The sequence below is a fragment of the Cajanus cajan genome, chromosome 6 (genome assembly GCF_000230855.2).
Source record: "Cajanus cajan strain Asha chromosome 6, NIPB_CcT2T_4, whole genome shotgun sequence".
Classification (NCBI taxonomy): Eukaryota; Viridiplantae; Streptophyta; class Magnoliopsida; order Fabales; family Fabaceae; genus Cajanus; species Cajanus cajan.
The window spans coordinates 11408963-11481051 of NC_138522.1; the positions used below are offsets into that span (position 1 = coordinate 11408963).

At 39.0% G+C, this 72089-nt stretch overlaps 3 protein-coding genes across 3 annotated transcripts; 2 read left to right on the forward strand and 1 right to left on the reverse strand.

The window, feature by feature from the left end:
* Nucleotides 1-9942: 9942 nt before the first annotated feature.
* Nucleotides 9943-10344, forward strand: LOC145958555 (uncharacterized). The gene has a single exon (XM_083076059.1). It carries the CDS (start codon nucleotides 9943-9945, stop codon nucleotides 10342-10344), a length of 402 nt encoding a protein of 133 aa, XP_082932185.1.
* A 28182-nt stretch (nucleotides 10345-38526) lies between these two features.
* LOC145958556 (uncharacterized) lies at nucleotides 38527-41037 on the reverse strand. Its single transcript, XM_083076060.1, has one exon. The coding sequence runs from the start codon at nucleotides 41035-41037 to the stop codon at nucleotides 38527-38529; it is 2511 nt and encodes an 836-aa protein (XP_082932186.1).
* A 6287-nt stretch (nucleotides 41038-47324) lies between these two features.
* LOC145958557 (uncharacterized) lies at nucleotides 47325-49112 on the forward strand. Its single transcript, XM_083076061.1, has one exon. It carries the CDS (start codon nucleotides 47325-47327, stop codon nucleotides 49110-49112), a length of 1788 nt encoding a protein of 595 aa, XP_082932187.1.
* Nucleotides 49113-72089: the final 22977 nt, after the last annotated feature.

Below are 72089 nucleotides of genomic sequence, written 5' to 3' on the forward strand. Positions count from 1 at the left end.
CCTTGTAAATTCTTAGGTTTGTTATCTTGTAAAAAGACAAAAACAGGAGAGTCTATTCTCGTTCTAAAAAGGAATTTTATTGCAACTTGGATAGATCCTATGTATGCACACACACACATATATATATATATATATATATATATATATATATATATATTAATTTACTTGACTATCAGTTACCTATAAATTAAATGAATTGTTTCATGGTGTGATGATATATTAATCTCTTTTTCTACCATTTTAATGGCATATTCTCCCTTTAATAGATCTTTTAAGTTTCTGAAATATAGTGTAAAAATTTCTATTTTAGGAATCCTCAAATAATGGTGTATAATACGATTTTGTACTTGTTGTTCTAATTCTAATTCTTCTAAGGGTTCTTTTTTCTTATTGGCTAACATCTTAGTTAACCTAGAGTCCCAGACATTGTGGTGGTTACATACTAGTTTCTAACGGACCACCTAGGTTGATCAACAAATTCACCGCCTTACTTCTAGGACTTACTACCGAGGCCACTGTACTCGATAACCCAAGGTAGAAGCTAATAACTCTCAACACATAAGGTTTTTGGTTAATTAACAAAGTAACCAGAAAGAATGAGTACTATTCAGAAGATTAGAATTATAATATGTTAAAATAGAATATTATATATATATATATATATATATGTATAATATAAAAAAATAAAAAACAAAATTAGTTTACGTAGAAAATAAAATATATATTAAAAGATAAAAATGCTATTTACAATTACAAATTGAATTTATTTATATAATTAATTTAAAATTCAATATTTTGAATATTGATCAAAACCATAATTTTGGAAATAACAACAAGGTTTAGCACAATTGATAGATAATTGAGTTCTATAAACATATGAGCAAATTATATTAGAGAAGAGTTTAAACTAGATGAGGAAAGGTTTTGAATCTCTTCCATTTCCCTCCTAAAAATTGAACAAAACAAGAAAAATTTATAAAAGTCTTTCCCTTTCTTTCCATTCCTCTCCAATCAAATAAGAAATATATGGGTTAGTATTACTCATATCAATAATTTGTAGATATTATGTTATTGGTTTTATTAATGAATTAACTTAATTCTAGCTCTCTATTTTGAAAAATAAAACCCTTCACTACATTTTATTATTTTAAGAGAAAAACAATAGCACAACACATTTTAACTGATTTTTTTTAAAGCATATTTCAATTGATTAAACACGATTAAGGGTGACAAATAAACTCGTACTTATGAGTATTTTTGAACCTGTCTTGATTTTGATGGAAAATATTTAATTTGACCGAGCACGAGTAATACCTAATTTATTAAACTGGGTAGGGGGACGAGATGAGTATATGATTACTCGCCTCGTATCCAACTTGACTTTAAATTTCTAGATACTTAATTTATTTTTTTAATAATGTACTTGAGATTTATATAATTTTTTACTTTATTTTTAAATTTATATTAAATGAAACATAATTAATATAATTTTATAATTTTTACTCTATATTAAAATTATTAACTTTATATATTTTTTTTTGCAAAAAAATATATTTAATTAATTTATGGTGAGATGTGAATATATTTGATATTCAATAAAGATAAATATGAAACACAAATTTTATACCCAAATAAATTTAATATAAAATACCAACATGAAGAAAGATAATTAAAATCTGCACCTATTTTACTCTGTTCATCCCTAAATGCGAAACCATGTAATTAGCATGTATATTTTTTAGATTGGGAACTAACTAGGCGAGCTCCAGCCTGTGGCATTGTTTTTCACGAAATAGAAAGGAATTATCCGTCAGAGCAACAAGAGTGTACAACAAAAGAAACAAAAATATAATACCAAAATCAGTTATCTACCTTATTATTATTATACATGTCGTCGTGATCAATCTTATAAAATTCTTATGTTTATAATAAAAGAAAAAGATGTTTTAAAGGTCAACAAAAATAATACGTAACTTAACTAATTCTTAAAAGATTAAGTTAAAAAAGAAAATGAGATTCAGTCTAAAATAGTAAGTTAATAATTAAGACTAAATTGAATAAATTAAAATATCTCAATTAAAAAAAACTAAATTAATTCAAAACTTATTTTCTAAAATTTAGTTAAATAAATTTATTATCCATTTTAAAACATAACTCAAAATATATAATAACTTCCCACATATTTTAAAAAGGTTAAAAAAAAGTTTTTAACTCAAAGAAAAAATTGTTGGATTCGCATTCTTTTAGATGTAATGTGTTGGACAAGGTATAACAAGTTATATAAACTAGATATAGATTGATAAAACTTAACATATAGTGTAATTGATGTAATAAATTATATGAACCAATGACTAATAGGCTATGTGCATGTTTAATATTTATAAGTGTTTTAGAAATCTCGTCATGACTCATATAAGTGGCTTCACTTGACATTCATATAAACAGTGGCGGAACTTGGATTAAAAGTTTGGAGGTGCCAAATTATTATTTTTATATATAAAATTATAAATTAATTTTTTTATTAAATAAAAAAAATAAAATATTTATTTTTTTACTCATTTTTTTAATTTTATTATAATTAATAATATAACAATATATAAATATAATATTAATATATATATATATATATATATATATATATGTGTGTGTGTGTGTGTGTGAGGAATGCTAATATACTCCTACTTATTTTTTAGTTGGAGTATGTTAGCAACCTACACCAAAATTTTAGGACAAAAAATCACTCATTTATTTTGATTTGGTTAATTTATATAAAGGATATTATAATAATTTAATCTAATTTTAAATAAAAATAAAATATTTTTCTTTCTTATTAACTTCATTCTCTAAGTTGTTTCTATTTTTTTTTATTAAATTCCTTCTCCAACCCACCTCTCTTTCTTATTAAATTTTTACTCTAAATTATTTATCTCTCTCCTATTAAATTCTTTCGTTCTTTCTTATTAAATTTTTTTCTCTAACTTATTTATCTTTCTCCTATTAAATTCATTCTTTAACTCATTTCTCTCTCATCTCTCGTGATGCTTCCCCTCTCTGAACAAATAAAAAAATATAAACGACTTAGAGAATAAAGTTAATAAGAGAGAAAAAATATTTTATTTTCATTTAACATTAAATTAAATTACTATAATATCCTTTGTACAAATTAACCAAATCAAAATAAATGAGTAGTTTTTTTTTCCTAAAATTTTAGTATAGATTACTAACAGACTTCAACTAAAAAATGGGTAGGAGTATATTAGCATTCCCCTATATATATATATATATATATAGAGAGAGAGAGAGAGAGAGAGAGAGCATATCAAGTATATATATATATAGAGCGAGAGAGCATATCAAGTGAGAGAAATTTATTATGAGTGATGAGAGAGTTAAAATATAACCCTTAAATTAATTTCCTCTCACTTGATTAAACCCTAAATTATATATATATATATATATATATATATATATATATATATATATATATATATATATATATATATATGAAAATTTGGAAAAGTTTGGGGGAGCCGTGGCTCCCCCCTGTCATAGAGAAGGTCAGCCACTGCATATAGATAATTTCATCAAGTATATTTTTGGAAACCATACACTATCCATAAGGGATATAGAAAATATTAAAAGTTTTATCATAATCTCATAAAGCTTAATTATAAAATTTATTCTCACATTAATACAACTCTAACACTTTTTCACATCAAGGTAGTGACTAAAATATTAAAATTGATTGAAATCAATTTAGTTTTAGTAGAACTAACTAGTTGGTTGTTCCTACCCATATGAACCTTATTCATGTGATTGCAAATCTCAAAGGTTAAGTTATCAAACTTGTTTGTTACCAATGGCTTAATAAAATCTAATTTCCTCGCTATTTAATATAAAAATATTTTCCTTAAGAGTTTAAGCCATAGAATCAACCGAAATCTAGAATTGACTTTACATAATCAATATATTTCAATCTTTTTCAATGAAACAATTGCTTTACTGTAATATTTTTAAATTTTATATTCATAAAGAAATATTTACTAAGAGGTTTTTAACTGCTCAATCTCATAATTAATCATCTCAAGAACAATAAATTATGATTAAAGAATTATTTATGTGGTTAATCTTAAAATTTTTGCACTACACCCAAGTATAGTGACATAACCACTAGTGAATTTTGTCTCATTTTGATTAAAGATCCAATTAGTTATCATTGTATCTCTAATACACTAGAAAATTCCACCATATTGAATATCATTAATTTATGGTATTTCTATATAATCTCATGTTATGTAACATAATGAATAAAAAAATTGCTACTAGACCACACAATCCCCACCTTTTCACAATAGTTGCTTTTAAAAGTCAAATTTATAAAAGTCACATCTCAAAATGATAGAAGTATTGTCTCATAATAAGAACTAAAAATTATTCCCTTAAGAAGTATACAAAACAATATAACTTATATATACTTTTATCAAGTTCTCCATTTCTCTAAGATGTTATAAGTCTCACTTTTCTCTTCCACATGCGTGTTCTTTCTAAGAATCATTGACACTAATAAATTTACACCAAAATTCTTAAATCTTGCTAGTTCTATGTCATAAAAGTGACTTAATTTTTAAACTCATATTTCTCTAAACTTACATATCATATATTTCTTAAACTAGTTCACCAAAAGTTTTTAGTTTCACGTTGGCACGTTCAATCTAATAATATCATGTACTAACACCAAGCTATTCAATTTATTAAGAAGCCTACAATTTCCATACTTTTTTTAATAAAAAAACTTCATTACCATAAAGTCAACAACATTACTTCTAAAATCTCCATAAAGAAACTTCCATAGTTAAAATTCTAAAAGATTAACAGCCTATTTAAAATTAACAAAGTACATAAAGAATACACTCATAATGTTCGATAGTTTCTCTATCAGCTATATAGAAATCACAATAGTAAATTTATTCTTAATCCCATACCTAGCACCACCGTATTCACACATTAAAAAATAAAAATCACACTATCTCTGGAAATTAACTCTGATCATTTCTAGTCAAATTACTCAAACACCAACCAATATTATCTGTTAAAGATTTCTACCAAGTAAATATTCACATCAATTATTTTAATTCATAACACACCTATAAGCTTAACTTGCAGGCTTGCAGCAAGACCATTTGCACAAGAACAAATGGAGCGAATAAACCTATTCCTAGTAAAAGATGATGGGTGTGGTTTTACTTGATTAATAAATTTATTAGTTTGTTCGTTTCATGGACAACAATTATAAATTCTTAATGAGTAAAATTAATAAATAGGGGAATTATTACGTGAAGTGAAAGCCCAAGAAGCTAATGTACCAAAAAAAAGGCCCAAGAAGATAAAAAGAAATAAAATCAAATCATTAAATAGTGACAAATAATGGTGTAGATAAAATAACAGGTTAATTGCTAAAGAAGTGGTGTCTTCACTATACCAAATTTTTTTTTCTCCATTAGTTTATTATTTAGCAGTCATATAAATGACCATTATTTTTTTTACCAGCATTTAAATAGAAGATGGTATATCAAGTGTCGCTAATACTATTACCGGCATTTATATAAAATGCTGGTAAATATCTACTAAATTGTCGGAAAAACTTATTTCTTTTAGTGGCAATTCTAGCAGCCATTTTAAATGCTATTAAAAGTTATTTTTTTCAATTGTCTCCTTTACTTTCCTATAATTTTCTTTTCTAAATTCATAACTTATGTACTTTTTTTTTTATCTCTATTCGATGTGGAATTTGTAAGATGAGGGTTGTCTTTTATTTATATATATTTTAATTTATTTATTTAATTATCTTGTCTCTTAAGAAATGTGAGATTTATAAGGTGAAAGTTGCTCTCTAATTGTTTTATAACACTATTGAATTTGGTAATAATGGAATAGTGAATTAGGAGTCAACCCTATAAAATGAACCTATAAGGTGATAGTTATTATTCACTTATATACTATTTAATTATCTTATCTCTAATCAATGTGAGACTTAAGTTTTTTCTAATAAATAATTGTTGCTAATAGTAAACTTTAGTGTAATATAAATACATTTTTAGTAGCTATTATATATTAGCCATTAATATTTTTATATATGGCGGCAATTTAATTATTGCCATTAAATAATTTTCATTAATAACAAAATTTGTTATAGTGATTCCTGATGCTTGAGCCTTGAGGAGTTGAGGTAATTGTTTGTCATGAATATTTGGACTTGGTCTTTTTAACAATCGAAAAAGGTGGATTTGATGTTATTTGAGGCTTTCGTTGGTTATTTAGAAATGTGTTGTTATAGATCACTCTAAAAGAAACAAAAAGAAAATGGTTTGTATTATACATACACAATCTTACAACTATTGGTTACCCGTCAAAAGTCTGATGTGTCAATGTCATCCAAATGTTAAAGGATATAACACTCTTCAACGATTATTTCAATGCTGATGTTGAAGATCCTTATCTCGTTAAATTTACAACATAAATATGATCTCCTTAATTAATCATGAATCTAATGTTCCCTTTCTTGAAAATATAGTAATAAAGAGCAAGAGCAGATTAAGTAAATAGTAATGCATATTAGAGAACGAATTTAAAGGACAGGTTTAATTTCATGTCAGTAACAAGCAGAAGCTTTTGTTTAAGATTTAATTTCTATATTTTATGTCAGTATCAAGATTTAATTTCTATATTTTATGTCAGTATCAAGCAAAAGCTTCTGCTTGTTACTTACATGAAATTAAACTGTCATTTAAATTCATTCTCTGATATACATGATTATTATTGACTTAATCTTCTCTTGATTACTCCCACAATTTTATTGCGTGCCTCTTAAGGTTGATCTTTTTATAATTGCACAATTTCATCTATGGGAAATGGATCACTGTCCATTTACCATCTCATACATCCTTATGGTAAAAGTATGTTAACCCAAAGTGGAGGTGGAATAAAATGCAACAACTCAAAGTATCCATAATTTTCATACACCAGACAGTCCACATAGAAAAATCAATTGCATTATCTCATGGTCATATATTATGCAGATAAATAAAATCTGGAGAGAAGAAGGGAAAATACGAATGGAAATATTATCGAGTTCTATTGAAACTATAATTGATTCATTCACTGGGCATGAATTTATCTTTAGGGATATCATAAAATTGTATATGACAAGAAGCTTATCAACATCAATATGAGGAACACATTAAGCCAACCAAGTATAAGACAAATTCACTCACAACTTGATTAGTTTCAATTTCAACCACTTTCACTCCATATCTCAGACAATCAAGATCAACATCTCCATAATCTTAAAATAAAATATAAAATATCATGATATAAAAATTATAAATTAATATAAATGACATTATAGGATGTGGTGGTTAAGAGTAGAAATCCTCTGCACGTTTATCTTGCGTTTATGATTTTCAATGTGAGAATGCTAAAGGCTACATCTGTAGAATCATTGTCTAGTGTTGTATCTATATCTACAATGGGATTTTGCGAATTGGGGATATGAGTTAGAGAGATTAGAAAAGCAATACCCTTAACAAAATTTCTACAGTCAACTCGTCAGGAAGGATTCCAGGATGAGGGAGAGTGACATTTCTTTCCATCTTCTTTGCCAATGGAAGGTGTATCGGGAGGACCCTGCCGGTCACGTGGACCAACACGTGCCGTTCCGTCAAACATCCATGCGAACTAGACCATACCTAAAACCTTGATGTTAGCATTGACTCGGCCTACAGCCGAAGGCCGAGAATAGTCTACTAGCACATATCGGCTCGGTTTTAAGCCGATGCAAACAACATGATGCATCTTCATACACTACGTATCGGCTCGGCCAAACGCCGAGAGAGTAAGGTAACAGAGTAAGTGCTTGTCGGTCCGGTCAACAGCCGAAGACGTGCACCTTTCTAAGCCTCAGCCTGTCGGCTCGGCAGTGCGCCGAAAGGTTAAACGGATTATAGTACAAATCACAGTTAACAAGGACAAGTGCATGATTAAGACATAATTAGCTGATTAACATCGTATTACCTAATTTGGTAAGTGTCAGAAAAGGCCCACCATGTTCAGGCCCATGTCAGGTATTATAAATAGGTCACACGTAACGAGGTACGTCACTGTTCATTCATTACCCTAGAAAATCGTGTCTATCCTGACTTGAGCGTCGGAGTGCCTTTTGCAGGTACCTCCCCCCCTCTGAAGAATCTACCTGAAGCTCCCGATCGACCCTTCACCACCTAGAAGACTACGAGTGTACTCTCAGACAGGTACATTTTTGGCGCCCACCGTGGGGCCGAACCGATAGCTGTGAAAAGACTTTTTGAAGACATTATGGCAAAGACAAGAAGAACTAACCTTGAAGACCATCAGTCCGAAGATGAGCACCCGTCCGGGGCAGACAATGCCGAGACGGTAGAAGAGACAAACTTGACCGACATGGTGCGCCAAATGAAGGAAGACATGGCTGCCATGAAACTCCAATGGGAGAGAGATGCTGCTGAGATGGCTGCGTTGCGAGAGGAGAATGCTGCCCTCAAAAATCAGTACCGGGATCCCACATGGAAACCCTCTGAGACGACCCACACTCAGGGGTCGTTCCATTCGCACGACCATCACACCTCTATCCCTCACACTTCTGTTGCTGCCCCAGCTGTCCATGCTTCGGTCAGCCGGTCGGTACAACCGATGCCAGCCGGAGCACACCGACACCCCTTTACCCCAAACATCATGCAGTCTGCACTTCTTGACCATTGGAAGTCCTTACCCCTAGACAAGTATGATGGTACCACCGACCTAGATGAGCACGTCGATGTGTTCTTAACTCAAGTTACTCTAAGCACTACTGATGACGCCGCCTTGTGCCGAATCTTCCCAACATCATTAAAAGGGCGAGCACTGAGTTGGTTTACCCGGCTTCCTGCTAATTCGGTTGACTCGTTCAACATGTTAGCCTCCCAGTTCACCATTCAGTTCGCTACAAGCCGGCCCCACCAGTTGACCTCTTTGGCACTAGTTAGCATCCGTCAGGAGAAAAAGGAGTCCCTTCGGGCGTTCATGAGCCGATTCAACAAAGCGGCCCTTGAAATCCGAGACCTGAACCTTGCTGTAGCTCTGCACCACCTCACCACCGCCTTGAAACCGGGGCCTTTCGCCAACAACATTTGTAAGAAACCCCCTACTGACATGGATGACTTGCGTCGGCAAGCCGACAAATACATGCAGATGGAAGAATTGGCTGAGTTCCGGAACCAAGCCCGAGCGGAGGTGTTGGCAAAACCTGACAAACCGGCTGAGACTAATTTCCGAAGTCGTCCGAAAGAGCTGATTCCTCGCGAGAAGCCTCCTCGCGGTCCGAGATACTCACAATATACGCCACTCAATACAAGCAGATCGGCCGTCCTAGAGCAAGCACTTGCCTCAGAGGTGCTAGCAGTCCCAAAGCGAGCTTCGACCCCTCCCAGGGCTGATACAACAAAGTCTTGCAGATACCACCGTAATCGGGGGCATTCCATAGAGGAATGCGCGGCTTTGAAAGACAAAATTGAAGACTTAATCAAGCAGGGGCAACTGCAAGGCTTCATAGACCGACCGACCTCATCCCGACACGCCGACTGGTCTCGGCGACATGATCATCCTGAGTAGAGGAGAACGGGAACGCACTCATACAGGAAACGTAATCGGTCGAGAGATAGGCGAGAGGAAGAGCCTTCGGCGCAACCTCGGCGGGTCATCAACACCATAGCCAGTGGATTCGTTGGCGGGGGATCATCCTCATCGGCCCAACGAAGACACCTGCGAGCCGTTCGGCACGTGCATGTAGTAGAAACAACTCGTCGTCGCCTTCCTACCATCACTTTCACCGAGGCCGACTTCAAAGGCATCGACCCGGACCAAGATGATCCGATGGTAATCAGTGTTGAAATTCACAACTGTATTGTACGTAAAACATTGGTTGATCAGGGAAGTTCAGCCGACATTCTGTATTGGAACACGTTCAAGCAATTGGGTATTCCAGAATCCGAGTTAGTTCCTTATGATGAACATCTGGTTGGGTTTTCAGGCGAACGAGTTAAGACAAAGGGATATATCAAGTTGTCAACCCGGTTTGGGTTTGAAGGAGCCAAATATCGTGACATCTCGGTCAAATATGTGGTAGTTCATGCCAGCGCATCTTATAATATTCTGCTCGGCCGGCCGTCCCTGAATCAGCTTGGGGCGGTTGTATCCACCCCTCATTTAGCCATGAAGTTCCCGGCCGAGTCAGGACGAGTCATCACGGTCCATGCTGATCAGAAGACTGCGTGAGAGTGCTACTTTGCCAGCTTGCGATTACCAAGAGTGAAGGACGAAGTGCCTAAGGAGCCGAGAGGCGTTCACTCGGTGTCACAACAATCGGCCATGGACCTCGACCCCCGAATAGATCAAGAAGAGAGTGTAGAACCTATTGAAGATAAGCAATCAATTCAAGTTGGAGCTTCAGACTCCCAGCTTACTTACCTAGGGACCGTCCTCTCTTAACAAGAAAAGCGTGCTATCGGACAAGTAATTCTTGACAACAAAGACTTGTTTGCATGGCATCCCTCCGACATGCCTGGCATTGACCCAGATTTCCTTTGCCACAAGCTTTCAATCAGCAAAGAGGCAAAGCTGATTGCACAGCGACGTCGGAAGGCCGGAGAAGAGAGGAAAGCCGCGATCGAGGTTGAAGTATCAAAACTTTTAAATGCTCGGTTCATCCGAGAAGTACACTATACGACATGGCTGGCCAATGTTGTCATGGTTCGGAAACCGAATGGAAAGTGGCGTATGTGTACTGATTACACAAACTTGAACAAAGCCTGCCCGAAAGACGCCTACCCATTGCCGAATATTGACCGACTCGTTGATGGAGCATCGGGTCACAAATTCTTGTCTTTCTTGGATGCATACTCGGGGTACAACCAGATCTGTATGCATCCCCAAGATGAAGAAAAGACGACATTCATTACTGAAACGGCCAACTACTGCTATCGGGTCATGCCGTTCGAGTTGAAAAACGCCGGAGCCACGTATCAGCGTTTGATGAATAAAATTTTTCATGAACAGATTGGTCGAAGTATGGAAGTGTATGTTGACGACATGGTCGTAAAATCAAACGACATATCCATGCACGTGCGTGACCTGGCCAATGTCTTCCAAGCGCTTCGGCAACATCAGATGAGACTTAATCCTGAAAAATGCGTGTTCGGGGTCTCAGGTGGAAAATTTCTGGGGTTCATGTTGTCCAACCGAGGCATTGAAGCAAACCCCGACAAATGCCAAACCATTCTGGGTATGAAAAGTCCGAGTACTCTGAAAGAGGTTCAGAAGTTGGCAGGCCGACTCACCTCGCTCTCTCGGTTCCTTCCTTGCCTAGCCGAGATAGCTAAACCTATCCTTCTCTTACTGAAGAAGACAGAGCGGTTCAAATGGACCCCGGAGTGTGAAGCATCATTCTAACAATTCAAGGAGCGTCTTAGTACATCTCCAATCCTTTCCAAACCAGTTGTCAACCTCGACATGATTGTGTATTTAGCTGTCTCCGACACTTCAATCAGTGCCGTCCTGATTCAAGAGAAGCAAGACGAACAACAACCGGTGTATTTCATCAGTCGGACACTACAGGATGCCGAACGACGCTACGAGTTGATAGAAAAAGTAGCCTTAGGGCTTATCTACACCGCCCGCCGGCTCAGGCAGTACTTCCAAAGTCACAAGATAGTTGTCCGAACTGATTGTCCAATTGCAAAAATCCTAAGAAAACTAGAGATTGCCGGCCGGATGATGGCATGGTCGGTCGAGCTTTCAAAGTTCGACGTATCTTTCGAGCCGAGAGGCCCCATCAAGTCACAACATTTAGCCGACTTTGTCAACAAGCTCACTCCTCCGGGTCGTTTTGAAGACGAACCGTGGACCATGCATGTCGATGGATCCTCTAATTCCCAAGGAAGTGGGGCGGTATAGTTCTGGCTAGTCCCTCGGGCATCACCATAGAACAATCCCTCCGCTTCGGCTTCCGAGCATCTAACAACCACGCGGAATACGAAGCCTTGCTGGCCGGGATGCGGTTAGCAATCGAGATGGGCGTGAAAAAAGTCATATGCTGGACCGACTCGAAAATCGTGGCCAAAAAGGTCAACGATAACTTTCAGGTCAAAGACTCCAATCTGTTGCAATACTACCACCTCTTCCAAAAACTCAAGGACAACTTCACTGAGGTTCAAATACGACACGTCCCACGAAGCAATAATTAACGAGCCGATCAGTTAGCTCGGCTCGCCAGCAGCCGGAAACCAGGACAATTGCGCACAACCATTCACCTGGAGATTCCTTCCCAAAGTGTGACAGCTGAATGTATGACAACCAGCGCCGAAACGCCTACCTGGATGACCGCCATTCGGAACTACATTATCCAAGGGGAATTTCCAACCGACCCGATGGAAGCTAAAAAGACATGAACGCAAGCGGCTCGGTACTCCATAGTAGCCAACGAGCTTTACAGGCGAGGATTCTCCACCTCGTTGCTCAAATGCATCGACGACCTACAAGCCGACTATGTGATGCGGGAAATCCACGAAGGTATTTGTGGTTCTCATTCCGGGGGGCGAACTTTAGCAGCTAAAGTCTTGCGAGCCGGTTATTATTGGCCGACTCTGAAGGGGGACTGCGCCGAGTTTGTCAAAAAATGCGTTCAATGTCAAAAGCATGGGAATCTCATCCATGCCTCGGCCGCTGAATTGCATAGCATCAGCTCCCCATGGCCGTTTGCTTTATAGGGTATTGATGTGCTCGTACCATTCCCGGTAGCAAAGGGACAAGTTAAATTCCTTCTCGTCGCGGTGGATTACTTTACAAAATGGATAGAAGCTGAACCGCTCGCCTGCATCTCTGCTGCCAACGTACAGAAGTTCGTCTGGAAAAATCTGGTTACCCGCTTCGGCATCCCGTACGCCATTGTTTCAGACAATGGCCTTCAATTCACCGACAAGAAATTCAAGATTTTCCTCGAAAACCTTGGCATTCGACATCAGTTTACATCAGTCGAGCACCCTCAGTCAAACGGGCAGGCCGAAATAGCGAATAAGGTTATACTCACCGAGCTCAAGAAGAGACTCGGCTTGGCCAAGGGAGCATGGGCCGAAGAGCTACCGGAAGTCCTTTGGGCATACCGATGCACGCCACAATCAACTACCAAAGAGACGCCTTTTCGCCTAACGTACGGCGCAGACGCGATGATCCCGGTTGAAGTGGGAGAACCGTCCTTCAGGCGACAAAATTTCCATGAGGAGTCTAATGACAGCTCCCTCCGAGCCGAAATCGATGTTCTCGACGAAGTACGAGAGAAAACACAGGTAGTGGCCGAAGCATGCAAACAACGCATGACCCGACGCTTTAATTCCAACTTAAAGCCAAGGATATTTCACGAAGGTGATCTCGTGTGGAGAGCAACCGGTTCGGCAAGGCGCAACTCTTCCGAGGGAAAGCTCGCAGCCAATTGGGATGGACCGTTCTGGATACGGCATACCCTCGACAATGGGGATTACAAGTTAGAAGAATTGTCCGGCAAGGTCATCCCTCGGACATGGAATTCTACTCATTTGAAGACCTATTACAGTTAGAATTTAACTCATGTACATCTGAAAATGTATAATGATGCACTCTTTTCCTTGAACCAGTCTTTTTTCCTCTTAAAAAATTGTGAAAAGAGGTTTTGGCCGGCAAAGTTTTTAACGAGGCATCCACTCAATCAATAACAAGACAGTTCAACTATCTATCACTTGTGTTACATTGTCGCGATTTTATTTCATATTACAAGTCTTCCCTCCCGAGATGTCTCTCGGCCAAGGATGTGGCTTACGTTAAAAATTTTACAAGTCTTCCCTCCCGAGATCTCTCTCGGCCAAGGACGTGGCTTCAATTATTTTACAAGTCTTCCCTCCCGAGATCTCTCTCGGCCAAGGACGTGGCTTCAATTATTTTACAAGTCTTCCCTCCCGAGATCTCTCTCGGCCAAGGACTTGGCTTCAATTATTTTACAAGTCTTCCCACCCGAGATCTCTCTCGGCCAAGGACGTGACTTTAATTATTTTACAAGTCTTCCCTCCCGAGATCTCTCTCGGCCAAGGACGTGACTTTAATTATTTTATAAGTCTTCCCTCCCGAGATCTCTCTCGGCCAAGGACGTGGCTTCAATTATTTTACAAGTTTTCCCTCCTGAGATCTCTCTCGGCCAAGGACGTGGCTTTAATTATTTTATAAGTCTTCCCTCCCGAGATCTCTTTCGGCCAAGGACGTGGCTTCAATTATTTTACAAGTCTTCCCTCCCGAGATCTCTCTCGGCCAAGGATACGACTTCCATCAATTCTTACGTTTTCATCACGAAAAAAGAAAATATTACACCAATATATGACAGCAAGTAAAATTCAAATTCATTAAACAGGGCACTATCGGCCCAAGCAAGTACATTAAAAGGGCACTATCGGCCCATCATTACAAAAATAAGAACAACAAGAAACAGGTTTAAGATCCCACCTCCGGTTCTCCCTGAACCGGACCATCTTCAGGCGCTGTTTCTTCATACGTCGTTTCCTCTTCAATCGGCCCAATTGACCGCGCCGGAGCTTCCTCATCGGCTTGCTGGTCCGAAGGAATGGAGGCCAAATCCACTAAGTTACCCTGGAAAAAGTCTTTTGTCATATCCAGGTGAAAGTTAGGGGGGAAGTGCCAAAATAGCAAGCCTGCCGAGCTGCCTGAACAAACCCAGCTTGATGTTGAGACAGGACCTTGTTGCGAGCCTTCTCCCTGTAAGACCCGAAAGCTGTTTTCTCGGCCTCCAGCTCCTTTCCCAGGACGGCAACCTTCTCTGTTTCATTCTTCAAGGCCAGTTCCAGACGTTGGACCTTCAGAGCAAGGTCGTCGGCAGTACGCCCCCGACGGTCAAGCTCGGCCTGGAATTTACCGTTGGCCGTTTGGGCGTCGGTCAGCGCAACAAGTGATTCTTGCAGGGACTTCTCCTGCTCGGCCAGTTGACGACGAAGCCCATCCGCCTCGCCATTCGGCTCCATCACAATACTTTGAGCCAGGGCCACGGCCCGAACTTGGAACTCACAGAAGAAATTCCATTTCTGCTCCGAACGCATGCGGCTCAAAATTCCTTGACCAGCCTCAGAAGTTAAGTCCTAGCTCAAGAAATCCTGAGCATTAACGTTGCTGGCCACAAAATTTGGCCCAACCAGGCCTTCTGGAGCAGTCGGGTTGGCCAGCCGTTGTTGCTTGGCTCGGCGACTCTCTTCCTCGACCCTCGTGTCATCGAGCCTTCTTTTTTTCCGGCTGGGGCCGAGACGAACTGATGAGCCGTAATTTAGTGCTTCAATTCATATTATTATGGCATTGATTACTTCTCACATTTAGGGTTAATTTCGTGGTTTTATCATGTTTGCTAATTGTCATTTGAATTATGGGCTTAATTGCAAAACTAATCAAATTTCTGTTTCTGGACAGTTTGACCTTTGCTCGGTGTTTTGGCCATATCTGGAGCTACAGGACTCCGAATTGAGCAATCTTAGTGGCGTTGGAAAGATAAGAGAAACAGCTGCAAATGTCTCACTAACGTGCATCTCCTAATTCGAAGCCTAAGATGGTCAAAATGGATCCCGAAAATGACCCACGGAATCTGGAAACGTTTTGGGCCTTGTTTTGCAATGTTTAAATCAGTTTGGGCCCAATTTGACCCAAGCCTTCTAGAAGGGAAAAAGGGTAATTTAAGAAACCCTAAAAGAGAGCAGAAGACAGGGGCTAGAGGCACACTCACGGGGGCTTGCTCCCACTTCCACCTTCTCTTCCGTTTTTAGTTTTTCTTAGGTTTAGTTTAGGTTTTCTTCTTCTTTCTTGTTCTTCTTTCTTTTTCCTTCATTTTCAACACTTCTTGGGACTCCTATGATGCAAATTTCTCCATGGGTTAGGAATGTAATCTTTAATTTCAGTTGTTATTCACTTTCCCCTCTTTTAATTTAGAATTTCAAGTTCAATTTGTCTTTAGTTTCATGCTTCTTGCTTTGGTTGAAATTTATTGCGATTCTAGCTTCTCATTCATGCCTTGTGGTTGTTGCTACTGTTATTTTGTTGCTGCACACGAATTTAATTTCAATTTTATGGCTTTATGTTAAGATTTTAAATAGGCAAGCGCACCCAAGTCTCTGTAGTAAAAATAAAAGGTTGTCGAACCTCAGGGACTTGTGAGATAACTTAGATTTCTATTATATTAATTGATGCTTATAAATTTAAAACTGGAATAGTTACACATATTCAAATTTGATATATATGATTTTCCAACTTCAAGAAACCAAAGAGTAATTTGATTTAAAGAAAACAGATATAAGAAACAGTCGGGATTTGATTTCATCAATCTCCCTCCTATGTATTCCTATTGATTCTTTCTAAAGATTCCATTACTCATTGTCATTGAGTTCCCTAATTTCATTCAAACCCAATTCCTTGGCATAAGAAATTCTAAGATATTTAACTCAATGAATGATTCCTCACTTCATTAAGTTAAACATCCCGCTGTAAGAATCAGAACCTGATACAACTATTAATTTCATGACCATTCCTGGCTCTCAAAGTTAATAGGTGATTCGTTCCAAGTCTGGTTTCAGAAACGTTTTCCAACCAAATCCGAAATCCGAGATCAGAGATAAGTGATCAGATTATCAAAGCATTAAGAACAGGACAGAATCACTAACATAAAGTAATGGATGATATATATATATATATGAATCAAAGAGAATACATAGGAGTTTGATGATTACATCTATCCCAACCCTAGAGATTAGCTCTCCATATTACAAGAAATCACCAAATTACAAGTGGAGAGGTAAGAGAAGAAAATCCTTTCTAGATTCGCGTTTCCACGAGCTCCAGAGTACTCTGTTTTTTTCTTCCTTTCGTGCCAGTCCCCCTTTTCTCTCTCTTTCTTTTCTTATATATGAAAACAGAGTAAGCAAGAGAGATATGAATCCGCTCAGCGCCTCGAAACGGCTGAGCGGATTGGGAGTTCTTCACCATGAAGAAACCTGAATTCTTCACCATGAAGGAACCTAGGCGCTGAGCGCCTTTTATTCGCTGAGCGGATAGGAGGCAGAGAGCACCTTCACGTTTCTGGATGAAATCCGCTGAGCGGATTGGAAATGGCTGAGCGGATTGGAGGCAGAGAGCATTCCTTTTCTTCTAGGGACCAATTCACTGAGCGGATATGATCCGCTGAGCGCCTTCATTGTGGAAACTCTCTGTTCTTATTCCGCTGAGCGCCTCAGAATGGCTGAGCCATTCTTCTCCAAGTTTCAAATCCTACAAAATAAGCACAAAATTAGATCAAAGGCTTCCTGTTCTATGTGCTAACATTGATCAAGAGTATCTCTTTGATTCCATGCCTATATAAATCAAAATAACATTAATAACAACACAAAAACTATTAGATAAGTGTCTCAAATGAATGTTAAATCAAGCTAATTAGACACTTATCAAACTACCCCCAACTTAGAAATTTGTTTGTCCTCAAACAAAAATCTTCGTTGAGAATAATATGACTGACTCATCTTTCCAGTGAATACAAAAGTTTCACCCAACAAATATATCAATACATTTTTCATGATTTCACAGAATACAATGAACTTATTTTTCAAAATCCAGTGAGTGATTGCTACAACAATTGATACCCAAATGATGACAAACATTGTGAACCTCAAGCACACTCAAGGAAAGTATCCAATCATCTTCCATTGTTTTCAGCCAAGAGCACTCAAATTTCCTCACTAGTGTATAACTCTCTTAGTATATTATGCAGATGAGTGTTTCTCTCTTTTCATGCACCAAACAAGCTAAGTCTGATTTGTTACCTGTCTCTCACAAGTCTATTGTTAAGACTAAGCATGAATTACTAAGGACTTAAGAGGGTTGTAACATGGCCTGGCTATCAGAGATTTGGTTTTTCTTTGGGAATCTGATCTGAAAGCCTGTTTGACAAGAGACATTCTCACTCATATGGTTAATCAAATCCTTGCTCTAGCTTGAATTCTCTTGATTCTTTATACCTCATCCCTCTTTGAATGACTTACTGGTTCCTTCTCTTTCAAAATATTGCACAAATTTAATGGAATGATAACAAGGAACCTTGATTACAAAATTAACTCAACTTTTTTTTTTTTTTTTTTTTTAACATAATAATACACTGTAATAGAGATATACAATCCAGCTTCAACCACATGACCTCTCCATGCAAACTACCCCCAACTTGGTTCAAACCCACTTGTTTCATAAAAATGTCTCTTACCAACAAGGCTAAGGACAATCATGGTTTTCCATTTTGAGCTTAGGGGTTCTGTTTAAGGTCAGATTTTATGTTCAAGGATTCATGGGTTGGCTTTTTGGCTACTGGTTAAATTAAACAACTGCCTTAGAAATTTCATGCATAGCATAACTGTAACTAATGAGAGACTCAAACAAAACTGACCGCATGAATTAGTGATGACTCTCCAAGATTGTATTTTAACTGTTTGGCTCACTCACTCACACGGTTTGGTTAAGTGCCCTAACATCAACAACTTTAGAATCATTTCAACTTCACTTGAACAAACTTGAAGCACACAATCAAAGTCAAAATTGTAACCACTTGAGCAACAATGTAACTTCCCAGATTAGAAAATATTGATCATTGAAAACTTTGAATCATGAATTTGCACTTTCTAGAAAAATTTGTCAGTTGAGTTAAACCAAAGCAAGCAACTAATGTATCCAAAATAAAATGCACAATACTGATAATAAATAAAACGAAACAAAATAAACTGCACAAAAACCCTCAGATGTCCTCAAAAAAAAATGCACAATACTGATAATAAATAAAACGAAACAAAATAAACTGCACAAAAACCCTCAGATGTCCTCATCATCATGGTCATCTCCTTCTTGTTCTCCTTCAGCTCCATCTCCTCCTTCTTGCTCCTGCTCATCCTCTGGCATTGGCTGCTCCTCCTCTCCTCCTTCAAAATATGGACTGTCCCCAGGCCAATAAAAGTGTTGCTGAAATGCCTCTGGGGATGGCCATTGGAAAGGAGGGCCACCCTGAAACTGTTGCTGATGGGCATGATACATGCTAGTGTTGAGTGACATCAGTGCCAGATGGTTGGCCAGATTCTGCTGCTCTATGTGATGAAAGTGTGCAGCCATAAAGTCCTGAGCAGGTACTTGGGAAGAAGAAGAGCCTTGCCCATGCCTCGGGGGTCGAGGTTGTGAAGCATCTCCATGCTGCTCACTTTTGCAATGTATTTTAATATATGCAGCATTGATGGGAGGTCGGAGAGCTTTATTTAAATTACCAGGCAAATGAGAACCACTAAATAAACATAGCCCAGTAATTAAACCTGGAAAGCCCAAAGGTCTAGAAACACCTGTTGAAGACGGAGAAGATAGCACGATCTTGTGTATTTCATCTGAAATAATTGTAGGTATATCCACCTCTGTCTTTTGCAAAATAGAATAAAGAAGTGTTGCTCTGGGCATGTTTAGATCAGATATGTGGGTGATGCAGTACACATTACAATATAGGAGATTCTGCCAGATACGTGCAGTGGTAGTCAAATTCTTCCTAAGGAATGAAACTGGGTTACCTGTGAGTCCCACTGTGTATGTACATCCAGGCAAACATAACAGCTTAGCCATTTTGTCCGCATTAAAAGCATGGGCTTTCTTCAATCGGCCAAATTCATCCAAACCATTGTTAAGTCTCAATTTTACCTCTTTTTGGATGAGACTTATACAAGATTTAATGATCAAATTCTTCCATTCTTTGTATCATTGCATATAATTGTTCTCATTTTGGTTTCTTTTGTATATGCAGGTATTCAAGTAGAGAATTGAGGATAACAAGGCTAAAGGAGTGGAAATCAAAAGAATTAAGGAGCAGAGCAGGCAACCGCGCCAGGCGCCGTGTTAATCTCGCCGGGCGGGCATAAAATAGAGTACTCTCAGCCTTTGGAAACCTCGCGCCGGGCGCAATTTAGAATTGCGCCGGGCGCAATTCAAGGCCGAGAGCACATTGAGCATCAGGGGAAGCCCGCGCCGGGCGCGAAGTGTAACGCGCCGGGCGCAATAACCCTAATTTGTCTCCTCGGGCTGCATAAAAGGAAAATGTCGAGGGTTTTCTCCCTCATTCGCCCAGGGGCGCCTCCAGGAGCGCTGCAGGAGGGATTCTCAGGCTTCGGAAGCCTCCCACGGTGGATCATTCCTTCGGTTCTTCCTTTCCTCTTCCATCTCTATTTTAGTTTTCCCCTCTTTGTTTTGAGAGGTTCTATCCATTGTATTGGGGTTTTGATGTAACCAACAAACTCTATTGTAATCCTTTTGTGTTTAATGTTATATATGTTTTGTTTCATTCCTTGTTGTGTATGATTCTATGCTTAATGCTTGCTTTGGCTTGATCACCCTTTGCATGATTTAAGGTTTCATTGAGTATTGGGAAATATCCTTGAAACTAGTTATGAACATATGCCTAGTGGGAATTGTACCTAGGGATAGGGCTTGACCCATTAGTAGTCTTAAAACCCTAACCGGTAATGCGGGTGGAGGTATTGAGTACTCAAGGGATTGATATTCAATATTTTGCACCTAGGCTCTTTCTCTAAGGAATTAGGTCTGAGTAAATTTATGGTTGACTGAACAATGGATGTAACAAGAGACATAGGATTAACTAGTGTTTGTTTGGTGAAATCAAACCCCCACAACTTCAAGTGTCCATTTTACCATTTCTCACCCCATTTCATTCCTAATTCATTTATTTGTGTTTTAACAATTCCAGTAGTTTTGTTCTTAAATTCATATTCATATTTATTGGGATTGTTCTCAAGTCACAAGTAGCCAATGAATGCTTAGTTTACCTTCTAATCCCTGTGGATACGATATTTTTACTACTTGTACGGCCGGTACACTTGCCGTGTTTGAGTCCGTTGAGGGAAGTAACCTAATCTATAATTATAAATAAAAGTACTTCAACGGAAATCTCAACAAGTTTTTGGCGCCGTTGCCGGGGATTAGAATGGCAAATTGAGTATTTATAGCTATTTGTGACTTGTTTGTTTATATGTAAATATGTTTTGTGTTATATGTTGTTTGTGTTATGTATTGTTTGTGTTATTTGTTAAGTGTGTGAATCATGTTTGAAATGAGTAAATATAGGTTATACTTTGTTTGGAGTGTGAGATATGAGGTAATTCTGGTTCTGGTTGGTTACAAGGTTCCCTTCAAAGCAAATTTAGGCAAAATGTAACCATTTCAGAGTACCACGCCCGGCGCGAGTTTGTGCTGCACCCGGCGCGGTATCAGAATTTGAACCTCGTTGGCCTTTTACTGATATGGAGCCCGGCGCGAGTTTGTGCTGCGCCCGGCGCGAGCACTCTCCTGAACCTATATTTCTCTGTTTTCAAGCATGTTTCTTTGTGGTTAATTTTGGTCTAAGGTTGTTCTTCATTTTTGATATAATTGTATGGTCATCATTGTATATTATGCTCACCATGTTCTTCATGATTATACTCTTTCACAACTTCTGGTTACTAGGACTTGCAGGCATATACTGGTTGGCCTGGGGACCAGGCTTCTAAATGTGGGGGAGTGGAGCTGCTGATGCAGATGCGGTTGAGCACTTACTGAGGAAGATGACCAAATTTGATGGAAATAGATGAAGCTCACCTTAGTTCACCTCTGTTTGCAATTTATTTTTCTGTTGTTATTTTCAGTATTTTAATTGTTTTTGGATTACTCTGGTTGGTACATCTTTTTGAATATCCTGCTAGAGCATGGTTTTTAATCTTGTTGAATACTTGTTTTGTATGTGATCAATTTTGGATTGAGGTTTGCTTAATGTTTATGGTGTGTGTACTTTAGACATTTTCAAGTCATATTAGAGCTTTAGTTCATGATTAGTTGCATACGGGTTTCAATGTTGATCATAGACTGAGCTGAGTGTGATAATCTGTGGATGCCAACCGAGTGAGGTCTGAGCCTAAATACTGATGAGAGAAACTACACTTATGTTGCATGATAGACTTTGCTTGAGTTTCCCGGGTGGTTTGCTAGTGTAGTGTATTTACATGATCAAGGCATTTCTATATTTTGATAACCATCTAAGCCAAAAAGCCATTTTTATTTTTCTTTTGACCCATATCTTCCTAAGCTTAAACACTCAACCTTCCACTTATCCCAACTTTGAAAAATTAACCATAAATCCTTGTTTTGGTTAAGAGAGTATATTGATGACATCAAATAAGTTTGGGGGAGTTGAAGAATGAAGAAATTTGAGAAAAAAAGAAGTATGTGGTCAGTAAAAAAAAAAAAAAAAAAAAAAAATATATATATATATATATATATATATATATATATATATATATTTGAAATAAGATGCAAAAGTGTACAGATGCATCATATAAAGGCTAATGGCTGGAATTGGTTGAGGGCATGTGCTAAAATGATACATTGGGGTATGGAGAAAGAAATTATTGAAGAAATTTCAAGTACTCTCTTAAGCTATAGCACCCTTATTCCTTGAAAAACCATGAAACCGCTATGCTTGACCCTAATTACCTTAAATTGCCCTAATAAAGCCCTTGTGATAAGTGCCTGCATGTGTATTACCATTGGTTTCATTTGGAAACGAAGAGCAAAGTTGAATCCTGTGGCGTGAGTAGTAGATATGAGAGAAACACTCACCCCTATACACTAGTGTGCATATGAGAGAAACACTTTCCTAGTGAGGATGCATTCATAGATAGTCATTAGCTTTTCTCAGTTCTTTGATCTCTTTTGAAACTTTTGTTTGCACATTGTCATGTTCCATTGCAATAGTTGTGGCTGAAAATTCGTTTAAGGTTCATGCTTGTGAAATGAAATTGTAAGTGAACCAAGAATAAGGAATTTGACACACATGCATTGCTTGTTATCTGCTTGATTAATTACCTTTTGCTTGAGGACAAGCAAGGTTCTAAGTTTGGGGGAGTTGTTAAGTCTCAATTTTACCTCTTTTTGGATGAGACTTATACAAGATTTAATGATCAAATTCTTCCATTCTTTGTATCATTGCATATAATTGTTCTCATTTTGGTTTCTTTTGTATATGCAGGTATTCAAGTAGAGAATTGAGGATAACAAGGCTAAAGGAGTGGAAATCAAAAGAATTAAGGAGCAGAGCAGGCAACCGCGCCAGGCGCCGTGTTAATCTCGCCGGGCGGGCATAAAATAGAGTACTCTCAGCCTTTGGAAACCTCGCGCCGGGCGCAATTTAGAATTGCGCCGGGCGCAATTCAAGGCCGAGAGCACATTGAGCATCAGGGGAAGCCCGCGCCGGGCGCGAAGTGTAACGCGCCGGGCGCAATAACCCTAATTTGTCTCCTCGGGCTGCATAAAAGGAAAATGTCGAGGGTTTTCTCCCTCATTCGCCCAGGGGCGCCTCCAGGAGCGCTGCAGGAGGGATTCTCAGGCTTCGGAAGCCTCCCACGGTGGATCATTCCTTCGGTTCTTCCTTTCCTCTTCCATCTCTATTTTAGTTTTCCCCTCTTTGTTTTGAGAGGTTCTATCCATTGTATTGGGGTTTTGATGTAACCAACAAACTCTATTGTAATCCTTTTGTGTTTAATGTTATATATGTTTTGTTTCATTCCTTGTTGTGTATGATTCTATGCTTAATGCTTGCTTTGGCTTGATCACCCTTTGCATGATTTAAGGTTTCATTGAGTATTGGGAAATATCCTTGAAACTAGTTATGAACATATGCCTAGTGGGAATTGTACCTAGGGATAGGGCTTGACCCATTAGTAGTCTTAAAACCCTAACCGGTAATGCGGGTGGAGGTATTGAGTACTCAAGGGATTGATATTCAATATTTTGCACCTAGGCTCTTTCTCTAAGGAATTAGGTCTGAGTAAATTTATGGTTGACTGAACAATGGATGTAACAAGAGACATAGGATTAACTAGTGTTTGTTTGGTGAAATCAAACCCCCACAACTTCAAGTGTCCATTTTACCATTTCTCACCCCATTTCATTCCTAATTCATTTATTTGTGTTTTAACAATTCCAGTAGTTTTGTTCTTAAATTCATATTCATATTTATTGGGATTGTTCTCAAGTCACAAGTAGCCAATGAATGCTTAGTTTACCTTCTAATCCCTGTGGATACGATATTTTTACTACTTGTACGGCCGGTACACTTGCCGTGTTTGAGTCCGTTGAGGGAAGTAACCTAATCTATAATTATAAATAAAAGTACTTCAACGGAAATCTCAACAACCATCACCTCCTATAACATCACGACTACCCAAATACTGCTGAATGGCATCCCTAGAATAACTGACCACAGCGCCTCTGACCCAGCTGTTTCTAGTTTGATCAGTCCTCTGGAGCGGGTAAGCATTGGCATAAAACTCCTTGATGATCTCTTCATTATATTTCTTTTCAGGAGTAGCCAATTTGTTCCATTTCCTGCGAGTCAGCTCCCTTTGGAAGTCCATATATTCTCCGACTTCCAACTCCACCCGCCTTTCAGTTACTATCTGTCGAGGCTCCAATTCTGCATATCGTTGCTGCTTGGACTTGGTCATGAACCTGTGTCTATCCAAACGAATGGGAGCGACAGGTGGAGGAGAAGGATCCTCATTGTCAGAATCTTGTGGAGGAGGATTTGAAGAAGCAGCCCCCTTCCTTTTCTTGCTGGCTGGGATCTCATGGGTGGGTTTAGGTTTTCCCATCTGCAATTCACAAGTGTTAGGTAATTTCAAATAATTCATTCAATAATAAAAACAGCATGAGTCTCTGCCTCTGATCCGCTCAGCGCCTCTGATCCGCTGAGCGCCTCAAACAAGCCTGGGTTTCTGGCCTCAATCCGCTCAGCGCTTTTGAAGCGCTGAGCGCCTTGCTCTAGAACTTGAAAATTTTCAGTTTTTGAACTTAAAACCCCACAATCAATAAAACCTTCTCACAAAACACAATTTTGGCTTTAAATGAAATGACAATGAATTTACAAGCCTAAGCCCTTAACATGGATTGCAGAAACTCAGGAACCCTAACACAGTCTATGAACTTTGATGTAAAATTTGAAACCCCAACATACATTATTAAGAGCAACCCAATGGGATTACAAAATTTAAAGAATAGAGCAGAAAAAGTTAAACCCTAGTCAGCATAGAACAATGACAGAAAAATTCATCCATGAAAGCCAAGGGCTGGTGCAAAAGAAGAACATGCATGGACATACCTGAAATCTGTTAGATGCACAAAGAAAAATCACAGAAGCAAGGGTATAGAGAGCAGTTATGTGAGAATAGGAATAGCAAGAGGGAGAGGGAGAGGGATAGGCTCAAAACGTGAAGAATAGGAGAGTGAACGTGGCTTATGTGTATAACCCCTTTTCAGCTGAGACTTTTAATTCAATTAGAGGCCCAACCCGTGATCCATCCGCTCAGCGCTTGGAATGCGCTGAGCGTTTTGCCTCCAGAGAGCTCACAAACCTCAGGCGCTGAGCGCCTTAATTCCGCTGAGCCATTTGGCTCCAGAGAGCTCCAGGGATTTTTGCCATTCCAGGCGCTGAGCGCCTTCCAGGCGCTGAGCGCCTTCCCTCCAGGGACTCATCTGGTTTACTTACTGATATAAGGGGCTGAGCCCTTCAGAGTGGCTGAGCCACTGAGTCCTGGATCAGAAATTCTTGATTCCAAATTTAACTAAGTGTTGGCCTAAAAATCGTAAAGTTCTTTTCCTACAAGCATATAAGCAAATTACCTAAGTTTTCAATCCCTAAACTCAATCTCTAAAATAACAACACTGAAATTAAAACTTGCAAATACTAAGTAACCAAAACTAATTTCAAAACATGTTGGCTGGGTTGCCTCCCAGAAAGCGCTTCTTTATTGTCATTAGCTTGACATTTCTTGAGGTCATGGATCATTGAGATGAGTGACAGTGGTGAGCTTCTCAACCTCACCACCTAAGTATGGCTTGACTCTCTGACCATTCACCATCCAAGATCTCCCAGAATTTGGTTCTTCCAACTCTACTGCTCCATATGGCTTAACTGATTTAATCACAAAAGGTCCTGACCATTTGGACTTTAGCTTCCCAGGGAACAGTCTCAACCTGGAATTGAACAACAACACCTGTTGGCCTGGTTGAAAATTTCTTTGAACAATCTTCCTATCATGATACGACTTAACCTTGCTCTTATAGATCTGGGAGGATTCATAGGCCTGCAACCTTATTTCCTCGAGCTCATGTAGCTGAAGCTTCCTCTTTTCACCTGCGGCCTTCAAATTAAAATTTAAAGCTTTCAAAGCCCAATAGGCTTTATGCTCCAACTCAACTGGGAGATGACAGGCCTTCCCATAAACAAGCTGAAACGGAGAGAGTCCAATTGAAGTCTTGTATGCTGTCCTGTAAGCCCACAATGTATCATCTAATTTCAAAGCCCAGTCTTTCCTTGAGTTAACTACAGTTTTTTCTAAGATCCTCTTCAACTCCCTATTGGAAACCTCTGCCTGTCCATTTGTCTGAGGATGGTAAGGCGTAGCTACTTTGTGTCTCACACCATAGTGCTCTAACACCTTCTTCAACTGTTTGTTGCAAAAATGAGAACCACCATCACTTATGAGCACTCTCGGTGTTCCAAATCTGGTAAAGATATTCTTCTTCAAGAACTTGATCACTGTTCGTGCATCAGCTTTCTGAGTTGCTACAGCTTCCACCCATTTAGAGACATAATCCACAGCAACTAAAATGTATTCATTAGAATAAGAAGATGGAAGTGGTCCTACAAAGTCAATTCCCCAACAGTCAAAAACTTCAACTTCAAGGATATTTTGCAAAGGCAGTTCATGTCTTTTGGAAATTCCTCCAGTTCTCTGACACTTATCACAATTTTTGCAGTGTTCATGAGAATCCTTAAAGAGAGTAGGCCAGTAGAATCCAGACTGGAGGATCTTTGCTGCTGTTCGATCTCCATTGTAGTGACCTCCATAAGGTGAGTTGTGGCAGTGCCACAAGATATCCTTGATTTTTGCACCTGAAACACATCTTCGCAACAAACCATCCGCACCAATCTTAAATAAATAAGGATCATCCCACACATAGTAAGTGGAATCCTTGAAGAATTTCTTTCTCTGCTGCCAATTAAGATCTTCTGGAATGACCCCAGCTGCTTTGAAATTTGCCATATCAGCAAACCAAGGCCTTTCTTGCACAGAGAACAGTTTCTCATCTGGAAATTCTTCATTGATTGCACTCTCAAGTATGGTCACCTCTTCATTTTCTAATCTTGACAGATGATCTGCAATGTGATTTTCACAGCCTTTCTTATCTTTTATCTCTAAATCAAATTCCTGTAGCAGCAAAATCCATCTTATCAACCTTGGCTTGGAATCGGATTTAGTAAGCAAATATTTGATAGCTGCATGGTCAGTGAACACAATGATTTTCGAACCAATCAAATAAGAACGAAATTTCTCAAGTGTATACACTATTGCCAGTAATTCTTTCTCTGTGGTTGCATAATTCATTTGAGTTTCATTTAAAACTTTACTCGCTGTCGCCACCGGCCCGAAACGGGCTTTCGGCATTCGCGAAAGATGGTTGGACTCGTTTATTTGTTTAAAAAATATGGATTGCTAGAATGACGTATTCTCAAACTGAGACCTTGTCAAACGAGCAATTTTATTAAATGATTCACCAATCCATATTAATCCCAAGCGGGACCCTCCATGGATTAGTGGTTTTCGCAAAAAGGAGGGGTTCGTGGAGTCGCCACCAATGTTTTTCTCAAAACATTGGAAAAAGGGATAAGGCAATTGATTTTACAAATCAACTTTGGCCATTACAACCAGAGTTGGGTAAGGGAGTCGGTTACGCGTGGGGAAGGTGTTAGCACCCCACAGCGCCCCTTTCGGGTTCCCTATGACAGATTATTTTCTAAAATAACAACGTAAAATTACTAAATTACCCCTATTTATTATAAGCGATTATAAATTAACTATCTACATGATGACAGTTTAAATATGCACACAGAAAGCAGTAAAAGGAAGGATTTAAGAAGAAACCTCTTGAAGCGTGCTTTTATATATTGAGTAAAACTGGGAAGCTTTTTGGCGTTCCCTCGCTCTACAAGCTCGCTCGCTCCTTCCTAAAACTTTTAACTATGAAAATCCGGAGGATTTCCCTTCGACTAGGTTCGATCCTCAAGCAAAATGGCTCGGGGCTCAAGAACTTTGTCGGATCAACTCTCCGAGTGATTTCTAGGGCAGAACACTGCTCAAAAACCCCAGAATACTCAAGGAGAGGGTTGAAACTATCTCAAAAAGTGTGAAATGACGTCCAATTGACGTCATATTTATAGGGAACAGGCCCAATACGGGCTACAGAACCAATACGGCCGTATTGAAATTTTTGAACTTCAATACGGCCGTATTGAGTTCAATACGGCTGTATTGAAGCTTCAATACGGCCGTATTGATTTCAGTACGGCCGTATTGAAGTTTCAGAAACTTCAATACGCCGTATTGAGTTCACTGCGGCCGTATTGAAGCTTCAATACGGCCGTATTAAGTTCAGTACGGCCGTATTGGGCTTCATTCCCTCCACTTCCTTATTTTGAGCTATTCTAAGACCTCTAGACCTACAGAGAACCCTCCTAGGGCCTTCCAGGAGTCCTTCTGGCTGATCTTCCTTCAGTCTTTGAGAGTCTTCAAGCTTTATTTCCGACCCGGACAATTTTAGGGGTCTACAGCTGCCCCCCCTTTACTTAGTCAAACGGTCTTTTGGTGTACCGGCTGACAAGTAAAGGAGTTGACCCAATTGTCCGGGTGATGCGCCGACCTTCTGACTTGTAGCGTCTTCCGGTGGAAAATTGTTGAGTAACCTCTCCAGGTTGAGTATTAGTCGTCGCCTCTCCAGGCTCATGCATACCTCGGTGCTCTCGACAACTGGGTAGCTGAGTACTGCCTCTCCAGGCCTGTGCATACCTCGGTGCTCTCGACAACTGGGTAGCAGAGTATTGCCTCTCAGGCTTATGTATACCTCGGTGCTCTCGACAACTGGGTATCTGAGTATTGCCTCTCAGGCTTGTGCATACCTCGGTGCTCTCGACAACTGGGTAGCTGGGTATTGCCTCTCAGGCCTGTGCATACCTCGGTGCTCTCGACAACTGGGTAGCTGAGTATTGCCTCTCCAGGCTTGTGCATACCTCGGTGCTCTCGACAACTGGGTAGCTGGGTATTGCCTCTCAGGCCTGTGCATACCTCGGTGCTCTCGACAACTGGGTAGCTGAGTATTGCCTCTCCAGGCTTGTGCATACCTCGGTGCTCTCGACAACTGGGCAGCTGAGTATTGCCTCTCCAGGCTGGTGCATACCTCGGTGCTCTCGACAACTGGGCAGCTGAGTATTGCCTCTCCAGGCTTGTGCATACCTCGGTGCTCTCGACAACTGGGTAGCAGAGTATTGCCTCTCAGGCTTGTGTATACCACGGTGCTCTCGACAACTGGGTATCTGAATATTGCCTCTCAGGCTTTGAGATGATTTTGTCTCCACAGTCCACGATGCTGCTTCGACGGTTTTTCTGATTTTGTGCCGCTGAGGGCTGGATAACGCAGGGATCCGTCTAGGGGATGTGCAGTCATTCATAGGTTCCTGTGCCCCAACTTGCATTGCATTGTTGGTACCCATTGAGGAATTTCTGTTTCCTTGGGGTGTAGACACAGATGCTCTTCTTGAATTGAGCGATGCCTTATGCTTGGCTGACGTCCTTTGACGTTGGTGGAGTATCCCGGTTATCTTTATTCGGGTATCTCTTTTGGGTTTTCTGATTTTTGTCGCCTCTGTGTAGGCTGTTATCCGCTGGGGATTTTGTCGTTGATTTTGATTAGCCTCTTCTGTTAGGCGTATCAGCTTGACGTTCAATGATTGGCTAAAAAGCCAAATTCCGCTTGGGGAATTGTTATTGATTTTTTTTTTTTTTTTTTTTTTTTGGGTTTTCCTTTTTGAAGGAGTGCCTCTTGTGTAGGCGACTGGGGATCTGAAGTTCAGTGTTCGGCTGAGTGCCAAATTCCGCTTGGGGAATACTTATTGATATTTTTTGATTTTTCTCTTTTTGCAGGGATGCCTCTGAGTAGGCGATTGGGGAATGAGGGATCTTATGTATCCCAGAGTATTATTTAGGAAGCCTCTGCAGGCTTAGCCTCACTCAACACTTGAGTTGGAGAGCTATCTTCACTGAGGAAGTTTAAGTCCTTTGACTTGGATATTCTGCTTGGGAGATCGTACTTCCATTGGGGATTTTGACGATTTTGCTTTGATAGCTCTCGCTGGGGATTTGTTCCGTGAGCTTGAGTTGAGGTTTCTCTGGGGAGTATTATTTCTGCGAGCCTCTCCAGGCTCAATTATTCTTTGATGTGGAGTATTATTTTGGCGAGCCTCTCCAGGCTCAATTATTCTGAATGAGTATTGTTTCGGCAAGCCTCTCCAGGCTCAGTTATTTCTGAGAGAGTATTATTTCAGTAAGCCTCTTCAGGCTCAGTTATTCTGATGAGAGTATTATTTCAGCAAGCCTCTCCAGGCTCAATTATTCTGTACAGTTGGGGGAGTATTATTTCTGCAAGCCTCTCCAGGCTTTAGTTATTCTGAGGAAGTATTATTTCTGCAAGCCTCTCCAGGCTCAATTATTCTGAAAGAGTATTATTTCAGCAAGCCTCTCCAGGCTCAATTATTCTGAGGGAGTATTATTTCGGCAAGCCTCTCCAGGCTCAATTATTCTGCGGGAGTATTATTTAGGCAAGCCTCTCCAGGCTCAATTATTTTGCGGGAGTATTATTTCGGCGAGCCTCTCCAGGCTCAATTATTCTGTACGATTTGTTGGATTTTCTGTATTTTGCCCTTTTTTTCGATTTTGGCTTTTTCTGTGTTTTTGCCTTTTTTGTTGATTTTGGCTTTTTCTGTGTTTTTGCCTTTTTTGTTGAGTTCGGCTTTTTCTGTATTTTTGTTGATTTCTGTATTTTTGCCTTTTTTGTTGGTTTTGGCTTTTTCTTTATAGAAATGTCTCAGTTATTCTGAGAGAGTATTATTTCGGCGAGCCTCTCCAGGCTCAGTTATTTTGAGAGAGTATTATTTCGGCGAGCCTCTCCAGGCTCAGTTATTCTGAGAGTATTCTTTCGGCAAGCCTCTCCAGGCTCAGTTATTCTGTATGACGCTGTCGATTTTCTGAATCTTTGCATTTTGTTTGCTGCTGTCATACACAAGCAATTTTGTATTTTTCTATTTTATGCGGTTGCCTCATGATAAGGTCTTTGAATGTGCAACTAATGTGTGTGTGATGCACAAATGCAATACAAATTTTTTTTATTTTTGTTCATTTATTTAGAAAAGTGAGTGGCTCTCCCTATCCTCTTCTTCTTGGAGGACTTTCTGTCATTGACGCGAGGGAGTATTTTTGTGAGCCTTTATGCAGGAGATTATGGATTTTATAGGAACCCCTCCAATTTTCTTTATTTGACCGATTATTAAAAGAGTTTCGTACAATTTTTGAAACATCAATTTAGAGGCATAATCACATGGTCAAGAGAGAAAAGAAACAAATGGATATTTTATTGATATTCACAAGTGTTTTTACAGAAAGATATACAGAAGGAAATTTCTGAAGAATGGCTGGCCAAGGTAGGCTATATACATTGGGCTTAACAATTATATCTGTAATTGTTGCTCTTTACGTTCCCTTAATTGCTTCGGCCTGAGCCAGGAGTGTAGATGCTGCAAGACGCTTGCTTCTAGAAGATAATCACTTGAACCGCCTTTCGGTTTTCGATTCAAGAGATCGTTGCTTGCTTTGCTTTTACATCTTATTCTTTTGCCCCTAACTTTTGCCTAGGACGTATCCTAGCGGGGATAATTTTGCCTTTGTTTTGCCTAGTACCCTTGTACTGGCGGGCTTTTATTTCTCCCTAATTTTTGCCTAGGACGCCCTTTTCGGGTTTTCATCCTAGCGGGCTTATGCAAGCAACGTCTTCAAGCATAATACTTCTTTACCACGTCAGTGTTGACTGGGTATCGAAGTTCTTCTCCATTCGTGTCTGTGAGGATTAATGCTCCTGCTGAGAAGACTCGTTTTATCACTTATGGTCCTCCGTGATTTGGGGCACACTTTCCGATTTTGTCCTTTTGAGTTGGTAGTAATTTCTTCATTACCAACTCTCCCTCATGGTAGACTCGAGGGTGGACTTTCTTGTCAAGAGCCTTTTTGATCTTCCTTTGATAGGCTTGACCATGGCATATGGCGTTCAGCCGTTTCTCTTGGATAAGGTTCAACTGGTCGTATCGGCTTTGAACCCTTTCTGCCTCGGAAAGTTTTGCTTCCATGATCACCCTTATATAAGGTTTTTCGACTTCGACGGGTAGAACTGCCTCCTGAAGTCCTATAACCATGAAGAGCAAAGGGTAATATCTCGTGTCAGTCTTTAAATGAGACAACCATCTTTTGCTCTATTTTCTTGATGTTCTTTTTGGTTGCCTCGACTGCCCCATTCATCTTTGGCCGATATGGGGAAGAGTTGCGGTGTTGGATCTTGAACTCTTGGCACAGTTCTTCCACCATTTTATTATTCAGATTAGATCCATTTTCAGTGATGATTTATTTCTCCATGCTTCCACTAGATTATTCTAAAATCCTTTGGGACAAGAGAGAAGAGAAAGGAAAGAGTATATTTTTCAAAAGTTTGTGTTTTAGAGGGGATTATTTTATTTTTTGAAAAATGGATTTTGTAAGAATGGATGGCCAAGGTAGGCTTATGTGTTTAGGCTTGTTCGATTAAACACTTATGAGGTTAAGCACATCTTTGTTATTAATGATTGTGCTTTGACAACTTGGATAGCTTTTCTTGAGCCCCTTGTTGAATTCAATTGATGGTACCATCATGAATTTATTTTGTTTTTTGATTGTCCTTATTTTTGCCTAAAACACCCTTTTGTGGCGTTTTAGCGGACCTTTGTTTTTGTTTATTTTTGTAACCCTAACTTTTGCCTAGGTCACCCTTTCGTGGGATTCCTAGCGGGTCTTTTGCTCTTATTTTTGTGCAGCCCCCTTTTTGGGTTTCCTGCCGAGCTTTTTGTTTTTTAAAGGATTTTTATCCTGAATGAATTTCTTTTTATCCATGACGACACTTATTGAGGCCAAGGAAAGGTGCTCCAAGTTGTCATGCACACTTCCACACAAAATGATGTGGGTTTATTATTATTAAGATGATTTTAACCTTATTCATGTTTATTCAAACAGGGTTAAAAATGATGCGGTTTAGAATTTTATTATAAGCAAGAAAAGAAGCAATGAAGAATGATTTTATTATAATCATAGTGGAAACATGTGTCCTTATTTCATCACCGATATGGGTCCCAATATTGACCTTTTTTATCTTTCGGCCCTGCCCCAAATTCACGGTCTCCAATTCCTCTTGACATGGTTGGAGTAGACGAGTTTCTTGATCTAGCAATCTTTGCAGATCCGGAGAGATGGTCTCCTCATCACTGTCCAACTCAACCCGTTTATCCTCAACTTTCGGATCCCGGTCAGAGCGAACAATTACAGACATAATTATTTTATTGGTTCTGTTTAGGTTTAGAATTTATTAATGTTAATGGGGAAAGAGAGAAAAGAACAAAAAAGAGAGTAATGTGAAAAAATGCCTCTTTATTGATATTTTTAAAAAACTGTAAAACCCTTATTTACATGAAAAGGTTCTCATGATCTCGGGTACTGATCATGAGTCCCTAAAAGAAAAGAAAAATATGAAGGGGCCCTATTGTGGCTTGCCATTCTCTACTCCTGCTTTGGTAGAGGATTCTTGCTCACGTCAGGCGCTGTCGAATCGAAGGTGACCCACCCAGCATCAATAAGGTCTTGGACCTTATATTTGAGAACTTTACAGTCCTCCGTTGAATGCCCCGATGCCCCCGAATGGTATAGACAATTGTCTTGTGGTTTGTACCAATCGGGGTATGGTGGATCAAATTTCCTCGGTGGAACATAAGCTAGAAGTTGCGCCTCCACTAGCTTCGGCAGGAGGTCGCTATATGTGGTCGGAAGTTTATCAAACTTCCTCACAGGCTTGTATTGCGACTTTCCCGACTTCGAAGTGGAAGAAGATGGAGAAATGGTTACAGCGTTGACTCCTCCTTCTTTCTTCTTCCCGAAGGTCTTCTTGGCTTCAAATGATTGGGAAGGCTTAGCCAGCTTCCCACTTTTAAGTCCTTGTTCCACTCTCTCCCCAATAGTGATGATGTCCGAGAAGAGTGTCGTTGTGTTCCCTATCATTTTATCATAATAGGGACCAGTCAACGAGTTGATGAATATGGACACCGTCTCCTTATCTGACAGCGGGGGCTCTATCTGTGCCGCCAACTCCCTCCAACGTTGGGCGTACGCCTTGAAAGATTCATCATTATTCTTGCTCAAGGCTTGAAGATCTGACCTATCGGGTGTTAGGTCGATGTTGTATTTGTAGCGCTTGAGAAAGGCGTCAGCCAACTGCCTCCATGTGTGTACTAGATTTCCATCTAGCTGCATATACCAGTTGAGTGCAGTTTCAGCCAAGCTCTCTTGAAAGCAATGAATTAAGAGCTTTTCATTGGTGGCATATGCAGCCATCTTGCGACAGTACATGGTGAGATGACTCTTGGGGCAAGTCGATCCCACATATTTCGGGAAATCTGGCACTTTAAATTTAGGAGGGAATTGAATGTCCCTCACTAAGCACATATCGGCGACATCTTTGACATCAAAATCATGCCCCTCCATAGCCCTCAACCGATCCTCTAGGGCGTGGAATTGTTCTTTTGAAACCTCGGGCTCTTTGATCATAATTCCAGCCCTAAGAGGTATGGCATGTGGAGGATCTTCTTCACGCTCCTCCTCCTCTCCCTCATGATGGGACCCATGGTCACTGTGATGAGATCCATGAATGTTATGGTGACGCATGAGTTCCAACATTTGCGCCATCTGCTCTTTGAGCTGTGAAAGCTCGGTCGTGAGCTTCTTGTTTTGTTCCTCTAGCGCTTCCATTTTCTTGATTTTCTTTGCGCGTGTGAGGACAGAGAGATGACCAGCCACTTTCTAAAATGAATTTTTTAACCTAATTAGTTTATTCATGAATACGCTCTTGACATGAGCTTGATAACCTTTCATCTTTGAGGCGCTGCCTTTTTAAGATGAAAGTTTATCACCCTCCCTAGACTATTATCTCTCCACAACGGAGAATCTCAATAGTCACGGGTCTCTTTCATTCACATCGAGAGGGTATTAGTGAACCTATAAATGATGATGAGGATGCATGAGGTTTTATTGATAATGATGCCTATGCTCCTTACTTTTATTATATTTTCACACATTGGTTTTTTCCTCTCATGTCATGACATTTTCATGCATGGGGATTATTCTTAGACCTTATCACGAGGTTATTTATTAATGCACAAACAATTGCACATAAGCATTTACACAAACAATTCACTCATCCACGAACAGTCACGAGCGAATCACGAGGTAGGGGTCTCCTGCAGAAAAGTGCATTATTCAAGGAGGATCTAACTGTTCTCACTTGGTCAAAGGCCCCCAAGGTGCCCCCATTATAGGGACCCAATTCCTCTCGTCGTAAGTCGATGGAAAGTTCCAACGCACTGTCGGACTCGAGTTCATGGTTATCACCTTGAGTGATGTTTTTCCGACAACGGTCTCGTAGGCTCCTATAGACCCATTCAACCGGCCGTACTAACATCCACTCCCTATGGATTACCACTCATGCCCCCGGGTATAGAGGGAACTGTTGTGTGCAAAGGTTTGTGTGCAATTTTTATTTCAAACAATTGCGGAAAATTAAACAAACAACAGTTATTTAAAGCCAAATATATAAAGCATGTTATCATACGAGCAAAGGGGTAATGAAGTAATTTTAACTATTATTTGTTAAAAATAATCTGTCACTAAATGGGACTGACTCTCGAAGCTTCCCCAGTGGAGTCGCCATCTGTCGCCACCGGCCCGAAACGGGCTTTCGGCATTCGCGAAAGATGGTTGGACTCGTTTATTTGTTTAAAAAATATGGATTGCTAGAATGACGTATTCTCAAACTGAGACCTTGTCAAACGAGCAATTTTATTAAATGATTCACCAATCCATATTAATCCCAAGCGGGACCCTCCATGGATTAGTGGTTTTCGCAAAAAGGAGGGGTTCGTGGAGTCGCCACCAATGTTTTTCTCAAAACATTGGAAAAAGGGATAAGGCAATTGATTTTACAAATCAACTTTGGCCATTACAACCAGAGTTGGGTAAGGGAGTCGGTTACGCGTGGGGAAGGTGTTAGCACCCCACAGCGCCCCTTTCGGGTTCCCTATGACAGATTATTTTCTAAAATAACAACGTAAAATTACTAAATTACCCCTATTTATTATAAGCGATTATAAATTAACTATCTACATGATGACAGTTTAAATATGCACACAGAAAGCAGTAAAAGGAAGGATTTAAGAAGAAACCTCTTGAAGCGTGCTTTTATATATTGAGTAAAACTGGGAAGCTTTTTGGCGTTCCCTCGCTCTACAAGCTCGCTCGCTCCTTCCTAAAACTTTTAACTATGGAAATCCGGAGGATTTCCCTTCGACTAGGTTCGATCCTCAAGCAAAATGGCTCAGGGCTCAAGAACTTTGTCGGATCAACTCTCCGAGTGATTTCTAGGGCAGAACACTGCTCAAAAACCCCAGAATACTCAAGGAGAGGGTTGAAACTATCTCAAAAAGTGTGAAATGACGTCCAATTGACGTCATATTTATAGGGAACAGGCCCAATACGGGCTACAGAACCAATACGGCCGTATTGAAATTTTTGAACTTCAATACGGCCGTATTGAGTTCAATACGGCCGTATTGAAATTCAGAAATTTCAATACGGCCGTATTGAGTTCAATACGGCTGTATTGAAGCTTCAATACGGCCGTATTGATTTCAGTACGGCCGTATTGAAGTTTCAGAAACTTCAATACGCCGTATTGAGTTCACTGCGGCCGTATTGAAGCTTCAATACGGCCGTATTAAGTTCAGTACGGCCGTATTGGGCTTCATTCCCTCCACTTCCTTATTTTGAGCTATTCTAAGACCTCTAGACCTACAGAGAACCCTCCTAGGGCCTTCCAGGAGTCCTTCTGGCTGATCTTCCTTCAGTCTTCGAGAGTCTTCAAGCTTTATTTCCGACCCGGACAATTTTAGGGGTCTACACTCGCATAGTGTATGACATGAAAAATCTTGTTTTTCCTTTGACCCAACACAGCACCGACTGCATAGTCACTAGCATCACACATTAGCTCAAAATTAAAGTTCCAATCAGGGCTAGTGATTATGGGTGCTGAACACAGCTTTTGTTTCAAAAGTGAAAAAGCAGACACGCAATTATCATCAAATTTAAACTTAACATCCTTCACAAGGAGATTGCTAAGCGGTTTAGCGATCTTTGAGAAATCTTGAATGAACCGCCTATAGAATCCAGCGTGTCCAAGAAAGCTTCTAATCCCTTTCACATTTGTTGGTGGAGGAAGCTTAGAAATGACCTCCACTTTAGCTGGATCCACCTCGATACCCTTGTCAGAAATCTTGTGACCAAGCATTATTCCTTCAGTCACCATGAAGTGGCATTTTTCCCAATTAAGAACCAGATTTGTTTCAACACACCGCCTCAAAACAGTGTTGAGATTCTCTAAACATGTATCAAATGATGCTCCAAACACAGAAAAATCATCCATGAAAATCTCAATACACTTCTCAACAAGATCAGAAAAGATGGCCAACATGCACCTTTGAAATGTGGCTGGTGCGTTACATAATCCAAATGGCATTTTCCTATATGCAAAAACACCAAAAGGACATGTAAATGCTGTCTTTTCTTGGTCCTCCGGATCCACTGCTATCTGATTATAACCAGAATAACCATCCAAAAAATAGTAGTATGCCTTACCTGCCAACCTTTCTAACATCTGGTCCATGAAGGGTAATGGGAAATGATCATTCCTTGTGGCCTGGTTTAGTTTCCGGTAATCAATACACATCCGCCAACCAGTGACTGTCCGTGTAGGGATCAATTCATTCTTATCATTCACCACGACCGTCATACCTCCCTTCTTAGGAACCACCTGAACAGGACTAACCCATGCACTATCGGAGATAGGGTAAATCATGCCAGCTTCAAGCAACTTAATCACCTCTTTTCTGACCACCTCCTTCATTGTTGGATTGAGGCGCCTTTGAGGTTGTGCTACAGGCCTATAATCCTGTTCCATCAGGATCCGGTGCATACAATATGAAGGGCTAATACCTTTGAGATCTGATAGAGTCCACCCAATAGCGCCTTCATTCGCCTTCAGAACCTCCACTTATTTCTTTTCCTCCTCCACAGATAAGGAACTGCTGATTATAACTGGTTTGCCACCATTTGCTTCAAGAAAGACATACTTGAGATGGCTTGGCAATTGCTTCAACTCTAATTTCTGAGGTTGAAACTTTTCCTCCTTGTTTAAATCTTGAACACTTGTTGAACTAGGAGAAATTTCCTTTGCTTTGTCCAGCTCTTCCAAACACTTCTGTATTTCTTTTTCATCCTCCTCATTGATTTCACTGACTGCATTAACCAGTGCTTTCTCTAATGGTGTAGCTACTGAGAATGACTTTTGAGCTTCCATACACAGCTCATCAATCACATCCACTCTGAAGCAGCCTGACTTATCACTGGGATGTTTCATGGCTTCAAATACATTAAAATTCACTTCATCATCCTGAACTCTAACCTTGAGTTTGCCATCATCAACATCAATAATAACCTTGGCTGTCTTCATGAATGGTCGTCCTAAAATAAGAGGAACTTCAGAATCTTCCTCCATATCCATGACAACAAAATCAACTGGGAACCAAAACTTATCAACTTTCACCAAGAGGTCTTCAACAATACCATGAGGATACTTTATGGATCTATCAGCCAGCTGCAGGGTCATCCTGGTGGGTCTCACCTCTACTTGACCTATCCTCTGTAACATAGACAAAGGCATCAGATTGATACTGGCTCCTAAGTCCAACAATGCCTTCCCCACAGAAACATTGCCAATAGTGACTGGCAAAGTAAAACTCCCTGGGTCTCTAGACTTTTGTGGAAGTGACTTCTGAATTATAGCACTGCAACCTGCCTCTAGCTCCACTGTTCCATCTTCACTCAACTTCCTCTTTTTTGTCAGAAGCTCTTTCATAAACCTTGCATAAGATGGCATCTGTTCCAAGGCCTCTGCAAAAGGTATGTTGATCTGTAACCGCTTGATTATATCAAGGAACCTTGCAAATTGTCGTTCCTTGTCTTTCTTTGACGGAGCATGTGGGTAAGGTAAATTCTTCACAGGAGGAGGTCTAACAACTTCTTTTCCTTTCTTCTTACTCTCCTCCTTCACATCTCCATCTCTACTCTCATTTTTTTGACTTTCTATTTTGTCTTTTCCATTTTTTTTAGCCTCCTTATTCAACTCCACTCCTTTCTCACTTTCTAACTCAACACCACTCTTTTTTTCTTCTTCTCCACCATTATTGTCTCTCAAATTATCACCAATCCCCTTTCCTATCACAGTGCCTCTCCTAGTTGTAATTGACTGACAATGCTCTTTAGGATTGACTTGTGTATTAGCTGAAAAATTTTTGCTTTGTTGATCTGCCAATTGCTTGGCTAGCTGCCCCACTTGAACCTCCAGGTTTCTGATAGACGCTTCAGTGTTTTTCTGGTTAGTTGTGGAAACCTGCATAAATTGTGTAAGAGCATCCTCCATTTTTGACAACCTATCTGGCTGATAAGAAGACTGATTTTGATATGGCTTTTGTGGAGGCTGCCTTTGTGATGGTCCTGCTTCTTGTTTCCACCCAGAGTACTGATTTTGATTATTTCTCCAGCCTTGATTCTGATTATAGTTACCAGAGAAATTCCCTTGCCTTCCTGGATTGTTCATATAATTAACTTCCTCCTCCTGTTCTGATTCAGATATAGAGCAATGCCCATTTGGATGATCACCTGCACAAAAATCACATCTCATTACTTGTTGAGAGCGTGAAGATGATCCTACTTGAAGTTTGGACATCTGTTTCTTTATCTCTTCCATCTGCTGAGAAAGAAGCTTATTCTGAGCCAGAATTGCATTTTGAGTATCCAGTTCCAGAATTCCCCTTTTTGAAGGCTGGCTCCTGTCATGGTGAGCTTGGTAATCACTAGCTGCCAAAGCATCAATAATAGTGATTGCTACCTCAGAATCTTTCATCATCATAGAACCACCTGCAGAAGCATCCAATAACATCTTTGTTTGAGGCCTTAACCCATTACAGAACATGTTGAGTTGTGCAACATCATCAAACCCATGATTTGGGCATTTCCTCAGCAAGGATTTATATCTCTCCCAAGCCTCACACAAAGGTTCATCAGCGCCTTGAGAGAATGTTGCAATTGCTGATTTGGCACTTATATATCTAGAAGGAGGAAAGAATCTAGCTAAGAACTTCCTTTCTACGTCCTCCCATCTAGTTAGGCTCTGATTTGGATGAGCCTGCAACCATGTCTTCGCTTTTCCTGTCAAAGAGAAGGGAAATAATCTCAAGTAGACCGCTTCTTCATCTTCTCCAGGAATGCCCATAGTGCCAATAAGCTCATAGAAAGTTGACAGATGTGTGTAGGGATCTTCATGGTCCATCCCTGCAAATTGATTGGCAGTGATGAGAGATAATAATGCTGGTTTCATCTCCACCCCCTTAGCTGGTCTGGCTATACTGGAAAAGTGCCTAGGACCCAATTGATGATTGTATTCTCCAAGGAGTCTCCTTGGCTGATGATGAGGTCCATGACCACCTGGTCCTTCTTCAGCCATTGATTCAGAATTAAAGTGTTGAGCTGAAACTGAAGTGGAAGTACCCTCCTGTTCCCGTCTCTCCTATTCAAGCTTCCTTTGTCGCCTTCTTCTGCTATTATTTTTCCTAACTGTTTTCTCAATCTCTGGATCAAATAACAGCTGCTCAGCAGGAATTTTTCCTCGCATACAAAGACTGACTTAAACAGAAAAGTTAGAACAACAGGTAAAGAATATATTCAACAAAATGAAAACTAAACAATATATACAATAAGCTCCAACTAGTACAATAGAAATCACAACTATCTTGACACAAGTCCCCGGCAACGGCGCCAAGAAACTTGTTAAGATTTTAAATAGGCAAGCGCACCCAAGTCTCTGTAGTAAAAATAAAAGGTTGTCGAACCTCAGGGACTTGTGAGATAACTTAGATTTCTATTATATTAATTGATGCTTATAAATTTAAAACTGGAATAGTTACACATATTCAAATTTGATATATATGATTTTCCAACTTCAAGAAACCAAAGAGTAATTTGATTTAAAGAAAACAGATATAAGAAACAGTCGGGATTTGATTTCATCAATCTCCCTCCTATGTATTCCTATTGATTCTTTCTAAAGATTCCATTACTCATTGTCATTGAGTTCCCTAATTTCATTCAAACCCAATTCCTTGGCATAAGAAATTCTAAGATATTTAACTCAATGAATGATTCCTCACTTCATTAAGTTAAACATCCCGCTGTAAGAATCAGAACCTGATACAACTATTAATTTCAAGACCATTCCTGGCTCTCAAAGTTAATAGGTGATTCGTTCCAAGTCTGGTTTCAGAAACATTTTCCAACCAAATCCGAAATCCGAGATCAGAGATAAGTGATCAGATTATCAAAGCATTAAGAACAGGACAGAATCACTAACATAAAGTAATGGATGATATATATATATATATATGAATCAAAGAGAATACATAGGAGTTTGATGATTACATCTATCCCAACCCTAGAGATTAGCTCTCCATATTACAAGAAATCACCAAATTACAAGTGGAGAGGTAAGAGAAGAAAATCCTTTCAAGATTCGCGTTTCCACGAGCTCCAGAGTACTCTGTTTTTTTCTTCCTTTCGTGCCAGTCCCCTTTTTCTCTCTCTTTCTTTTCTTATATATGAAAACAGAGTAAGCAAGAGAGATATGAATCCGCTCAGCGCCTCGAAACGGCTGAGCGGATTGGGAGTTCTTCACCATGAAGAAACCTGAATTCTTCACCATGAAGGAACCTAGGCGCTGAGCGCCTTTTATTCGCTGAGCGGATAGGAGGCAGAGAGCACCTTCACGTTTCTGGATGAAATCCGCTGAGCGGATTGGAAATGGCTGAGCGGATTGGAGGCAGAGAGCATTCCTTTTCTTTTAGGGACCAATTCACTGAGCGGATATGATCCGCTGAGCGCCTTCATTGTGGAAACTCTCTGTTCTTATTCCGCTGAGCGCCTCAGAATGGCTGAGCCATTCTTCTCCAAGTTTCAAATCCTACAAAATAAGCACAAAATTAGATCAAAGGCTTCCTGTTCTATGTGCTAACATTGATCAAGAGTATCTCTTTGATTCCATGCCTATATAAATCAAAATAACATTAATAACAACACAAAAACTATTAGATAAGTGTCTCAAATGAATGTTAAATCAAGCTAATTAGACACTTATCACTTTAATGTTGATTCGCTTAGGGTTTAGTTTACTAACTAGTGCTATGAGTAGCTAAGTAGCTTTGGTTGGATTTCTTAATGTGGATAGCAACGTCTCTTTGAGGTTAATGGTATTGTAATATTGTTTTTGAGTTGAATTATGTTCCATAATCTCTAATTAAGTTCTTAATGAATGGTTCTTATATTTTCGCTTAGTTAATTGACGAACCATTATTAATTTCACAAGTCATATAATTGGGTTTTCGCTTAGTTAACGAGATTATGTGAATTGTGATGAGATTTATAAATAGAGAATTGAAGTGGGTTGTGTAAGTGCTTAACTGCAACTTACTTTGTTTAATTTTTAATTAATCTTCGCTTAGTTGGTTAATTAGGAGCTCGAATGTGATTTAACTCAGTAACTTGCATGTTTAGATTAACTGAGGATAAGAGGTCAAGCTATCTAGTTAAGGAATCCAACTGTTTGGTTTATTGTTTGTCACCGTTTGGTTACCATTTATTTGTTTCTTTTTCAATCAAAATCCCCCCCTCTATTTTAATTTCTGTTGCTTGAATCCTATGGCTTAAATGCATTATTCCTTGAGAGAACGACCTAGGTTAACCCCTAGCTGCACTTAATTGTGTTTATTTTTGGTTGAGTTGCGACGACTCATCACGAACCCCCCTTGCCGCCCTTCCTGGGCCGGGTAGTTGGCCCCGCCCCACCACCTTGTGGGGCTGGCTGGTTTCCACCCGCGCGCGTTTCGGCCGGGGTCCTCGTCGCCGGGGCAGTTGCCACTCGGTTTCTGATCAATTGGCGAATGTCCAAGTCATCATCAAAGTTCGCCATAATACCTGCACATCATTAGTCAAAAATCAATGGTAACGCAAGAGTTTAAACAGATAAGTAAGCTACTATACCAATCAGTTCTTCGGCTACGTCGGCCGATTCGGGCAATTGGACCAAGGGTCGGCATGGTAAAGGCCGAGGCAGCTTCTCCAGAAAATTTAAACTCGTTCTCTCCTCCGGGGACAGTCGTGATTTAGACACCGTATCGTACTTTCTCAACTTCCGAGTCCAGTACAACGGAAAAAGTGAATCCTCTCCATCAAAAAAATATTTGTTCCCTGTCTGCGGCCGAATCATCACCTTCATAAATCCTACCTTAAAATTCTTGTTGGACGTAGTAAAAGGTTGCAACAAGCAGTCGTTGTGAGGAATCAACGACAACCATTTAGCCTTCTTTGTCGGCCGAGAGGAGTAAAAATATAAAAACAAGTGCGGAGTTGGTTCAATGTTGACGGCCAAGCAAAGCTGTCGGAAACCTTGCATAGCCGCCCAAGTGTTCGGGTGAAGTTGACTCGGTGCCACGTTTAGAAGTCGCAGGATACCCATAAAATAATCGTCGAACGGCAGCGTCACCTTCAAATCCCGAAACATGTAATTGTACACGTAGAAAAATTGATACTTGCTCGACCCCCGGTCCAAGTACACGAAGTCAGGGTTTGGCACTCCGTCACCTCGGCACGACTGAAAGAAAATAGGAGAAGGATCCTCCTCCTCGGGAAAGGTCAGGAACTTCACAGCCAAGACAAACCGCACAAGCGATTTCTTATCGGTATAACGGGAGTACACGCTGCCCACCTCCCCATGTACCCAAGAGTATCCAGGAGTCGATATAGGAGCAAACTGCCTGGAGACTCCGGTACCCCCGCTCGGACGGTCATCAGAGACTATGGCCGAAGCAGAATCACTCTCACCCTACAATCGGTCGAACCCAGAAACGGACTCACCCGCTCCATTGGAAGCCGAGGCTGACACGTCATCTCGGTCTGGTGCCGCCCGCGACCCATTGTCGGCAGAATCACCTGTGTCCCCAGAGGAGTCAATATGAACAACATTTACATTTGCCATGTCAACGTACATGCAGTTAGAGCGTGAGCTTGATCGGTCTGGACAAAAGAACACTTGCACTAACTTCGGCTCAGAGTAAATAATATCTACGTCTTTGGGGCCTCCCTCACACGCCTATTTATAGGCATTCCTTGCAAGTATATCAAGAGTCATGGCCCTCTACACACCGTGGGATCACTTAGATCCAATGGTTCACGATGCGTGACCCTTCGCATGCATCTTTAATACCCAACGGTTATAACCCTTGGTATCCTGACAACGGTTACAACTCTTCGCCTTCCACCAGCAGTCATAACTCCTCACATGCGTTAACGCCCAACGGTTACAACCCTTCGCCTCTCACCAACCGTTGTGACCCTTGGCCTTCCCTCGAAAAAAGTAACAATCGAAATACCACATTTATCCTTTGCGTCGTTTCACTCCTAAAGGCTGGGGGGCTTGTGTACCGGGAGGACCCTGCCGGTCACGTGGACCAACACGTGCCGTTCCGTCAAACACCCATGCGAACTAGACCATACCTAAAACCTTGATGTTAGCATCGGCTCGACCTACAGCCGAAGGCCGAGAATAGTCTACTAGCACATATCGGCTCGGTTTCAGGCCGATGCAAACAACATGATGCATCTCCATACACTACGTATCGGCTCGGCCAAACGCCGAGAGAGTAAGGTAACAGAGTAAGTGCTTGTCGGTCTGGTCAACAGCCGAAGACGTGCACCTTTCTAAGCCTCAGCCTGTCGGCTCGGCAGTGCGCCGAAAGGTTAAACGGATTATAGTACAAATCACAGTTAACAAGGACAAGTGCATGATTAAGACATAATTAGCTGATTAGCATCGTATTACCTAATTTGGTAAGTGTCAGAAAAGGCCCACCATGTTCAGGCCCATGTCAGGTATTATAAATAGGTCACACGTAACGAGGTACGTCACTGTTCATTCATTACCCTAGAAAATCGTGCTTGTCCGAACTTGAGCGTCGGAGTGCCTTTTGCAGGTACCTCCCCCCTCTGAAGAATCTACCTGAAGCTCCCGTTCAGCCCTTCACCACCTAGAAGATTACGAGTGTACTCTCAGACAGGTACAGAAGGGAACAACTCTACTTGTGCAAACAAAATGAAAATAACGAAGGATAATCTTTTGAGGGAAAAAAATATTTCTGTAAAAAAAAAGAGAGAAAAATATATTTAAAATAAAATGATTTTTATTTCTTTCAAATTCTATTTTTAAATTAGTTTTCATTGTTAAGTTGAATCTTGTTATATTGTATTGCTTTGAAGATATATTTTTTCTTCCGGATAAATGAAATTCTAAGATTATTACATTTTTAATTGATCTTAAAAGTTTTATTATGTAATGTGTCTTCAATTCGTAAAAATTCATTGAACTAATAACAGTTACAATACCACTAGACGTCCTACCTAACTCAAATAATATTATCTTTATAAAAAGTTTTTTTATACCAAAATGTAATATAGTATATGAAGATTTTAACGAATTCTTTTTTAACTATTATATATTAAATTTTAATATTTTAAAATAAATTAGCAATAATTAAAAAAATCTTATGTTAAAATATAAATTATTTATCATAAATCTAAAGTATAATTTATATATTTAAATATAATATTTATTTATATTTAACTTGTTACAAATTTTAGTTATTATATATTAAAAAAAATTAGTATGCTCTAAAAAAGTTTAAATATACCAAAAAAACAAATTAGTCTTAGACAACACACATGCTAAACTATTAGTTAATAAAAAAATCAAATAATAAAATGATTGATTTATATCTATGATATATTTTGTGATATTTCAAAAAGTTAATTTATTTATTTAGTTATTTTGAATTCAAATTTAAAGTTCAAATCGGCAAATCTTTTGCTGTAACTATTGATTTAATGGTTAAACCTTTTAGATCTGTTTAAATTCATTGATTTTTGATTAAACGAGTTCAACCTCTATAAATTCTTTTTAAAGCAATTGTGGATTGGATATGCTAGAGACCCAATAATGATATTGTACCGGAGAGACCGTATCGGTCACGTGGGCCAACACGTGCCATTTCGTCAGACACCCATGCATAGCCACGTACAAGCATCACTATCAACGTCGGCTCGGCATGAGGCCGAGAACCGACATCAGTCTGGTTAATGCAAATATGGACCATCATCACTCATCGATTCGGCTCGGTCAGGTACCGTTCCGACATAGAACATACCGGAAGTATACAGGCTACCGTATACGGACTAGACGGCTCGGTCATTTGCCGTTCCGACTAGTATTGATTAGCCGGCTCGGCCTCTTGCCGAAGGGTTAAGCAAGTCATAACAAGTAATCACAATCAAGAAAGGTAAGTACATGATTAAAGCCTAAACGACCAATTAGTACCGTATTACCTAATTTGGTAAATATCTGAGAGGGCCCATCACGCTCAGGCCCATGTCAGATGCTATAAATAGGTCACACGTAACAAGGTATGTCACTGTTCATTAATTATCCTAGAATATCGTGCTTATCCTGACTTGAGCGTTGGAGTGCCTTTTGCAGGTGCCTCCCCCCTCTGAAGAATCCGTTTGAAGTATCCGTTCGGCCCTTCTTACCAAGAAGACTACGAGTGTATCCTTGAGCAGGTACATTTTGGCGCCCACCGTGGGGCCGAACCGATAGCATTGCAGAAGCACTGAAAGTTTACGAGTAAAAGAATCATGGTAAAGACAAGGAATACTGATTTCGAAGGGCAACAGTCTGAAGACGAGCATCAGTCCGGGGCCGAGACGGTTGAGGAGACAAACTTGACCGATATGGTGCGCCAGATGAAGGAAGAAATGATCGCCATGAAACAACAGCGAGAGAGAGATGCTACCGAAATGGCTGCATTGAGAGAAGAGAATGCTGCGCTGAAAAATCAATACCGGGATCCCACATGGAAACCATCTGAGACAACTCACACACAGGGGTCGTTCCACTCGCAGGGCCCTCACTCTTCTCTTCCCCGCACCTCCGTCGCCGCTCCAGCTGCGCATGCTTCGGTCAGTCGACCGATCCAACCTTTGCCGGCCGGAGCACATCGGCATCCTTTTACCCCGAACATCATGCAGATGGCACTCCTTGACCATTGGAAGTCTTTGCCCTTAGACAAGTATGATGGCACTACCGATCCAGACGAACACGTGGATGTGTTCTTGACTCAAGTTACTCTAAGCACAAACGATGATGCTGCTCTATGCCGAATCTTCCCAACATCCTTAAAGGGACGAGCACTGAGTTGGTTTACTCGGCTTCCGGCCAACTCTATCGATTCGTTCAGTACGTTGGCTTCCCAGTTCACAATTCAATTTGCTACCAGTCGGCCTCACCAATTGACCTCGTTGGCACTAATCAGCATTCGTCAGGAGAAGAAGGAATCTCTTCGGACATTCATGAGCCGATTCAACAAAGCGGCGCTCGAAATTCGAGACTTAAACCCTGCTGTAGCTCTACACCACCTTACCACTGCCTTGAAGCCAGGGCCATTTGCCAACAGCATTTGTAAGAAACCCCCTACAGACATGGATGATTTGCGTCGGCGAGCCGACAAGTATATGCAGATGGAGGAATTGGCCGAGTTCCGGAACCAAGCTCGAGTAGAAGTGTCAACAAAACCTGACAAGCTGGCCGAGCCGAGTTTTCGGAGTCGACCGAAAGAGTTGGTTCCCCGCGAGAAGCCTCCTCGGGGACCAAGGTACTCACAATACACACCCCTCAATACTAGCCGGTCAGCAGTATTAGAACAAGCACTGGCCTCGGATATACTGGTCATCCCAAAACGAGCATCAACCCCTCCCCGGGCCGATACAACCAAGTCATGCAGATATCATCGCAACTGTGGGCATTCAACTGACGATTGTTTGGCTCTGAAGGATAAGATTGAAGACTTAGTCAAGCAGGGACAGCTGCAAGGTTTCGTTGAGCGTCCAAATCGATCGAGATACGAAGACCGGCCACGGAGACGCGACCAACTCGAACAAAGGACAGAAACACGTTCTCGTAGAGAACGTAGTCGGTCTAGAGATAGAAGAGAGGATGAGCCTTCGGCACAGCCTCGACGAGTCATCAATACCATTGCCGGGGGATTCGCTGGAGGTGGCTCGTCTTCATCTGCACAAAAAAGACACCTGCGAGCTGTCCGGCATGTTCATGCCGTCGAATCCGCTCGTCGCCGCCTTCCCACTATAACTTTCACAGAAGCTGATTTTAAAGGCATCGATCCGGACCAGGATGATCCAATGGTAATCAGCGTCGAAATTCACAATTGTATTGTACGCAAGACGCTGGTCGACCAAGGAAGTTCGGCCGACATCCTCTACTGGAATACGTTCAAGCAGTTGGGCATCCTGGAGTCCGAGCTAGTTCCGTATGATGAACCCTTGGTCGGGTTCTCCGGCGAACGGGTCAAGACCAAGGGATACATCAAGTTGTCGACTCGGTTTGGATTTGAAGGCGCCGAATACTGAGATGTTTCAGTTAAATATGTGGTGGTACACGCCAGCACATCTTACAACATTCTCCTTGGACGACCATCACTGAATCGGCTCGGAGCAGTCGTATCTACCCCTCATTTGGCCATGAAATTTCCGGCCGAGTCAGGACGAGTCGTCACGGTTCATGCCGACCAAAAGACGGCGCGGGAATGTTACTTCGCTAGTTTGCGACTGGCAAGAATAAAAGACGAGGTACCTAGGAGGCCGAGTGGGGTTCACTCGGTGTCCCATCATTCGACTGTGGACCTTGATCCCCGGATCGATCAGGACGAAAGAGTCGAACCTGTTGATGACAAGCAACCAATCCAAGTAGGGGTGTTGGAGTCACAAGTCACTTATATAGGAGCCAACCTGTCCGAGCAGGAACAATTGGCTGTCAGCCAAGTGATCCTAAAAAATAGTGACCTATTTGCTTGGCATCCCTCTGACATGCCCGGCATTGATCCTAATTTCCTCTGTCACAAATTGTCCATAAGCAAAGAAGCAAGACCGATCGCTCAACGGCGTCGAAAGGCTGGGGAGGACAGGAAGGCGGCAATAGAGGCCGAAGTGAGTAAGTTGCTAGAAGCCAAGTTCATCCGGGAGGTACACTACTCAACTTGGCTAGCTAATGTAGTAATGGTCAAGAAACCGAATGGGAAATGGCGCATGTGTACTGACTACACTAATTTGAACAAAGCCTGTCCGAAGGATGCCTATCCGCTACCAAACATTGATCGGCTCGTCGATGGGGCATCTGGCCACAAATTCCTGTCATTCCTAGACGCATATTCCGGATATAACCAAATCCGAATGCACCCTCAGGATGAAGAGAAAACGGCGTTCATCACCGAAACAGCCAATTACTGTTACCGAGTTATGCCCTTCGGCCTGAAAAATGCCGGAGCCACTTACCAACGGTTGATGAACAAAATTTTCAGTGACCACATTGGCCGATGTATGGAGGTGTACGTTGATGACATGGTAGTAAAGTCAAGTAGCGTATCTGTACACGCACAGGACTTGACTGATGTGTTTCACGCGCTTCGGCACCACCAAATGAGACTCAACCCCGACAAGTGCGTATTCGGGGTCTCAGGCGGCAAGTTTTTAGGGTTTATGTTGTCCAGTCGTGGCATTGAAGCAAATCCTGACAAGTGCCAAGCCATTCTAAGCATGAAAAGCCCAAGTACCCTGAAAGAAGTTCAGAAGTTGGCAGGCCGGCTCACTTCGCTCTCCCGTTTTCTTCCTTGCCTAGCTGAGATAGCTAGACCCATCCTCCTTTTGCTCAAGAAGACCGAGCGATTCCAATGGACCCAGGAGTGTGAAACATCATTCCAACATTTCAAGGAGCGCCTTAGTACACCCCCAGTCCTTTCCAAACCAGTTGCCAACGTTGACATGATCATATACTTAGCGGTTTCCGACAGCTCAATTAGCGCTGCGCTAATACAAGAAAACCGAGAAGGGCAACAACTAGTGTATTTCATTAGTCGGACTTTGCAGGAGGCCGAACGACGATACCAGTTAATTGAAAAGGTAGCATTAGGACTCATCTACACTGCTCGACGACTGAGACAATACTTTCATAGCCACAAGATAATTGTTCGGACCGATTGTCCAGTGGCAAAAGTATTAAGAAAACCAGAGATTGCCGGCCGAATGATGGCATGGTCGGTCGAGTTGTCAGAGTTCGATTTGTCCTTTGAGCCGAGAGGTCCAATCAAGTCGCAGCACTTGGCTGATTTTGTTAACGAGCTTACCCCTTCGGGGCGTTTTGAAGACGAATCATGGACCTTGCATGTCGATGGGTCTTCTAACGCCCAAGGCAGCGGAGCAGGAGTGATACTGGCTAGTCCCTCAGGCGTCACAATTGAGCAGTCCCTTCGGTTCGGTTTTCGTGCCTCCAATAACCAAGCGGAATACGAGGCCCTACTAGCTGGGATGCGGTTGGCAACCGAGATGGATGTGAAGCGAGTCATATGCTGGACCGACTCAAAGATAGTGGCCGAGCAGGTCAATGATAATTTCCAAGTTAAAGATGCGAGCTTATTACAATACTATCATCTATTCCAAAAATTGAAGGATGAATTCAGCGAGGTTCAGGTTCGCCATGTTTTGCGTAGCAATAATGAACGAGCTGATCAGTTAGCTCGGCTCGCCAGCAGCCGGAAGCCAGGACAGCTGCGCACCACTATTCATCTTGAAGTTCCCTCCCCAAGCGTAACAACCGAGTGCATGGCAATAGATGAATCACCCTCATGGACCACACCCATTCGGAACTATATCACTAACGGCGCAGTACCGGCCGACCCGTTGGAAGCTAAGAAGTTGCGAACACAGGCGGCTCGGTACTCCATGATAGCCGAGGACCTCTACAGACGGGGGTTCTCCACCCCGCTGCTCAAATGCATAGATAGTCTCCAAGCAGATTACGTGATGAGGGAAGTCCATGAGGGTATTTGTGGCTCCCATTCCGGAGGACGAACCTTAGCAGCTAAAGTCTTGCGGGCCGGTTATTATTGGCCAACTCTGAAGGGGGACTGCGCCGACTTTGTCAAGAAATGTGTTCAGTGCCAAAAATACGGGAACCTCATCCATGCCTCAGCTGCTGAACTGCATAGCATCAGCTCTCCATGGCCGTTTACTTTATGGGGCATTGATGTACTCGGCCCATTTCCGGTGGCGAAGGGACAAGTTAAGTTTCTCCTCGTAGCTGTCGATTACTTCACAAAGTGGATTGAGGCCGAGCCGCTTGCCTGCATCTCCGCCGCTAATGTCCAGAAATTTGTCTGGAAGAACATAGTTACCCGTTTCGGCATCCCATATGCCATCATCTCGGATAACGGCATACAATTCACGGACAAAAAGTTCAACTCTTTCCTTGAAAACCTTGGCATCCAGCATAGGTTTACATCAGTTGAACACCCCCAGTCGAACGGCCAAGCCGAAGCGGCCAATAAGGTTATCCTCACCGAACTAAAGAAACGGCTCGGTTCGGCAAAAGGGGCATGGGCCGAAGAGTTGCCAGAGGTCCTTTGGGCGTATCGATGTACACCACAATCAGCAACTAAAGAGACACCCTTTCGCTTGACTTACGGCGCGGACGCCATGATCCCTGTTGAAGTCGGAGAGCCATCATTCCGAAGACAGCACTTCCATGAGGAGTCTAACAATGATTCACTCCGAGCCGAGCTTGATGTCATCGATGAAGCACGGGAAAAAGCACAGATTGTGGCCGAGGCATGTAAACAACGCATGACACGCCGTTTCAATTCAAGTGTTAAGCCGAGAACATTTCACGAAGGTAATCTTGTATGGAGAGCAACCGGGTCAGCCAGACGCAACTCTTCAGAAGGGAAGCTATCAGCCAACTGGGACGGCCCTTTCCGGATACGGCATGTCCTCAACAATGGAGCGTACAAGTTAGAAGAGCTGTCCGGCAAGGTCGTTCCTCGGGCATGGAATTCTACTCATTTGAAGACATATTACAGTTGAATCAACATCATGTATTTACATTTCAACTATGATGATGCACTCTTTTCCTTGAACCGGTCTTTTCTCCTCTTAAAAAATCGTGAAAAGAGGTTTTGGCCGGCAAGGTTTTTAATGAGGCATCCAATCAATAAAAACACAGTTCAATTATCTTTGACTTACTATACATTTTTAACATTAAAGTTTTTACAAGTCTTCCCTCCCGAGATGTCTCTCGGCTAAGGATGTGACTTTCAATCCTACAAGTCTTCCCTCCCGAGATGTCTCTCGGCTAAGGATGTGACTTTCAATCCTACAAGTCTTCCCTCCCGAGATGTCTCTCGGCCAAGGATGTGACTTTCAATCCTACAAGTCTTCCCTCCCGAGATGTCTCTCGGCCAAGGATGTGACTTTCAATCCTACAAGTCTTCCCTCCCGAGATGTCTCTCGGCCAAGGATGTGACTCAATCCTACAAGTCTTCCCTCCCGAGATGTCTCTCGGCCAAGGATGTGGCTTTAATTAATTATTCAAGTCTTCCCTCCCGAGATATCTCTCGGCCAAGGATGTGGCTTTAATTAATTATTCAAGTCTTCCCTCCCGAGATATCTCTCGGCCAAGGATGTGGCTTTAATTAATTATTCAAGTCTTCCTTCCCGAGATATCTCTCGACCAAGGAGACGGCTCACGCAAATTAAGTTGTTAATCACCACAAGAGTTCACGCCAGTTATAACATAAAGAACGGAGATATTTCATTAAAAGAGAAAGGTACATTATCAATAGGCGCTATCGGCCCCATAATACAAAAGAAACATTTAAGACACTACTTCTGCCTCCCCCTGAACTTGACCATCCTCAGGCGCAGCCTCCTCGTTCAGAGTCTCCTCTTTGTTCGGCCCAGCTGGCCGAGCCGGAGCCTCCTCGTCGGCTTCCTGATCAGGTGGAATGGAGGTCATATCCACCAACTTCCCTTGGAAAAAATCTTTTGTCATGTCCAGGTGGAAGTCAGGAGGAAAGTCGCCGAAGTAGCAAGCCTGCCGAGCAGCTTGAGCAAAACCGGCCTGATGCTGACTGAGAACCTTGGCGCGCGCCTTTTCCTGATAAGCACCAAAGGCAGCCTTTTCAGCATCCAGCTCCTTGCTCAGAGCTGTCACCTTATCAGTCTCGCCCTTCAGAGCAAGTTCGAGACGCTGTACCTTTAAGGCCAAGTCATCAGCGGTTCTTCCTCGGCGATCCATCTCGGCCTGATACTTGCTACTAGCCGTCTGGGCGTCGGTCAAAGCAGCCAGTGTCTCTTGAAGAGACTTCTCCTGCTCAGCTAGCTGTTTGCGCAACTCATCAGCCTCACCGTTCGGCTGCATGACAATACTCTGTGCCATGGCCACAGCGCGCACTTGGAACTCACAAAAGAAGCTCCATTTCTACGCCGAACTCATTCGGCTCAGCAGCCCCTGCCCTACCTCGGAGGTCAGGTCTTGACTCAGGAAATCCTGAGCGTTAACATTGCCAGCCAAGAAACTTGGTGCCGACAAGCTTTCGGGAACAGGGGGGCTGGCCACTCGGCGCTGTTTTGCCCGGCGACTCTCCTCCTCGGCCCTAGAGTCAGGCCTTCTTTTTTCAGGTTGGGGCCGGGTGGTCTTCTTCGGCCGAGACGTGGGTCCGACCCCGCTACCTTGACCAGCTGGCTGATTCACGCGCGCGGCGGGCGCAGGCCTATTCGCGGTATTCGATGCAAGTTGGTTCCGAAGCAAGTTGCGGATATCCAAATCATCATGAGCCGCCATTATACCTGCACATCATTAGTCAAAATCAATGATAACACTTGAATTCAAACAAGTAGGAAAAATACCATACCGATTAATTCTTCGACCACATCGGCCGAATCAAACAATCGGACAAGAGGACGGCATGGTAAGGGCCGAGGCAACTTGTTTAAAAAATCAAGACTTCCTCTCTCCTCCGGGGACATGCGTGATTTGGAAACCGTGTCGTACTTGCGAGGCTTCCGGGTCCAATACAAGGGAAATAGGGGATTCCCTTCGGCATCAAAGAAATACTTTTTTCCTGGTTCTGACCGAATCATCACCTTCATAAATCCCACTTTAAATTTTTTGTACGAGGTGGTAAAAGGTTGCAGCAAGCAATCATTGTGACGAATCAACGACAGCTACTTAGCCTTTTTCGTTGGCCGAGACGTATAGAAGTGCAGGAATAGATGTGGAGTGGGCTGGAGACCGAGGGCTAGACACAAATGCCTAAACCCTTGCATAGCGGCCCAGGTGTTCGGGTGAAGTTGGCTCGGCGCCACATTAAGAAGTCGAAGTATACTCATGAAGTAATCGTCAAAAGGGAGGGATATCTTCAGATCCCGGAACATATAATCATACACGTAAAAGAATGGGTATTTGGACGACCCTTGATTCAAATAAACGAAGTCTGGATTCGAAGCCCCGTCACCTCGGCACGGTTGGAAAAAGATAGCAGAAGGCTCTTCATCTTCGGGAAAGTTTAAAAACTTTATGGCTGATACGAAGTCCACAAGAGACTTCTTGCTCGTATACCGAGAGTATACACTACCAACTTCACCATGTACCCACGAATACCCGGGAGTCGATATGGGAGGAAAAACTCTTGACGATTCCCCACCCCGACTCGGCTGATCTTCAGAACCCACAGCCGATGCCGAATCATTCCCGCTTTGCGACCGATCGGACCCCGAAGCCGACTCTACGGAATCGCCCCCATTCGAAGCTGAAGCCGACGCTACCTCCTGGTTCGGCGTCGTCCTTAATCTAGATCCCTCTTCGTCCCCAGAGGAGTCAACATGAACAATGTCCAGGTTAGCCATTACGTACCTGATGATTGAACTTGACCAATTGCTGTTGAGTACTCAAAACGCTCTCAAATATCTTCGACTCGGAGCAGCTAGTAAGTTTGCATGTGGAAACCCTTCCTCCTACACATCTATTTATAGGCGTTCTTAATAGGCAACTGAAGAGACACCCCCTCGTGCCTACCGTTGGATCATTTAGATCCAACGGTCTAGGGCGCGCAACTCTTCGCATGCGTCATTAATGACCAACGGTTATATCCCTTCGCTTCCCACCATAACTTCTCGCCTACGCCATCAAATACCCAACGGTCACAACCCTTCATATCCCACCATCAGTTGTAACCCTTGGCTTCTTCTTCACGACACCGATTCAAAAATCCTCTTTTTATTTCATTAACCTTTCGCGTCGCTTGGTTCCTCAAAGGCTGGGGGGCTTGTGTACCAGAGAGACCATATCAGTCACGTGGGCCAACACGTGCCATTTCGTCAGACACCCATGCATAGCCACGTACAAGCATCACCATCAACGTCGGCTCGGCATGAGGCCGAGAACCGACATCAGTCTGGTTAATGCAAATATGGACCATCATCACTCATCGATTCGGCTCGGTCAGGTACCGTTCCGACATAGAACATACCGGAAGTATACAGGCTGCCGTATACGGACTAGACGGCTCGGTCATTTGCCGTTCCGACTAGTATTGATTAGCCGGCTCGGCCTCTTGCCGAAGGGTTAAGCAAGTCATAACAAGTAATCACAATCAAGAAAGGTAAGTACATGATTAAAGCCTAAACGACCAATTAGTACCGTATTACCTAATTTGGTAAATATCTGAGAGGGCCCATCACGCTCAGGCCCATGTCAGATGCTATAAATAGGTCACACGTAACAAGGTATGTCACTGTTCATTAATTATCCTAGAATATCGTGCTTATCCTGACTTGAGCGTTGGAGTGCCTTTTGCAGGTGCCTCCCCCCTCTGAAGAATCCGTTTGAAGTATCCGTTCGGCCCTTCTTACCAAGAAGACTACGAGTGTATCCTTGAGCAGGTACATTTTGGCGCCCACCGTGGGGCCGAACCGATAGCATTGCAGAAGCACTGAAAGTTTACGAGTAAAAGAATCATGGTAAAGACAAGGAATACTGATTTCGAAGGGCAACAGTCTGAAGACGAGCATCAGTCCGGGGCCGAGACGGTTGAGGAGACAAACTTGACCAACATAGTTCAATTAATTCGTTAGGTCCGACAAAATTGATACACTTTTTTTCGGATCACTTTTTTTTTTCCAAAGTCTTGGTCATTGGACTATCGACCTAATCCATTAAGACAGAATATGTTAGACACATTTAATTTTTATCATTTTATAAAAATAGTTCAATTTTTATAGTTCAGTACAATTCAACTTTTTAATAGTTCAGCTCAATTCAGTTTTTTTAAAACGATTCAGTTCAATTTTTTTTACAAACAATTCAATTTTTTATAGTACAATTCAGTTTAGTTCGCCACTAATTCTGTTCAGTTCAATTTTTTTTGCCCACCCTTGTCCATGTATAACAATATAAGTCACAAGGATAGTATTAACAAGATATACATTCATAATTAAACATCATCCTTATGTATCCGTACATGTTCAACATCCAAGGCACACTCATCTCAACAATACCAATTATTTTAAGTATGTTCATCATCAACAAAAGCCTTACATTTTATTCAATGAACCTTAATTAAAATTAAAGACTCACGTAATATATACTCTTAAATCTATATACATGTGGTACCAATCTCATGATCAATAATTACAAGGTGGCCTAAGAGTCATGGATTAGATCACCACACACCAGGTAACCATCTCAACTAGGGGTTGTCTATTGGATGTAGTCAAAGCATTACAGTTGGCCATGGTTGCCTCACACCCACTTTAGAGACTCCCTACCATAACACCTCAAGGTTTAGTAGATTATTATAAAGACCCTCTTGCATAGATTCACACCACTACACCAAAAAAAAGTATGCAAATGCATAGACTTTACACACAATAATACTACTCCACAACAAATGCAATGACCAATTTGATGATTTTTCCAAATCGTAGAGTCTAGGCTACAATATATATACTAAAACCTACTTAGATTTCATCATCACTAGTCATAACCTGGACTTATACATGCCATCAACATCACAATATCATCATCATAATACCATCATCATTTATTCATGACACATCATATTGTACACTTAAATTCACACACTTATAATCCTTTCTCATGCCTTACTTTCTTATTTGGATGTTATCACGATTTCTATGTTCTTTATTATCTTATTTTATTTCTAATGTTAATCACTCCTCATGTGTAGACTCCTTTACTACTAAATTATTCTTATAAATGTAATTGATTTGATAGGTGTGGTGCTTGATGAACTAGAACTCATGCGTAGCATGTAGAGATTAAGGACTTCTCTACCATATTCACGGTTAGTGTGGTAATGCATGTGCCTAGCGTGGCGCGGTTAAGAAGCTCTCTACCTAAATTTTGCCTAACATGGTTACTCCATCACCCAAGGTTGTGGAGTTAGGGACCCCTTTAAAACAAAACAACCTAGTGTTATCCAAGTCACACCCATCAAGAAAAAAAAAAGGTTAAATATCATACACTTACAAACCAAAAAGGAAAATTCCTATCAAATGCCATCCTATGTTTTTCAAATTGACTTTTTTTCTCAACTTCAAGGTTTTAATATTGTACATTGTCCTTAGTTTTCATTACTTTAAAAATCTACTTGAGCTTCATTCTATACTATTTTTTTTTTGAACAAATTTATGTCTTTCACACCTAATGCAAAAAGTTGCATTCATTATACCTAACACAATGAAGGCACATTCAATTATGTCGTAGAATCGTGAACTTCGTGGTTTGGATTCTCCCAAAATCCATCCACACGTTCTTTACTTCAATTCAATTGGTAGAACCATCATATTACATTCATATAATAACAACAAATTATCAAAATACTCAAATTCATTTAATTGCATAAGAACCCCCAAAATTAATAACCTTAACCCTCAAATATATCTCAATCATTACCAAATCAACTCAATCATGATTCATATTAAATCACAAGGACACAAATAATATTTCAACATTAGATCACGTACATACTTATTCATAAAAATCAAATCAATAATCTATGAGGCTTAGGGATCACTTTACTATGCATACTCCTTATATATGCTCATAAACTCGATATCCACACTCTCCTTTATCTCAAGTGATGACCTCTATAGCACAAGGACTTCCTTTTGCTACCTCAGTCGCTAGTTCACATGTTCTCTAATTGTTTCCTCTATAGGTTTTAGAATAGACGCTTAAAAATGACTTACCTTTTTTTTTTTTTTAATAAGTTTTCAGGTTAGGCTCAAAAGTCCAACCTAAATCTCCTTTATCCACTTACAGTCCCCTTTTTATTTTATTTAAATAAAACATTTTAATTATATTACTAATCCAATAAATTAAGTTAATTAAGTAAAAAAATTAATTATTTTATTAAGCATTATTTTATTTAATTTTACAAAAAAGGATATTACAACTTACTCCCTCAAATTTACTTTTTACAAACAACTCCAGATATGCTTCCTCAATTTTTCTCTCTAACTCCCACTAGTACTCTCAGGAATAACTCATTTCTATACAACCTTAACTAAAGAAATATCCTTACCTTTAAGTTTTTTAACCATTTTATCATTAACTTTTATCAGTAAAGTCTCAATTGATAAGTTATATTTAACCTCAAGATGATCCGACTCTATCACATGCGAAAGATCATTAATATACTTTTAGGTTGGGGCACATGAAAAATGTATGAAGATTTAACAAGTGTAAAGATAAATCTTTTATTTGGTGGGATTCTCTCCCTAGCTTCTATTTGGAGGGCCTTTTTTCATAACCCTAATGGTTGCCCTTTTTTTCAATTTGCTTAATTTTCTCTGTAGGTTTTGATCTAGTCTCCTTACATTTGTATCCTTTTCTCCTTTTTTAATGTCATTGAATTCGTGGCAAATAATTGTTAAATCTAGGAAGACCAACGTTATTAGGATGTTTAATGTATATAATAATGTCTACTAGCCCTATCTTTATTTAAAAAAATGATACTTTTAATTACGACATAATTTTTAAATCCAAAATTAAATCTAATTCTTAATTAAAAAATACAGTACGTTAAATCACTTGTAATAATAATTAATTATAATTCAACTTCTTTGACCTGTAAAGTAAAACCCTTCACTATTTATTCATTAATTATCTTTGGAGAAAATGAAGGACAACACATTCAAACTTATCTTATCTCGATATCATTTTTAGCATGTATATCTTGACGATTGGGGACTAACTATAGGTAGACTAAGCCATTGTCGTTTGTTTTTACGAAATAGAAATGAATTATCCATATAAGGAACCTCCATTTGAGCAACAAGTGTGTAACAGATGAAACAAAAAATATTACTAAAATCTTGTTTCCTTTTTACATTTATTTCTTAATTAAGTAAAATGAATAAAAAGAGGACATTCTAAAATAAAGTCAAAGGAAGTGAAAAAAAAAGAAAAAGAAGAAGAATCAGACCATCAAATAGTGACAAATAATTAATCATAGATAAGACGACACGTTGATTAGTGAAAACGAATTGATACTACAATTCGACAACAAACATAATCCTAGCTTCTTTTGATTTATTTATTTAATAATTTTCTTGCATATATATAATAATATAATATTTATAGTTTCTCGTTGTCATCGTTACCTCAAAAAGTTAGGTGGGCCGAGTCTACAACCAAATGGTCAATGGAATGGAAAACAATTAATTATTTTAAAATAAACTTGTTTACAAAATACATAAATAGTGATATATATATATATATATATATATATATATATACTCTCAATTAAATTTTAATAAACTGAAGTTATAATATATCTTAAACTAAATTTAGATATAAAATGCGAATCTGACTCAAATTTTTGAAAAACAATTGCTTGATTTTAATAATTTTTCCTTTTTTTCTTAAAAATAAACGTAAATAATTATTTCTCTAAATTTAATATTTACTAATAGAAAGTGGTGATTTTAAGATTTTCCACACACTTGACCCAAGATTCGTACTCCTTGACATCAAACGTCCTTGACCCAAGCTTTTGTTCCAATGGCATTATTCCACGTAAAAGTCTCATTCATTCCATCATGTCGGAATGGGTGAAACAAGGCCAACTTCTAATTAAACAACACAGCAGCATTGCCATCGGTTCAAGCTCTTCTTTCATGGTAAATTAACATGAAGCTAATTAATAAAATGGTCAAACAATGAATTTTCATATCATGCTTTGATATTTTGGTAAATACATGTACATACTCAAAAAATGTAATATCATGTTGTGATCAATCTTAATCAAATCCAATCAGAATTTGGCTAGGGTAGTGGCTTGTGTTGTGGAGTTGCCTAATTGGCTAACTTATGTCAAATATGTATATTGAGTTGTTGACTATATATAGTTTATGTAGGGCAAGTAAATGGTACAATGTGCACGCTTCCTTCCCATGGATGGCAACATGCAGATGCAACATATATGATGCATTAGAAGCTCAGCCTTAGACATGTTAGGTTAGGTTACCCGGGAGAATGAAACTCATGTAACGCGTGTCACCCGTTTGCTTTCATCCTATTCATATTCTCACATTGTAGGAACCTTATCTTTCAATCAATAACAACCGTATAATATATATTCAAATAAGAAAAGCAAAACATTTAGATGGTCATTATCCTTAAATAATGTGAAGGATTATCATGCAAGCATCAACATGCGTTGCCACCCTCCAAAATTAAACTTCGGGTATCAAACCATTCGGCACATGTCAATTTGAATCCATATTCATATATACGGTGGCATTTCTTATTATTTAACTTAACACTAATACGTATATTGCAATATATTATGTTTAAACAAATATATTATAAAACAACAGTTTTGTAGAAATAGATATAAGAAACACTAACATCTTATCTTACAGTACGTTATGGTTAAACAAATATATATATATTATAAAATTATGATCATTAAGCAACCTTCCTTGCATAGAATTCATTAAACATACCTCAAAAATCTTAATTTTTAAATTCTTATGGTGCATGCTGCACACAACAATGCTGATATAGTCTCAATGATTCTCAATCATGTCAAAAGTTTACATGACACATCAAGTGTTCTCAAGGTTCTCATGTCGGATCCTTGTTGTAATAGTCTAACTAGATACTAAAATAAAAGAGATCTAAAGATTTGTACAGATATGAGAATGTACTATTGAAAATTGTTTTAAAAAAAATTACTTAATACTACCTATATTAACAAGATACATATACTTTTCTATAATTCATTATTTAAGAACTTCACAATTAAATGTGCTTGATTTGAAAGAATTTAGGGATGAGTGACTTTTTAATATTTTTTTTCAAATAATGTGAGTGAGGACAAAATAGTTGTGAAAAATCTTGTGTTAATTTGTGAGACAGTTGTTGATCCTGAGGGTTTGACCAATGAAGGATTTTAATTAACTAACAAATAGTTGTATGAATTGTCATTGTATGAAATATCTTATAGTGCAATTGTTGAGATGTTAAATTTAAAGGATAGTGTTACACTAGCTACTCCACTAAAATAGATCCTATCAAATTATCTAAAGTATTTCATGGTGAATCTAATTCCTCTAGTATAAATCATATCAAATAACTCTTTTCTCAAAAGTGCATGCTGAATGCTTCAAAGTTTCTCAAGGATTTCATCATCCCAATATACATTAGTCATGTCACTATTCATTTAAAAAGGTTTACTATTATAGTCTTTATCCAGATCCTAAAGGTAACAAAATAGGGGATTGAGACTAGTGCCTATTAATTGTGTGAAAGCAAATAGAGCAAGAGTATTAGTTGTTCTTTATGGCTTTCACGCTTAGTGTGATTCACTTTGTACTTATTATCAAAACAACTAAAACTTGTTTTATTAAAGTGTTATGTGAGGTCCATCTCACTTAGTTCCCAATGCATAAAGTTCTTTAAGTGAAATGGAGCTTCGAGAATAGAGTTTTCTTAGCTTCCACTATGGGAGTCATTCTTTGTGACTCTAGAACTTAGTGAGCTTGTCCATACTTAAAGTCATGCTCACTAGTGATCTATATGAATTTCTTACTTAATAAGAGCCTTGTTTCACTCAATGTTAGAGAAACAAAGATCAACTCTCTTCCTTTTAAGAGTTTCATGCTTGTAGCATGACAAATCACACTCTTAGCATAGACTTGTAAAAGCTCATAGATTAAGATTTTCTCCAAAATCCCTCAAATTTCTCTCACAAGGTTTAGTTTCATTTGATTTTAATTATAGATAAGAAACTTATTCTTAAAATAATTAAGCAATTGACCTAAATCATTCCATTTGAATAATAATACATTTAAATCACATGTAATTCAATCATCAACCCCTAAATCATCAAGAGCTCAACTCATACCAACACATATAAGAATCAATCGAATAATCAAACACCCAATTCAAATTGATCAAAGCATAATGAAAAGTACAAGATCATTAAATCAATAAACGTACACACAATTTGAGTCCATTAGTAAGATAAATCACTATATCTTACTCAAAAAGGCTTTTCCTCCAAGGTAGAGGTGTTACAACCCTTCATTCCTAAAACCTTAAACCCCAAACCCAGCAAATAATCTCTCCCTTAGCAATTACTCCTATTGGGAATCGAACATGCTACCTTGGCTTTGATACCAATTGTTGTATTGAGCACTTACCACCAAGACAAAAGTTATAGCTGATAGTCAGAGCACAACTCTTTCCACTTAACCATAGCAACCCAAGTGTCATGTATCTCGACTACGAGTTGACCCACTCAAACCTCCACCATGGTGCAATTGATGCAGCCCACAAATAGAAACTTGGTCGTTTTCTTGTGTAATGAACACAAAAGAATTACAAGAAACTACCGCAAAATTATAACAAGGAGAAATATGCCTTACATTTTGTAATAGTGTTAGAAATCTCTAAATTACTGTAAATTGTAAATAAAATATAATACAAGTACTTACCTAATCAAATAAGGTGCTAAGTACACCTCCTTTCCCCCACCTAAACTGATATATAAAATACTACTTCATGTTAGTGTCTTTATTCCGAACACGTTGGATGGTAATCGGATTGATGAAACCATAATAAAAGGCATTTCATATCTCCACAGAGACACGATGAAGAGACTTATAATTGTGAAAGAGACTTATAATTATGAGAAAAAATAATGTTAGGAATATATAATTGAATAAATTAAAAATAATTACAAAATAATTCTCACTTAATCCATAACTGCATCATAGATATGGAAAGAAGGTCATAACCAAAAATAATGTTCATGGAATCACATTGGCATATAAAGAAAGGGATAAACACGCCTCTACTAACGACCTTAGGAGGCATTGTAATCTCTCACTACAAAAAATATAACATTTAGCGACCACCAAAATTGGTCGCTATTTACCTTATCGATGGAAAAAATTTTGGTTTGCAAAATGGTTGCAATGATTTTGGTTGCTGAAGTGTATGAGACCAAATTAATGACCGAATAAATTGGTCGCTAAATATTTATTTTTTATTTTATTAAATTTTATAGACGTCGCAAATTTGGTTGCTACGAACTACTCATATTTGGTCTCTCAAGGATTCTATTTCACAATAAACTTTTTAGCATGTTTTGTCGTTAATTACACAATTTCTTAAAACTTCCCAGAAGGTCACCCATCCCTATATTACTCCAAGTCAAACACGATTAACTATAAAGTTTGTAACAACCCAATTTTCACAGATTGTTTGAGGACCCAAAGGCCCAATAGGGGTAATTTAGTAGCCCAGAACGGGTCGTTCCCAAATCAGAACGGGCCGTTCCAAAATACAAAAATTGTCTACAAATTTTAGATGGGAACGGGGCGTAAACAAATTGAGAACGGGCCGTTCCAGAGTTGAGAATGGGCCGTTCCAAAATATAACCGTTGTGAGTATTAAATGCAGCCCAGAACGGGCCTTTCTGGTTTGAAAACGGACCGTTCTGGATGTGATTTTTATTCGTGAGTTAAGGGTCCGGAACGGGCTGTTTTGGCGAAGCCTGATGCCTATAAATAGAGCACTCTGCCACTCCCAAAAGGCACACCTATCATTTTCTGATTTCTTTTCTTTTTCTCTCTCTTCTTTCCCTCTACTTTCTGCTTCAGACCAAGGGAACCCAGCGAGGGAGACCAACCAGACCTTGCATAGGTTCAGCTACTACTTATCAAGGTACGGGGGAAAAATGAATTATTTGTATGTAGAGTTAAATGAGGGAATTGAGTAGAGGAAAAACCCTTAAGATTATGAGTAATTTTATAATTATTTATGTTTGGAGAACTATTGGTTTTATGTGATTCTGTATGAATTTAGGATTATGAATATATATTTTATTTGTAAAAATGATGCTCTAGGAGAGAGAACGAAATTATAGAAAAGTGTCTGTAAGTTAGGTTTTGGAAAAATTGGATTATTTCTGTTTGAGAAATTGATGATCCCATTAGATTCTGTATGTGTTGAGGATTAGAAATATATATTTAATTTGTAAGAATGATGATCTGAGAGGGAGAACGAAACTGTAGAAAAGTGCTTGTGAGCTAGGTTTTGGAACAATTGGGGGTTTTACCGTTATGTTGAAATTATACTAAATTGGTAATTCCGTTGAGTATTATATTAATTTATGAATGTTATTGTTATATTACTTGATAAAAATTAATGATTTAGATGTGAATTGCTTGATGTGTATGAAACCTATTATTTTGGACTTATTTGATGTGTGTATGGTATTGAGCTATGAGATGAGATGTTGTATGGATGTGATTATGATTATGGTTCCTCACACTAATGACTAGGGATGGCACGGCCCTTGGGTAAGTGATGCTACAGGGAGGGCGTGACCCTGGCATGGTGTGGGATGAGTAAGACAGTTAACATGTATCACTTATGTCAAATATGTCAGCCCTGGCATAGGGTTAATTGTAATATATTGTGTGGATTGTGATGTGATTGTGGTTCCTCACATCAATGACCAGGGATGGCACGACCCTTGGGTAAGTGATGCTACAGAGAGGGCGTGACCTTGGCATGGTGTGGGATGAGTGAGGCAATTAACCCGTATCACTTATGTCAGTTGTGGCGTGGCCTTGGCATAGTGTTAATTGTAATATTGTGTGAATTATGAATGTGAAAATGATAATGTTAATTGCAAGATTTGAGATAAATGGGTGTGATTGCGAATTATGAAGTGAAAATAATGCATGATTGATAGAGTTATGATATATAGAAATGCTTATAAATATTTCATTATGTAATGAGATTATATTGTTGTGTGTTTGTATGTGCTTTACATATGGATGTTTTCTTTTCTTACCGTACAAATTGTGGATGTTTTAGGTGAGGAAGATCTGGCTACGAGTGGCATCTAGAATGCCAACGGTTGAATTGTGGGGATGCTCTGATATTGTGACATCGGGGCAAAGGATTTTTAGAACATAGGTTTTTATATGGATTTGGAATGGTAAATGTTATTTTTGAAAACAATTCGTAAACTCTTGCGTTTCATTTTTATTATTGTGGTTATTGAAGAATAATTTTGAAGATTCTCATGTGAACCCTTTTACCGAAATTGAAAAATTTATTTGTAAGTTTTCATTATTACAATATGTGTTGGGGTAGTAAGGGTGTCACAACGTTCTAATGAGATAAGCTACCGAAAAGCAGATGCATGTTGTTAGTATAAGTATTACAAATTAATTCATTTAAGTCATCCTCAACTATGCAATCTCATACTGACATACTTATATTATATTTGGATCCTTCTCATTTTGGTGTATCCGAACCGTTATAAATATATAATAATATATATAATAATTATATTATATTTAATTAATCTTTATTTATATATATGCACTTACTTTTATAATTAACAATTTACTTATTTCTATTTAAAATTAATATTACGATACAATTTAAATTATTTATTATAAATTTAAAAGTTTAAGTAATAATTTATATATTTTAAAATGAGAAAGGTTATAATAACACCGGTATAACTTTTACTAAGTATTACACCACTCAATAACTTTATATTAAATGTGAATTTTGTATTTTCATATCAAGTTTAATAAGATTCTAGTTAAATAATTAAAAATAATTAAAAATAATTAAAAATAATCAATTTTATCACACAAAAATAAAGAAATACTAATAGTTAAGAAAATACATTTGTACTCTTCTTATTAGAAAGAGAGAGGATGTTATAATTCTTTTTTTCCTCGAGATATCACATCTCTTCTATCAATAAAATTTAAATATAAAAATTTCTTTAAAAATAAAGTTATCATAAGTTAGAAATATATATTATAAATATGGATCAAAATAAATAAGAATTTTAAAAAAAATTCATATACTTTAATTAAAAAAATGCCTAAAAATTCAATCATAAAAAAAACCTCTAAATATTTTTTTTACATAAATACCCATTGGTATTAATTATGTAGGAGTGCATATAAATATTTTTTTATTATAAATTAATGTCTTGCTCTTACAAAAAAAGAAAATGGTATTGATAGTCAACAACAACATTATCATTACTTTTAAGCAATTTATATATTTTTTTAAGTTTTATTTAGCGACCGAATAGAATTCTGTCGCTAATTTTAACTAATATTTAGCGACCGAATTAAATTTTGTCGCTAATTTTAACTAATATTTAGAGTAAATAGAGTTCCGTTGCTAATTTTAACTAATATTTAGTGACCGAATTCAATTCCATCACTAATTTTAACTAATATTTAACGATTGAATTCAATTTCGTCGCTAATTTTAACTAATATTTAGTGACTAAATTCAATTCTGTCGCTAATTTTAACTAGTATTTAACGACCAAATTCAATTTTGTTGCTAATTTTAACTAATATTTAGCGACCAAATTCAATTCTATCGCTAAAAGAATCAAAATTTCTTATTTAGCAACCGAATTTAATTCGGTCGCAACATTTTTTACAATTTAGTAGCTAGTTAGTCGTTGGTTCCATCACAACTTTTGTGTTCATGAAGCCCAATCAAGTAGCAACTGAAATACCGACCGATTTTCTAGGGAGGACTTATTTTGGATGTTAAATCAGTCGCTATTTGATTATTCAGAATCGATCGCTAAATCAGTCGCTAAATAGTGACTGATAAATTTCGGTCGCTAATTTTGGTTGCTATTTTGCAATTTTCTTGTATTGTCTATGTCATGCTCCTTGAGATCAATTGTAACCAAAGTCCTTCGATGGATAAGAGAAATCTCAGAAAGTGTTAAACATGTAAAAGTAATTGTTTTCACCTTTCCAAAATCAATCTAAACGTCATAGAATGCAAATGATGTGACACCCTTACTACCCCAACACATATATTGTAATAATATAAATAAACTAAGGAAATAAATTTTTCAACGTCGGTAAAAGGGTTCACATAAAAACCTTTAGAAACATTCTTCGATATCCAAAATATTTTGAAAATGAAACATGGAAAATAAAACATAAGAGGTTATAAAGTGTTTTCAAAATAATAAGTACAGCTCCATTTACAAATAAATTCCATGTCCTAGAAGTCCTCTGCCCCGATGTCACAATATCAGAGCATACCCATAACTCAATTGTTGGCATTCTAGATGCCACTCATAGCCGGATCTTCCTCACCTAAAACATCCACAAATTATACGGTGAGAAAAGAAAACATCTATATGAAAAGCACACAAGAAAAATCCACAATATCGTCTCATCATAACTCATTACTTATTGAAGTATTTACAAGCATTTCTATCTATCCTAATTCTATCAATCACACAACATCTTCACATCACAATTCACAATCACACCAATCCATCACAAATCTTGCAATTAACCATATGCCAAGGTCACGCCTGTAGCATCTCTTGCTCGAGGTCGTGCCACCCCCAACATAAGCATGAGGAATCATCCATCCCATATTATGCCAAGGTCACGCCTGTAGCATCTCTTGCCCAAGGTCGTGCCACCCCCGACATAAGCATGAGAAATCACACATCCTACATTGTGCCAAGGTCACGCCTGCAACATCTCTTGCTCGAGGTTGTTCCACCCCCGACATAAGCATGAGGAATCATCCATCCCATACTATGCCAAGGTCATGCCTGTAGCATTTCTTGCCTAAGGTCGTGCCACCCCTGATCACAAGTGTGAGGAACCACAATCACATTCTCATTCACATCCACATCCACATCCACATCCACATCTCAATTCCACAATACATACACAATCCACACAAAATGGTGGTTCACATACACCTAAAGTAATTCACCATCAATCCTCATCTAGATCATCAATTTTATCAAATAATATAACAATAACATTCATAAATTAATATAATAATTAATAGAATTAGCAATTTAATATAATCTTAACATAAACGGTAAAACCCCCAATTATTCCAAAACCTAACTCACAAGCATTTTTCTACAGTTTCGTTCTCCCTCTCAGATCATCATTCTTACAAATTAAATATATATTTCTAATCCTCAACACATAAGGAATCTAATGGGGTCATCAATTTCTCAAACAGAAATAATCAAATTTTCCCAAAACCTAACTAATAGGCACTTTTCTATAATTTCGTTCTCTCTCCTAGAGCATCATTTTTACAAATTAATTATATATTCGTAGTCCTAAATACATACAGAATCACATAAGACCAATAATTCTTCAAACAGAAATAATTATAAAATTACTCATAATCCTACGAGTTTCCTCTTCTACCCAATTCCCTCATGTAACTTTGCATACAAATAATCCCCTTTTCCCTCGCACCTTGATAAGTAATAGCTGAACCTACTCAAGATCTGGTTGGTCTCCCTCGCTGGGTTCCCCTTGGTCTGAAGCAGAAAGTAGAGGGAAAGAAGAGAGAGCAAAAGAAAAGAAATTAGAAAATGAGAGGTGTGCTTTTTGGGAGAGGCAGAACGCTCTATTTATAGGCATCAGGCTTCGCAGGAACGACTCGTTCCAAATCTAGAACGGCCCGTTCTGGACCCTTAAATCACGACTAAAAATCACATCCAGAACGGCCCGTTCTCAAACCAGAATGGCCCGTTCTGGGGTGCATTTAATACTCACAACGGTCATATTTTGGAACGGCCCGTTCTCAATTTGGGAACGCTCCGTTCCAATTTGAGAACGTCCCGTTCCCATCTAAAATTTGTAGACAATTTTTGTATTTTGGAACGACCCGTTCCAATTTGGGAACGGTCCATTCCAATTTGGGAACGGCCCGTTCTGGGATACAAAATCACTCTCGTCTTAGTCGTTTGGAATGGCCCGTTCCGATTTGAGAACGACCCGTTCTGGGCTACTAAAGCACCCCTATTGGGCCTTTAGGCCCTCAAACAATCTGTGAAAATCGAGCTGTTACAAATGATTAAGTTAGTAACACACAAATAATTAAGAACACTACTAGAAAAATTAATATTTGTGACGAATTTTGTGACAGAAACAATATCGTCGCTAATAGTGACGCATTTTGTGAGGGAATTTTAAGTTTTGTGACGGACTATCATTTATTGAATTTTGTGACGGAATAAATTTCGTCTCTAAAGAATCTGTCACAAATTTCGTCACTAAATATAAAAAAAACATTTGTAACGGATTTTGTGACGGAAAAAATTTCTTCTCTAAAAGTTCCTCACAAATTTCGTCACTAAATAAAAAAAAAAATTAGTGACGGATTTTGTGACAAATTAAGTTCGTCTATAAATATTTCATCACAAAAAATGCGTCACAATACTATAATAAATGAGTTAGTGACAGATTTTATAATGAAATTTTAGTCAACATTTGTATGTCGACATAAATTTCGTCACAAATAGCTTTAAAATATTTTGTGACAAAATTTGTGACGAATTGTTCCCTCTCAAAATATTAAATTTTATTTATGAAACTGTTATATCTAAGAATTATGCATAATTAAAGAAAATATGTTAAAAAAATTTTTAAAAAATTATAAAATTAAAAATAGTTTTTTTCATTAAAGGACTGAAAAATTTATGAAATTTATTTAATTAAATAAAAAATTGTCAATTTTGAGCATAAGAAATTAAGACATTCATTAAAAATATTCAAAATAAAAAAACTTGTGAAATTAAAAAAAGAGTATTAAAATGAATGTGTAATTAAAAAATACTTAAAATAAATTTTTTAATTTAATATTTTAATTATAATATAATAAATTTACAAAATACATATAAATTTAACTAAAGAAATTAGAAGTGTCAATTTATTTTTCTAAGTTATTGATTTCTTATTTTTTTAATTTAATTGTTTATTGAAAAATGTCTTTCTAATTTCATAATTTTTTAATTTTAAATTTTAAATTTTTAGTTAAAAAATTAAAAATTTCTTATTTTATGTTAATAAAATAATATCTTTTAATTTCTTTATTTTTATGTTTAAAAACAAACTTATAAATTAATTTGATTTATATTTAAAAGTGACAAGGATAATTTACAAGTTTTTTTATTTTTATTTTTTTTAACTTTAATTGCTCCTAAATCAAGGAAAAGAAGTAAGAAAACAAGAAATCTTGAAACCCTTCATACAATGATTCCTATCTAACAAATTTTTAGAAATAATCCCACACTCTAGTGAATCAATTTTTATTAGTACTATAGTACTTGGCTCAACCATGGCTTTGACAGGAACACATTTGTTGATAAGAACACACAAGAAGTGTAGTGAAAATGAGTGCACATAAACATACCCATTTAAAAATGAAAAATCATTGAACAAAGTGAAGTGAGGTATAAGTGGATAAATAATAACAATGATGATTAGTAACAATAATTGACTTGTACAACCTTCTCTTATTTCACACAAAAGTTTTGCAAGTGTTTTCCTCTTTTTGAAGATGAAACTCATGAAGTGTATATGCTTTTCAATTTTAGTTTTTCTTATGCTTTAAGCATTAAGCCAAAGAACCATTAGTAATCATCCTTCCATTAGTAACAAATCAATCAAAGTACGTATGAAGTTATAAATCCAATATGTTTCAACAAATATTATAATTCACATTAGGCATATAAAAATGTTCCAATACTGCTTAATCAATTTTATATAATACTTATACATGTACATAATTATGTATAAATTTTGATGAACGTGTTTTATCTATATCTATTATAAAGGGCATATATTTTGGTAATCATCCCTTTGGTATCCACTTTTTAATGGACTATTATACCCCTTAAAATAAAAAATAAAAATCTTTATATATTCTTTCTAAATAACTATCTGTAATTTGTAATATATGTATGTGTTTAACTATTAGAGGCACAAAGTGCCTCAGCCCCTCTAGTATATATAATTTTGATAACATGATTTTAATTTCTTTCAATTTTTAAAATTATAAATTTTCTCCTATTTTTCATTTTTATTTTAATAGTATATTAAGAAGTGAAATATGGATCTAACTCAATTTTATAAAACTGACTTATAAAGTAAAAATTGTAACAC

What these genes read in the sequence shown, in the direction of transcription:
- LOC145958555 (XM_083076059.1), top strand. Translation starts at nt 9,943, where the DNA reads ATGGTAATCAGTGTTGAAATTCACAACTGTATTGTACGTAAAACATTG.
- LOC145958557 (XM_083076061.1), top strand. Translation starts at nt 47,325, where the DNA reads ATGGTAAAGACAAGGAATACTGATTTCGAAGGGCAACAGTCTGAAGAC.
- LOC145958556 (XM_083076060.1), bottom strand. Translation starts at nt 41,037, where the DNA reads ATGGCTGAAGAAGGACCAGGTGGTCATGGACCTCATCATCAGCCAAGG.